General features: G+C 33.6%; 2 protein-coding genes and 1 pseudogene across 3 annotated transcripts; 2 read left to right on the forward strand and 1 right to left on the reverse strand.

Annotated features, from left to right (window-relative positions):
- Nucleotides 1-10854: 10854 nt before the first annotated feature.
- LOC308428958 (olfactory receptor 4P4-like) lies at nt 10855-11826 on the forward strand (the record flags this gene model as incomplete). The annotated part of the gene is made up of 1 exon (XM_080927598.1): nt 10855-11826. One exon carries the CDS (start codon nt 10855-10857, stop codon nt 11824-11826), a length of 972 nt encoding a protein of 323 aa, XP_080783724.1.
- Nucleotides 11827-22782: 10956 nt separating this feature from the next.
- Nucleotides 22783-26795, forward strand: LOC308429250 (olfactory receptor 1J21-like; annotated as a pseudogene). Its single transcript has 2 exons — nt 22783-22869; nt 25985-26795. The product of its transcript is annotated as an olfactory receptor 1J21-like (transcript).
- Nucleotides 26796-31784: 4989 nt separating this feature from the next.
- Nucleotides 31785-32714, reverse strand: LOC308429251 (olfactory receptor 4P4-like; the record flags this gene model as incomplete). Its single annotated transcript, XM_080927978.1, has 1 exon — nt 31785-32714. The coding sequence occupies one exon, from the start codon at nt 32712-32714 to the stop codon at nt 31785-31787; it is 930 nt and encodes a 309-aa protein (XP_080784104.1).
- Nucleotides 32715-72089: the final 39375 nt, after the last annotated feature.

Below are 72089 nucleotides of genomic sequence, written 5' to 3' on the forward strand. Positions count from 1 at the left end.
TTTTTTGAGCTTTAGTTGGTTTATTTTTATGAATATGAGTGCTCTTGTATTTGGACAATATATGTTAAGTATTCAAAGTTCCTCCTGACAAATTTTCCCTGTAATGAGTAAAAAGTGTCCTTCCTTATCTTTTTTGATAACTTTGGGTTGAAAATCTACTTTATTCGATAAAAAAAAATGGGCATTACAGATTGGGGCCATTTGCTTGGAAGTTTTTTGTTTTTTGTTTTCTTTTTTGTTTTTTTTTTTTTTCCCCAACCTTTTACTCTGGCATTGTGTCTGTCTTTGTCTCTAAGATGAGTTTCCTGTATGCAGCAAAATGCTGGATTCTGTTTATATATCCAGTCTGAAAGCCTAAGTCTTTTTATTGGGAAATTGAGTTTATTTATGTTAACAAATATAAAGGAATAGTGGTTGCTGTTTCCTGATATTTTTGCTTTTTGAAGTAGAATTGTGCCTGTGTGTCTTTCTTCTTTTGGTTTTCTTGCTTAGATATTTTCTTGTTTGGACTAGGATGTAGTTTACCTCCTTGTATTGGGGTTTCCACCTATAATTCCTAGTAGTGCTGGGTTTGTGGTCAGATACTGTATAAATTAGGTTTTGTCTTGGAATATCTTGGTCTCTCCATCTATGGTGATTGAGAGTTTTGCTGGGTATAGCAACTTGGGCTGACACTCATGTTCTCTTAGGATATGCATGATGTTTGTCCAGGATCTTCTAGCTTTCATAATCTCTGTTGAGAAGTCAGGTGTGATTCTGATTGGTCTACTTTTATATGTTACATGTCCTTTTTCCCTTCCTGCTTTTAGTATTCTTTCCTTTCTTTGGGCACTTGGCAATTTTACTATTATGTGTTGGGAGGAATTTCTTTTCTGGTCCACTCTAGTGTTTTGTAGGCTACTTTTATGCTCATGGTTATCTCATTCTTATGCTTAGAGAACTTTTCTTCTGAGATCTTGTTTAAGATATTCAATGTGCCTCTTAGTTGATATTCTTTGCCCTCTTCTATTCCTTTATCCTTAGTTTTGGTCTTCTAATTGTGTCCTGGATCTACTGGATATTTTGGGTTAGGAGCTTTTTGGCTTTTGCATTTTCTCTGACTGTTTTGTCTATGTTTTCCATCTTGTCTTCGGCCCCTGAGATTCTCTATTCCATCATTTTTAGTCTTTTGGAGATGCTTGAATCTGTGACTCCTGATTTCTTTTTTAGGTTTTCTACCTCTAGAGTTGTCTATTTTAATGTTTTCTTTATTGTCTCCATTTCAGTTTTAAATTTCTACTTCAATTTCCTCATTTCTTTGGTTCTCTTTTCCTCTAATTCTTTGATATCTTTGAGTGTTTTTTGTTTCTTCTTTAAAAGCTTCTATTACTTTATGCTTTTCCTCCTGTTCATGTTTAAGAATCTCTATCATCATTTTGAGGTTTGATTTAAGGTCTGAGTCTTCTTTTTCTGGAGTGTTTGGCATTCCATTGTTTGCTGTGATAGGAGAGCTGGGTTCTGGTGTTGCCATATTGTCTTGGTTTCCCTAGGGTTAGTTCTTCAGCTTTCCTCTTTCCATCTTGTTTTCAGTGATTGGTTCCTGTCTTTCCCATGTCCCTGGATCTTGGCTGTTCCTGGTGGCAAATGGCCTGAGTGTTTGGTCTGCATGCACAGGCCCTCCAGGTGGCAACCAAGATACTCCGGCAGATTTCCTGCTCCCCTGAACCAATGTGGTGGTGTGCTTTCTGTGTGCTTGGCCCAGACCTTTCTGTGCCCTGGCTACTTGCAGAGCAGTCTCACCAGGCCTGGGTTCCTGCATGTATTTACATTTCAAATGTTATCCTCTCTCCCATCTACTCTCTCCCTGATTCTACAAAGATGCTTTCCCTGCCACCCACATTCCTACCTAGACCCAGGTATTCCCCTACCCTGGGGAGATAATCCTTCACAAGACCAAGGTCTTCTTTTTTTATTGATGGCAGACAATGTCATGGTCTGCTACATATGTAGCTGGAAACATGGTACCTCAATTTGTATTCTTTTGTGGTGTCTTAGTTCCTGCGTGCTCTGGGGTATAGTAGGGTCTGGTTGGTTGATATTGTTCTTCCTGTGGGGTTACACAACCCTAAATTTACTTCAGTGCTTTCTCTAATTTTCTTATTGGAGTTCTTGTGCTGAATCTAATAATTAGCTGCAAGCATTCTCATCTGTATCAGTAAGTCTCTGGCACAGCCTCTCAGGAGACATCTATATCAGGCTCCTGTTAGAAAGCACTTTTTGGCATCCACAATAGTGCCTGTGTTTGGTGGTTGCATATGGGATACATCCCCAGTTGGGTCAGTTCTGGATGACCTTTCCTTAGTCCCTGCTCCACTCTTTTTCCCTGTATTTGCTCCAATGAATATTATGTTCCCCTTTCTTAGAAGAACTGAAGCATGCACATTTTGGTCTCCCTTCTCAGCAGGCTTAAAATTTGTAATTGGGGAATAGATCTTCAGAAGTGAGACATCATTTGTTGGATTTTCCCTTTGATTAGTATGAAATGTTCTTGTACATCATTTTTGATAACTTTTGGTTGAAAGTATATATTATTAAATATTAAAATGGCTATTCTAACTTGTATTATTTATTTATTTATTTTTAATGGCCAGTTTCTCAGACATTCAAAATGTTTAGTTTCTTGGACATGACTAGAGCAGCCATGTTGTTGTATTAAAATAACCTTACATTTTATCCCATAAAGTCATATAAAACATTTTTAAACTTTGCATGTACAAGTTCATGTGCTTGCACACACGGGTGTGTGTACAAACACACACACACAATTAAGGCTTACTGATTAATGTTTTATGAAATGTGTGTGTGTGTGTGTGTGTGTACAAAATATGATTTCAGTGTTTATATGTAATTCTTGTGCATTTTCTTTTGTTTTATTCTATTCTATTTTTTGCTTTTGTTTTGTTTCATTTAATTATTATTATGTTGGAGGAAATAATAAAGATAAACATATATGGTCTTAAATTTTGGCAATAAATTTGAATGTGTATTAATTAAAGCAAAAGCTTTCATGAGCAAATATGTATACATACAGATACACACACAAAGGCACACAGGCATATACACATATATGCACTCACACACATAAACACACTGAATTTATGTAATATAACAAACCAAAAACTAAAGTTAAGGAAACACAATTATATTAACCAGACAGGAAATCAGACAATGAGAAAATAGGGAAATGCTCAATATCATCAAACAAAATTGAATGTGAATGAGAATGTCAATGAACACTAATACATCCACCCAGTCTTGGTTGCAAAACCTTGACACAAACAGAACATCCACCAAATACATAGAAAATAGCAAATGTTGATGAGATGTTGAGAACTGATACATTAGAGGAACACTAACTATAGACAATAAACTGATGGCATCTTCAGTAACTAAATGTCTGACCATTGCCAAACACTATTTAAATTAAAATAATTTGAATCAAATATACAAGTATTTGTTTGGCAATTTATACAAGAGTATTATTTGCAAAGATTACCTCATAAGCAAAGAATGTATTAGAAAATCAAAAGTAGGCTATACTTAGCAATATAAACAAAGAGAAGTTATAGTAACTAATACATCACCAAGAAAGATTAAGATATGTTAAATATAACAATCATAGTAAATAATACATATTAGTGTTTATAGAGTAATTTTAAACCAGTTACATAGAAGCTCTGGAAGGAGATTATATCCAAGGAAGGACCTTGAAGTTCTGTGTCTGATCTGGCTGGGACACTACATGTTTTTAATCCCAGGAGACAGAAGAAAGGATTTCTCTGAGTTACATCTACTATAGACAAAGTTTCAGCTAAAAAAAAAAATCTTAGATCCAAGTGTAGTTGTACATATTTTTAATTACAGCACTCAAAAGAGAGATTGCAGAACTCTGAAGTCTAGTCAGTCATTTCAGGTGAGTCAGTGAGTTCAAAAACAGTGTTGTAGAATAGAGTTTATGGCAGTTCAGTTCATGTCATTCACAGGCAGACTTTTACTGGAACAATTTTGCAGAAAGATCACAGAGAGAACAAGCTAGAAACAGATGTATGCAGAACAAGCTAGAGAATGAGAAGGGGTCAGAAGATTAGTATAGATTTCCAGCATTAGTTTGATGCCAAGGAGAGGAATTCATTGAGAAACTGAGATAAGCCAGTTTGAATCAGACAACTTGAGATGAGTTTGAGCCATAACAGCTGAGTTAAACCAGCCAGCCAGAGTTCAGAAGGTCAGAAAGAGGAAACTTATTCAGCGGTAAGCTTCTGAGATGTCATTTACATTTGGCAAATTGAGGTTATTTTTACTGTGATTCTACTTATGCTAAACTTCAAGGCTAAAAAAAATTGCAGGTGGAGAAGTTGTTCAGTAATTCAGCATATATACTATTTTCACAGAGGATACAAATTGAGTCCTTCAATCCCACATCATGAGTCTCAGAACAATTTGTAACTCCTAGTCCACAGGATCTGACACCATTATTTCACTGTGTGTATACATGTGCCCGTGAGCTACTGTGATTCCACAGCATGACTGGGAATTTTACAATTTTAATCAGAAATCAGCCTTCATCAGAAAGAGGACATTGTAGTTATTGCCAGGATCAATACATTTTCAGTTTCTGGGATATGATGTCATTTGCAAGCTATACAGTCTACATAAAATGGATGTCTAAACCTTATTATCTTATCAAGTTTCCATGGTTTCTAGACTACTAAGAAAACATAGAGAAACAATATGTCTGCTTGTAAAAGAAAGCAAATTAATCCATATTTATCACTCTGCATAAAACTCAAGTGCTAAAAACAAAACGTTCTCAATTGAGGAATATCGAATGGCTGAGAAACATCTGAGGAAGTGCTCAACATCCTTAGCCATCAGGGAAATGCAAATCAAAACAACCCTAAGATTCCACCTCACACCAGTCAGATTGGCCAAGATCCAAAACTCAGATGACAGCAGATGCTGGCGAGGTTGCGGAGAAAGAGGAACACTTCTCCACTGTTGGAGGGGTTGTAAACTGATACAACCACTCTGGAAATCAGTCTGGCGATACATCACAAAATTGGACATAGTACTTCCTGAAGACCCAGCTATTTTACTTCTGGGCATATACCCCAGAGACACTTTAATATACAACAAAGATACATGCACCACAATGTTATTAGCAGCTCAATTTATAATAGCCAGAAGCTGGAAAGAACCCAGACATCCTTTAGAAGATGAATGGATACAAAAATTGTGGTACATTTACACAATGGAATACTACTCAGCCACCAGAAACAATGACTTAACCAAATTCTTAAGAAAATAGCTGCATCTAGAGAATATCATCCTGAGTGAGATAACCCAGTCACAAAAGAACAGACATAATATGCAGTCACTGATAGTGGGATACTAACCCCAGAGTCTCGGACTGACCCAGAAACAACTCACAGACTGTGTGAAGTTCAAGAAAAAAAGAAAACAAAACAAACAAACAAAAAAATCTTTACACACCAAGAACACATTGACAAATTCCGGGTTACACCCTGTTTTACATGTACTTTTTGCTCATTGTAAAAAAAAAAAAAAAAAAAAAAAAAAAGCCAAGCACTAACACAATTGTATTTGTATACATTTATGCAAAAATGTTTAAAAAATTTTTTATCTTTGTTTTTTAAAATAAAGTCAAAAAAAGGAAGACAATAAAAAAATAAGATTTCATTCAGGTTCTCCTGGCCCTCTGGTGCAAGATAATAATGAAATTGACCAGCTATTGACAGGAAGTGTACTAGAGGCTTCAGAATTCTATTAAAAGCACCATATTAACTGCAAAAAAAAAGACCTTAAGACAAAAATCTTTAAACTGAAAGACCTTAAAACAAAATTGGACACATTAAATCTCATAGAATATAAAGTAGGAGAACATCCTTGAACTCTTTGGCACAGAAAGAGGCTTTCTGAATAGGACACAGTAAGCATAGGCACTAAAGTCAACAATTAATAAATGTAACCTCACAAAATTGAAAAAAGATTCTGTAAGAATCTCTGATATTTACTGAGCAATCATAGTTACAAAATCAATAAGCCATAGGTCCATTGAAAGATTCTCTCTCAAACAACAGAGAGAGAGCATTTGAAGGGGATAATAAATCAACCTATGATCTCTATATTCTTATGTATACATTTGAACTTTACAAATACGTGCATATACCCACATGATAATACACACATTCAGAGAGAAAAATAGAGATGATGAAGCCAATAAGCTATACTAAGTTTTAAAGGTTCCAGCAGATAGTAATATATATTTGCTAGAATATGTGGCTATCTTCAGATACTGTAAAGATGGCACTTCTATTTCTCCTGAATGTGCTACCTAAAGTTTCCAATTCAGTTGTTGTTGTTGTTGTTGTGTTGTAAGATTATGTTTTGGTTTTTTTTTTTTTCCTCAAACATTAGATTTCTATCACTACAATGACAGGTAATTCTAGTGTAGCGTTCTGGTATGCAAAAATAATTACTTCATTGTTGCATAACTTTTAGACTTTTACACAAAGTTTTAAATAAAGGATGTATTTCATTTTCACCAATTAATCCCAATGAGCTCCTTTGGATTCAGAATGATCCTTTGCTATATTTCTCTGCCAAAAATCTACTTTGTAAGTGAACACCTTAAAATATCTCTGTTTTTGTTTTCTCCAGTGAATAGGGTAAACATATTATTGGAAGCAGGTTATGAATATTTGCCAACACATATGAAAATGACATCAGCTTCTTCATCTCTTTAATAATATTAACTAAAGCTAGAAAGAGTAGAGTTTGTTTTAGAAAAAAGAAAAAACTACAAGCCTTTTCCTTCATAACAGGTCAGTTCTACCTTCTGGTTATTGATAATTACTATGAAGTCAAAACTTGTTAATATAAACCCTTTCTAGTTATTGGCTGATTCCAAATTAATAGTGGTTGTAGACACTGCTATCAAAAATTTAAATCAAATAGCTAGTAAGTTGAACATTTGAAATAGTTTTATTTAATTGGCTCTCAATTAAAATTGTTCGTGGGTCAATAGGAACCATGATTTCAGTACACATTTTAAAAATATAAATATAATGGTTATTTATGATTTTTTTATTATTTGTTTTAAATTTTAGGGGTAGTTTACATACAGTGGAAAAGAAGACAGATTTACGTAGTAAGTTCTATTGCATCTTCATACATGTAAGTAATGAATTCCAGTCACTTTCTTCTCAAACTTTCTTTCTTATTTTCTCTAACCCATAACTAAGTCACTTACCTATCAGTAAGTTTCTGGGATTGACAACTCTTGATTGGGTTTTTGACTAACTCAATTTTACCAGAGCCTTCTGTATAAGTATTATATTGTAGATATGCATTGGAATTGGGTAATGTCACCAATGAGTAATTGATTACATTTTAGTACTGAATCTAATTTCTGAAATCCTGCACCTTTTCTGATTTATTTGTTTACAATCTTGCTGAGAGATGAGGCAGGTATCTCTCTTACTGATTAGAGATCTTAGTCCATCTTCAATGATTTATGGATTCACAACCTTACATAATAGATACTGCATAGTAGCCAATGATTGAATGACAAATTTTATACAAATTGACAGGGTATTTGTTTTCTTTTCTCTTCAAAATGGACCAAAATACTACATTCAGAAACTTTACATTAGTTATTTCAATTGCAATGACATTCGACTAAGATTCAAAATAATATTGATTCATATAATCTAGTTTTATTTTATTTTGTTCTTTTTGTTTTAAATTATGTTGAAGAAATGTAACATTAACATGATGGCTTTAATTCTTATAAAACTCAAATTTTCATAGAGAACCAAGCTACAAAATTTAATTGCTAACATATACCTAAGACTTATAAAGTAGTCAGATGTCCTACTATATGAGGTAAAGTAGTTAGGCATAGTTAGTTTGGGCACATACAATATTGTTGTGTTGGCTATGAATTATTTTTGAAAGTGTAAGAATTCTGATAAAATGAAAAAAAAAAAAACATTTACACAGGATGTGGCAAGACCCTAAGTACCGCAGAATCATTGAAAGCTGTGAAATTCAAACTATCTCTGTTCTGAAGATTTCTAACTCTGGCATGAAGACAGCTTCTGTGGGTTACAGCCAGCATGCTAGGGCAGATATAAAAAATAAAGCCTCACCTTTCTGGTGGAAAACCTTTGCTATAATTTTAGGATTAGAAAAGTTAAGCATCAGTGGTATAAACGAAAACTGACAGAGCTGTCTTTTTAAAGATGGTTGTGAGCCACCATGTGGTTGCTGGGATTTGAACTCAGGACTTCTGGAAGAGTAGTCAGTGCTCTTAACCACTGAGCCATTTCTCCAGCCTCAAGAGCTGTCTTTTTAAACTTACTCTGATTGGTTACAGAAAGGCAACCAGCAGTTAATCCTAGTTTCAGATCCCTCTTTAGAAATAAAAGAAACACAGGCAAAGTTGAGTTGATCTCTGAAGATCTTGCACCTGCAGTGAATTACACCTAAGCAGAATTACATTAAAGGGTTTCTTTCTATTTAAGTTCAATAAATCATGAAAAAGTACAGGCAGATTAAAGACATGAAGTTTGATATTATTATCAGAGTGGTGATAAAAATGGTTTGTATATGTTATAGTTTTTTTTTATGAACTTTTAGAAATGTGCAAAATACTGTGATGATGTTCACCCCCCACTAATCTCTTGCTTGCTTCCCACTCCTACAGAAACCTTCCATCTTGCTCCTTTTTTCATGTCTTCTTTGTGTCTCATTGAGTTTTAAAACTGGCAATACACTAATATACACATATATTATTTTAAGGGATGAATAAAATGGGGTCTAAAAGAAATCCAAGTAATTCAAGATCATTGGTTATATATTTGATTTTTCTGCTATATGAGGTTTGTGTAAAGTACAAACTAAATGCATGATGTATCAATGAATTCAAATGAGTACAAGTAAACAAGTATTCTTTTGAATTAACTGTTCAGAACAATAATCTTAAAATCTTTATTTTAACAGAACTGAGTATTTTAGAATTTTGCATGTTTTTCTACTTACTTCATGCTATTGTTCTGATCAAACATACTTTAGATATACACTCTGCTTTTAACTTTAATGAATTGGAAATCAGTTTTAAACTCATCATCACTGGTACTAAAACCACTTATTATAAAATGTTTTAAAATTTCTTCTTTGCCTAAAAATTTTAGTGAATTGCTTGTGTTATTTAGCAGACTAATGGAAAATTTGCTACTACATCATTTCCCATTGTATCAATGATATCTAAAAGTCTACAATTCAATAGTGTTTATGCAACCTAAAGTGTAATTGGGTGGATAGAAAAGTATCACAGTGTATGTGAAGCCTGGGTTCTGTGCTTTGCATCATCAAAACAATATTAGTAAAAAGTGAACAGAGAAATACTCATGATGTCAGGATTACATTATTTCAAAACAACAAAGAGTAGCAAGAGTACGTAAAATAATTGGGAGAATGTGAAAAATTCAGCTAGATGTCTTGGCAGTGGTATGTTGGAAAGTGATAGTAATATGTTCATTTTAAGATGACATGAAGGCTAATTGTCATTGTAAAATTGGCCCACACGGGGAGAGGGACGCTATGATGGAGAATCATGTCTATATAGTTGATCTGTGAACATGTCTGTGTGGTATTTACTTGATTGTTTATTAATATAGAATGTCCCAAGTTAAGGTAGGACATTCCATTGCTAGGAAATTTGGTCTGGACTATATAAGAAGGATAGCAGTATATGAGCCTGGAGATAAAAATTGAGCAACATTTCTCTATGTTATTCTACTGTTTCTGCTTCAGTTCCCAATTCTAGTTGATGGCCTTGGGTTGGCTTATCATCAACAACTGCTTTCTCTAAGTCAAATAAACCTTTTTATTCTCAAATGTATTTTGTTCAGTGTCTTATCATATTAACAAAACACAAATTACAACAGTCTAGAATGATTGAATGTTTTGAATTTATTAATTAAATTATAGTTGACTTAACTTAGATCAAAATATGGGCAGGTTGATAAAATACAAACAAAATATGATGGCTCTTCTCAACATGTTGAATATAGGTACATACTTATTTTTTTTTAAAAAATACATCTAGAGTGCTTTTTCATGTGCTAATATTTATTCAGTTAGAATGTATGTTCTTTATATATACTTAAATACATAGGTATTCATAAATATAGCAGTTTAAATTATTAAGACCAAAAACATATTTTTCAATTAAGAAAATGCAATTTTATATAGCGATGTAGTGATTCCAAATACAAAAGCCCAATATTCATGTACATTTGCACAGAAAATGTGTGTTTCAGTGTTTCAACATATTTTAAATGAGGTAGTTCTCAAATATTACACTTCATATAGTTATATGTAATTATTTTTACACTTAGCCATTTATTCTGCACCTCTAAAATAAAGAGCAAAAAGTAAACTGAGTTCTAATCCTTTAAGTATCTATTTTGTAGTTCTTTTGTGGTTTCCTATACATTTTTATTGGATAATCCATAATTATATAATGATGAAACAAATACAATTTATTCTACAACATTAATATTTATCTCAGGAATGTAAGAATATTTAGCAGAAATTAGTATTTTCAAGGTGTTACAAAAAGGTTTCTTGGATATCTTTTAAATGAAAATAAAATATCAAAATTCTTCAAATCCTGTACATTTTTAATCTAATCTTCTTCAATAAATGGGACAATATGTAACACTGTGACAAACATATTTCTCACTTGTTTATAATTTATCTAATTTCAGATAGACACTGTGGACCATGAACTATAGGACTAATATCACAGAATTTCTTCTCCTAGGACTTTCTCAGACAAAGGAAATAGAAGTTATCTGCTTTGTGTTATTTTTACTTTGTTACATTGCAATTTTATTTGGAAACTTACTTATTATTATTTCTGTCACATGTAGTCACCTTATCAATCAGCCTATGTATGTCTTTCTGTGTTACCTAGCACTTTCAGACTTGTGCTACACCTCTACTGTGACACCCAAACTGATTATCAACTTAGTAGCAACAAAAAAGTCAATTTCCTACAATGGTTGCATGACACAGCTTTTCACTATGCACTTCTTTGGGGGCATTGAGGTCTTTATTCTTACAGGAATGGCTTATGACCGCTATGTCGCCATCTGTAAGCCCCTGCACTACACTGTCATCATGAGCAGGCAAAAGTGTGATGCTGTGATTACTGCTTCCTGTGCTGGGGGATTTCTGCATTCCTTTGGTCAATTTCTCCTGGCAGTCTTTCTACCCTATTGTGGGCCCAATGAAATAGATCACTATTTCTGTGATGTGTATCCTTTGCTAAAACTGGCCTGTACTGACACCAGAAAAATTGGTTTCTTGGTCATTGCTAACTCTGGCTTGATGGGCTTAGTGACTTTTGTGGTCTTGCTGATATCATATGCTGTAATCTTATATACTGTCAGGTCTTACTCTACAGAGAATCGTAGAAAAGCTCTTTCTACTTGCAGTTCACATGTTACTGTAGTAGTACTTTTCTTTGCTCCTCTACTGTTTATTTATATTCGACCAGCAACTACATTACCAGAAGACAAAGTATTTGCTCTCTTTTATACTATCATTGCTCCCATGCTCAACCCCCTTATTTATACACTCAGAAACAAGGAGATGAAGAGTGCCATCAAGAGGCTATGTTACCGTATGTCAGGGAGTGAAGGAAACAGGATGAATGGAGTCACAGATTTCTACAATCACACAGTTTCTTGAAGATGTTTATAACTTAAATAAGCAAAAGGCAAATCTCCTGGCAATGTGTCTTATTCCTAGTGGTATGTATAAGGTTCTCAATGAGATTATATTTACTGTTCCCGATATTGATCCAGACATTTTACTATAGTGTTGGTATTCTATTTTTCTGCTGGTTTTGATGTTTAGATTACTTGTATTAAACTGCTCCTTTGGTTGTATAATTAATTGGTTCTATAATAATGACAAAAAGTCATTCACAGCAATGTGCTACCCAAGTGAACACAGAGAGCATACATAATGCATTATGTTGTATGACTATGCTTAGTAAACTTAATATAAACCCAGATACCAGGAATAATCAAAGAAAACTCTTATCTGTACACAAATCAGAGATTATTTAAAAGATATATTTTCTAGGCCCAAGAATATTTCTAATAATTTTATAATCTAGATTTTTTTTCCAATCTGAAACTTTTCTTTCATGGCATCCTCTGGATTTACAAATATCTAAAATTCCCCTCTTCTTCACGCTTTTCTGTGCCATGTGAGGTCTCACTCTGTTATTGATGTTTCATTTAAAATGAACATTCCACACTTATTAATTTAGGTTTGGCCTGCTATCGGTTTCTGTAATATTCATTATTCTGACAAGAAAACTTCTTTAATAAGGGTTGAAATAGCTTTTATTCCTTGTAAAATAGTTAAGAATCAACAAAAAGTTAGTATTAACTGGATGCTACCATTGAACTAACACAACAATGAAAAATAAATAAATAAAGCTAAGATAAATGCCTCAGGCTGATCAATATTTAATTCTTATTCAAGAGATGTTGAAAGGACTCAACAAAACTGAAATAACATGAAATGAATTGTAAGATGGTTTACCTTAATCTAATTTGAATTACATTCAACATAACACTGAATGAGCCAGGAATCTTCAAAAGCTGTTTATATGATGGAGGAGGGTGTGGGGGAGGGAAAAACATGTGTTAGCTTTCTCTGAACAGAAGAAACATAGGACTGAACAACCATCAGGGCATTACAACCACATAGGAAGAACAATATCAACTAAACAGATTACTAAGAGCTCCCAGAGACTAAACCACCTACCAAAGATTATATATAGAGCTATCCATTGTTCCAGATATGTATGTTCCAGGGTATGGCTTAATCTGCCATTAATTGGAGGTGCAAACCTTGGTCTTGTGGAGGCTTGATGCCCCAGTGTAAGGGGATGCTAATGAAGTGGGGTGAGGAGTAGGTGAGTGGTTGGGGGAGCACTCTCATAGAGGCAAACAGGACAGGGGAGAGGGGAAATGAAATGAGGGCAACTGGGAAAGGAATGAAGGGGTAACTGGGAGGGAATATATTATTTGAAATGTAAATGAATAAAGTGATTAATAAAACAAAACAAAACAAAACAACAACAACAACAGCAGCAGCAGCAGCAAAACAAACCCATGGTCTTTCTGTAAACAAAAACATAGGACAGCTCTCTTTAAACAGGAAAACATTAGGTAATCTTAGAATTCGGTTTAATGAACCCCACAAGTCAAAGAGAAATGGAAAATTAATTTCCTCATTTAACCTCGTTTAGCTTCATCTATTTTTTACATCAATACTGAAATTCTCAAGCAGTAATTGAAGAAGAAACATACAAAAAATTGTGTATACACTTGTCCAAGTCACTGCATAAAAACCAGCAAATTTATTTCTTGGATATTTTTTATTTACATTTCAAATGTTATCTCCTTTGCCAGTTTCTCCTCAAGAAATCACCATTCCCTCCCCTCCCAATGCTTCCCTGAGTATGCTCCTCCAACCACCCACACACCCCCTCCAGCGTTCACTCCCTGACATTCCCAAACACTGAAGCACTGGGCCTTTGCAGAGCAAGGGCTTCTCCTCCCATTGATACCCATCAAAGCCATGCCTCTGCTACATATGCAGATGGAGCGCTGGGTCTTTCTTTTCTTTCTTTCATTTTTTAAACTTTATTTTAAAAAACAAAGATAAAAAATTTAAGCATTTTTACATAAATGTATACAAATACAATTGTGTCAGTGCTTGGCTTTTTTTTTCTTCTTTTTTTAAGGTTTGATACTCTGCATTAAGGTCTTACTAGTTACAATGAGCAAAAAGTACATGTAAAACAGGATGTAACCCGGAATTAGTCAAAGTTTTCTTGGTGTGTAAGGATTGAGCATGACATTTTTTTGTTGTTGTTGTTTTCTTTTCTTTTCTTTTTTTCTTGACCCAGAGGCTCAGACTGCCCCAGATACAACTCACAGACTGTGTGAAGCTCTGGGTCTTTCTAATTGTACTCTTTGCAGGGTAGTTTAATCTCTGGGAGCTCTAGTTGGTTACTATTGTTGCTTTTATGGAGCTGCAAACCCCTTCAGCTCATTTAGTCCTTTCTCTAACTCCTCCATTGGGGAACTCATTCTCATTTCAATGGTTAGCTACAAGCATCTACCTCTGTATTTGTCAGTCTCTGGCAGATCTTCTCAGGACAGAGCTATATCAGTCTCCTGTCAGTATGCACTTCTTGGCATCTGCAATATTGTCTGGGTTTGGTAGATGTAAATGTGATGGATCCCAGGGTGGTGAGTCTCTGGCTCCACTTTCTTTCAGTCTCTGTTCCAAACATTGTATTAGTATTTCTTCCTGAGAATATTTTTGCTCTCCCTTCTAAGAAAGACTGAAGCATCACACTTTCATCTTTCTTCTTGAATTTCATGTGCCCTTGAAATGTAGCTCAAAGCACTCCAAAGTATTTTACAAAATAAAAACAGAAAAAACACTACTCAATTTATTCTAGGAAGCCACAATTGTGCTTATACCTAAACCACAGAAAGTACCAACAATGAAAATTTCAGACAAATTTCTCTTATAAATATCGATGCAAAAATATTTAACAAAAACCACCAAATCCTACAATCTTTTTGTGTGTAAATATTTCAGGAAAATATATCAAAATAAAATTATAGAATTTAATGAAAATTAAATGAACAACAAGATTGCAATAGAAAATTGAAATAAGAAGTACGCTGCTCCACCAGCCAATATGCTAATATTAGAATTTAAATTTTGTCTTGTTGATGATGACCATGCTGTGAACAGGCCTGCAGAAAGTCACACAGCAGTCACAGACAGTGCCCTTCAAGATTAATATTTCAAGTATTCCAAAGAAATACATACCAAAGGACTATGGCATGCAGTCAGCATAGAAGATGTCTTTTCTAGCTACTCATAGGTTGTTGAAATTTTGAGTCACACAAGAGGCAAAATATACGTCTATAAAAGTTAAGTCCCTGAGTACAGAGTACATAAGCAGATGACAAAAAGAATGATGTATCAAATAAAGAAAAGCAATGCAGACTTTCCTAGCAAAAAAGCCGTGTAACACACTAAGAAAAAAATAAAGCAAAATACCTGTATGTCATGGTCATTCAAAAGTCCAAGCAGAATGAATTCTGAGACATTCCTTTTTTCTCCATCTCTTTCAATGTCTCATATATAGAATCAGAAAAAATAAAGAAACAAAATTTCTATAAAATGAGCAATTAAACAATTATGTAAATTGAATGACAAATAGGACAAAATGAACTGATGCAGTACAAAGGTGATGTTAATTGTCTGGAGCTATATCAGGACAAGCTTATAACTCACAAGTGATCATTCAGAGATGGTCAGCATCAGGGTATTATATAATCTGTGGATGGTTCACCCTTATTCAGCAAGGCTGAAAGAGATTCATTTTAGTAAAAATCCCTGCTATTGTTATGTTTTTTCTGTTATTATTAAACATATATAACAATCATTAAGTTGAAGCCCATCCTATTGGAGCAGATCTATGAAGATGTATTGTCCTGTATATATATGATATATAGTGATGCTATATAGACATATAAATGACTTCTGAAGTCTTAACGACAATCCTATAGGAATTACTAAAATAATAACCGATTATTAAGCTCTTTTATGGTGAGACTACCGTTAGGTCATTTCTGATATTTAAAACTGCAATGAGAACACTGTCAGTCTTCAAGTGTTACCAGTTAATTGCTCTTAGATACTAGTCAGACTTTCTCTTAATCAGAGCACATTCCACGAGGTTGTACAACAATTAACAAAAATCAGAAAAAGAGAACTAACAATTTATTATAAATGCTGGAACAGAGGATAAAATATTGACAGGGTTTATCTATACAAAATTTACTAATAACTTAGATATGGTTTTAAAACTTCAGTAAACCTGTGGAGCTGACTTGGGTAATAAATGTTTGGCCAGAAAATTACTCCTAATAGATATACATGTAAACATTCACTGTTGTACATTTCAATTTCAATTTATGATTTGATTTTTTGTGTGAACTTCTGATTAATTTTGTAATATTTGATCATGTATTCTGAAAGATGTAAAAAGACTGCAGACTAAGAGAGAGAGGTGATTCCATTATTATCCCTTCCCATTCCATTCCTTTATTTTTTTTGAACAACTTTATTTAAAAAACAAAGATAAAAAAATTAAGCATTTTTTCATAAATGTTTACGAATACTTTTTTGTCAGTGCTTGGCTTTTTTGTTTTTTTAAAGGTTTGATAGTGTGCATTAAGGTGTTACTAGTTACAATGAGAAAAAAGTACATGTAAAACAGGATGTAACCCAAAATTAGTCAAAGTAATCTTGGTGTGTAAGGATTGAGCATAATTATTTTTCAGGAACTTCATGCAGTCTGTGAGTTGTTTCTGGGGTGTTCAGAGCTTTCTGGGGTTAGTATCCCATTATCAGTGACGGCATATTATGTCTGTTCTTTTGTGACTGGGTTATCTCACTCAGGATGATATTCTTTAGATACAATCATTTTCTTAAGAATTTTGTTAAGTCATTGGTTCTGATAAGCTGAGTAGTACTCCATTCTATAAATTACCACATTTTTTTTATCCATTCATCAAGGAAGGACATCTGGGTTTTTTTCAGCTACTGGCTATTATAAATAGAGCTGCTATGAACATTGTGCTGCATGCATCTTTGTTGTATTTTGGAGTGTCTCTGGAGTATATCCCCATAAGTGGAATAGGTTGATCTTCAGGTAGTACTATGTCCAGTTTTCTGAGGAATCACCAGACTGATTTCCAGAGTGGAAGTATCAGTTTACAACCCCACCAACAGGGCAGGAGTATTCCTTTTTCTCCACAACCTGGCCAGCATCTTCGGTCATCTGAGTTTGGGATCTTGGCCAATCTGACTGTTGTGATGTGGAATCTCAGGGTTGTTTTGATTTGCATTTCCCAGATGGCTGATGAGGTCAAGCACTTCCCTAGATGTTTCTCAGCCATTCCATATTCCTCAACTGAGAACATTTTATTTAGCTCTGTACCCAATTATTTAATGGGGTTGTTTGATTCTCTGGTGTCTAGATTTTGAGTTTTTTGTATACCTTGGATATTAGGCCTCTATTTGATATGAGGTTGGGAAAGATCTTTTCCCATTCAGTTGTCTGCCATTTTGTTTTCTTGACAGTGTCCTTAGCCTTACAGAAACTTTGCAAGCTCCTTAAGTACCATTTGTCAATCTTTGACCTTAGAGCAAGAGCCATTGTTGTTTTGTTCAGGAAATTTTCTCCTGTGCCTATGTGGTCTAAGGTTTTCCTATTCTTATCTAATAGTTTAGGTGTACCTGGTTTAATGTGGAGATCTTTGATCCACTTACACTTGAGCTTTGTACAAGGAGATGAGAAAGTATCTATTTTCATTCTTCTGCATGCTGAGTGCCAGTTGGATGAACACCATTTGTTGAATAGGCTGTCCTTTTTCCATTGAATGTTTACTGCTCCTTTGTCAAAAATCAGGTGACCATATATGTGAGGGCTCATTTCTGGATATTCTATTCTATTTCATTGATCCCCATACCTATTTCTGCACCAGTGCCATGCAGTTTTTAGCAAAATTGACTTGTAATATAGCCTGAGGTCAAAGATGGTGATTTCCCCCAGATGCTTTCTTGTTTTTGACGATGGATTTTGCTATTTTAAGTCTATTCTTATTCCAGATGAATTTTCACATTGCTCTTTCCAACTCAATGAAGAATTGGGTTGGAATTTTGATAGGTATTTCATTGAATATGTTGATTGTTTTTGTTAAGATGGCCATTTTTAAAATGTTGATCCTTTCAATCCATGAGCATGGGAGATTTTTCCATTTTCTGAGATCTTCCTCAAATTCATTCCTTAGAGATTTGAAGTTCTTGTCATACAAATCCTTCACTTGCTTAGAGTCACACCAAGGTATTTCAGAGATTTTGTGGCTATTGTGAAAGGTATGTTTTCCCTAATTTCTTTCTCCACATCTGTGTCCTTTTAAAATAGGAATGCTACTCATTGGTTTGAGTTAATTTTATATCCAGCCACTTTGCTGTACTTGTTTATCAGCTGTTGGAGTTCTCTGGTGGAATTTGTGGGGTCACTTAAGTACACTATCATGCCATCTGCAAAAAATGATGTTTTTACTTCTTTGTTTCCAATTTTTATCCCTTTGATTTCCTTTTGCTGTCTAATTGCTCTATCCAGGACTTCCAGTACTATGTTGAATAGGAAAGGGGAGAGTGGGCAGCCTTGTTGAGTCCCTGATCTTAGTGGGATTGCTTCAAGTTGCCCACAGTTAAGTTCAATGTTGGCTGTTGGTTTGCTGTATATTGGTTTTATTGTGTTTAAGTATGGCCCTTAGATTATTGTTCTTTCAAAGACTTTTAACATGAAGGGGTTATGAATATTGTCAAATGCTTTTTCAGCCTCTAGTGAGGTGACCATGTGATTTTGTTCTTTGAGTTTGTTTATATGGTGTATTAAATTGATGGATTTCTTTTTATTAAACCATCCCTGCCTCCCAGGGATGAAGTATACTTGATTATCGTAAATGATCGTTTTGATGTGTTCTTGGATTCAGTTTGCAAGGATTTTGTTGTGTATTTTTGAATCAGTGTTTATAAGTGAGATTGGTCTGAAGTTCTCTTTCCTTGTAGAGTCTTTGTGTGGTTTATGAACAAGGGTTATTGTAGCTTCAAAAAATGAGTTAGGTAGTATTTTATCTGATTCTATCTTGTGGAATAGTTTGGAGAGTATTGGTATTTTATCGTCAATAAATATCTGATAAAATTCTGCAGTTAACCCATCTGGACCTGGGCTTTTTTTGGTTGGGAGGCTTTTGATGACTGCTTCTATTTCTTAGGTGTTTTGGGATTAATTACATGGTTTACCCAGTCCTGGTTTAACTTTATTATCTTGTATTTGTATAGGAATCCTTCCATTTCCTCCATATTTTCCAGCTCTGTTGAGTATAAACTTTTGTAGTAGGATCTCAAGATTTCTTGAAATTCCTCAGTTTCAGTCATATGTCTCCACTTTTCTTTCTCATTTTGTTAATTTGGATACATTCTTTTTGCCCTCTAGTTAGTCTGGCTAAGGATTTATCAATCTTGTTAATTTTTTCAAAGAAACAGCTCTTAGTTTTATTGATTTTTTGGATTGTTGTTTTTGTTTCTATTTGATCTATTTCTGCCCTAAGGTTGATTATTTCTTTCCTTCTACTCCTCTTGGGTGTATCTGCTTCCTTTTGTTCTAGAGCTTTCAACTGTACTCTCCAGTTGCTAGTGTATGCTCTCTTCAGTTTCCTTTTGGAAGCACTCAGAGCTATAAGTTTTCCTCTCAGTACTGCTTTCATTACATCCCATAGGTTTGAGTCTGTCATGTTTTCATTTTCATTGACTTCTAGAAAATCCTTAATTTCTTTCTTTATTTTTTCTTTGACCCTGTTATTGTTTAATAGAGCATTGTTTAGTTTCCATATATATATGGGCTTTTTGTTGTGTTTGTTGTTATTAAAGACCAGTCTTAGACCATGGTCATCTGAAAGCATGCATGGGAGTATTTCAATCTTCTTATAGAGACTGAGGCTCATTCTGTGTCTAATTATGTGGTCAATTTTCGAGAAGGTGCCATGAGGTGGTGAGAAGAAGGTGTATTTTTTTTTTTTTAGGATATGTTCTGTAGATATTTATTAATTCCAGTTGATTCATAGTCTCTGCTATTTTTATAATGTCCTTGTTCAGTTTCTGTTTCCATGATCTGTCTATTGGTGAGAGAGGTGTATTAAAGTCTCCCACTATTATTGTGTGGGGTGAAATGAGTTTTTTTATCTTTAGTAGGGTTTCTTTTATGAATATGGGTGCTTTAGTATTTGGAGCATATGTGTTAAGGATTAAGAGTTCCTCCTCAAAGATTTCCCCTGTAATGTGTATAACATTTCCTTCTTTTTTTTTCATAACTTATGGTTGGAAATTTACTTTATTCGATATTAGAATAGCCACTCCAGCTTGGTTCTTGATGCACTTTGCTTGGAAAGTTTTTTTCCAACCTTTTTCTCTGAGATAGTATCAGTCTTTTTCTCTGAGATGGGTTTTCTCTATGCAGCAAAATGCTGGGTTTTGTTTATGTATCCAGTCTGATAGCCTATATCTTTGTAATGGGGAGTTGAATCCATTTATATTAATAAATATCAAGGAGTAGTGGTTGCTGTTTCCTGCTATTATTGTTTTATAGGTTGAATTGTGCCTGTGTTTCTTTCTCCTTTTGGTTCTCTTGCTTAGAAGTTTTCTTGTTTTTACTAGGATGTAGTTCCCCTCATTTTATTGGGTTTTCCACCTATAATTCATTGTAGTACTGGGTTTGTGGTCAGATATTTTGTAAATTTAGTTTTTTCTTGGAATATCTTCATCTCTCCATCTATGGTGATTGATAGTTTTGCTGGGTATAGCAGCTTGGGCTGGCACTTGTGCTCCTTTAGGGTCTGCATGATTTCTTTCTAGGCTCTTCTAGCTTTCTTAGTCTCTGTTGAGAAATTGGGTTTGATTCTGCTGGGTCTGCCTTTATATGTTACATGATCTTTTTCCCTTACTGCTTTTAGTATTCCTTCTTTGCTTTGGGCACTTGGTGTTTTGACTATTATGTGTTGGGAGAAATTTACTTTATTCGATATTAGAATAACCACTCCAGCTTGATACTTGATGCACTTTGCTTGGAAGGTTTTTCCCCACCTTTTTCTCTGATATAGTGTCAGTCTTTTTCTCTGAGATGGGTCCAACCTATTTGGAGTTTTGTAGGCTTCTTTTATGATCATGGTCATATCATTCTTAAGGGTAGCGAAGTTTTCTTCCATGATTTTGCTGAAGATATTTACTGTGCCTCTTAGTTGATATTCTTTGCCTTCTTTTATTTCTATTATCCTTAGGTTTGGTCTTCTCATTGTGTCCTGGATCTCCTGGACATTTTGGGTTAGGAGCTTTTTGGTTTTTGTATCTTCTCTGACTGTTTTGTCTATGTTTTCAAGGTTGGCCTTGGCCCCCAAGAATCTCTCTTCCATCTCTTGTAGTCTGTTCGAGGTGCTTGCATCTGTGACTTCTGATTTCTTTTTTTAGGATTTCTACTTCTAGGGTTTTCTCTTTTAGTGTTTTTTTTATCGTGTCCTATTCTGTTTTAAATTCCTTCTTCCATTCCTAAATCTCTTTGTTTCTGTTTTCGTCTAGTTCTTTGAGTTCTTTGAGTTTTTTCTTGTTTCTTCTTTAAAAAGCTTCTAATTATTTATGCTTTTCCTCCTGTTGTTGTTTAAGGATATTTATCATCATCTTGAGGTAGGATTTTGTGTCTGAGTCTTCTTTTTCTGGAGTATTTGGCATTCTGCCGTTTGCTGTGATGGGAGAGCTGGGCTCTAGTGTTGTCAGGTTGTCTTGGTTTCTGTGGGGTATGCTCCTTTGCTTTCCTTTTGCCATCTTGTTGTTAGTGATTGGTTCTTGCCTTTCCCTTGTACTGGCCACTGTCCCTGGATCTCTGCTGTTGCTTGTGGTGGATGGTCTGAGTCTTTCTCTGCACCCAGAATCCACCAGCTGGAAACAGAGGGTCCAATACTTGGTTCTTGGTTCCTGGATCAGGCAAGGCAGGGGCGCGCTTTCCATCGCATTTGGCAATGATCTCTCTGCCCCCTGGCTAGTCAGAACCCCTTCTCACCAGGCCTCTGTCTCTGGGTCTCAGCTAGTCCTTGTGGTGGATGGTCTGAGCACTGTTCTGCACCCCAAAGCTGCCAGCTCGGTACTGAGGGCTGGATGCTGGTTTCCTGGTCTCTGGATCTGGCAGGGCAGGGGCGCACTTCCCGTGCATGCTTGGCAGAGATCTCTCTGCCCTCAGGCTAGTAGGAACCTTTCTCACCAGGCCTTTATCTCTGGGTCTCCACTGGTCCTGGTGGCAGATCTCCCATTTCTTTTCTGTTCCAATCCATTCCACTCCATCTCCACTTCATTCCATTCTTTTTCCCTTAGAAGAATGTTTTCTCCTTTAGGAACATCTTTTTTCTTTCTCCTGCCCAAAAACCAGTACCTGATGGGTTTAGCGTAGAATTCCTTCAGACCTTCATAGAAGACCTAATACCAATACTCTTAAAAATATCTCACAAATAGAAACAGAGGGAATACTACCCAACTCATTCTTTAAAGCCATAATTATGCTCATTCCTAAACACACCAAGCCCTAAAAAGAACAGGAACTGTATACCAAATTTCATCATGAACATTGATGCAAAAATATTCAATAAGATTCTTGCAATCTGAATCTAAGAACACATCAAAACAAATATTCTTCATGATTAAGTAAGGTTCATCCCAGGGATGCAAGGATGATTCAATAAAATAAAAAAAAAATCCATCAATGTTATTCATTATATAAACAAACTCAAAGAATAAAACATATGATCATCCCTTTAGATGCATAGAAAGCATTTGACAATATTCAATACTGTTTCATGTTAAAAGTCTTGGAAAAATTAGGAATTCAAGGCTCATACTTAAATATAGTAAAATCAATATACAGCAAACCAGTAGCCGAATTCAAACTTAATGTGAGAAACTTGAAGCAATCCTACTATAATCATGGACATGAAAATGCTGCCCACACTCCACCTACCTATTCAATATAGTACTAGCAGTACTAGCCAGAGCATCAGACATCAAAAAGAAGTAAAGGGGATACAAATTGGAAAGGAAGAAGTCAAAATATCACTACTTGAAGATCATATGATAGTATATTTAAGTGATCCCAAAAATTCTACTAGGAAACTTTTATAGCTTTTAAACAACTTCAGCAAAGTGGCTGGATATAAAATTGACTCAAAAAATTAGTACCCTTCCTCTACTCAAAGACCAAACAGGCTGAGAAAGAAATTAGAGAAATGATACCCTTCACAGTAGTCACAAGGAATATAAAAGAGTTGGGGTGACCATAACCAAGCAGGTAAAATAGCTTTAAGTCAAGAACTTCAAGTCTCTGTAGAAGAAAATTGAAGAAGACCACAGAATGTGGAATTTTCTCCTATACTCATGGACTGAAACGTTCAGTATACTAAGAATGTCCACCTTGCCTAAAGCAATCTACAGATTCATTGCAATTCCCATCAAAATTCCAACTCAGTTCTGCATAAGATTAGAAAGAGTAATTTGCAAATTCATTTGAAATGTTAAAAACCAGGACAGGAAAAATTATTCTCAACAGTAATAAAATTTCCAAGGGAAACACCATCCCTAACCTAAAGCTATATTGAGACCAATTGTGAGAAAAACTGCATGGGATTGATACAGATACAAGGCAGGTATTATCAATGGAATAGAATTGAAGGCCAACAAATGAGCTGACACATCTAAGGTTACTTGATCTTTGATAAAGGAGCAAAAAGCATTCGATGGGAAAAGGACAGCCTTTTCAACAAATGTGCTAGTTCAACTGGCAGTTCAGCATGCAGAAGAATGCAGATCAATCTTTTACTTGCACACAAAAAAATAAATCTCAAGTCCAAGTGGATCAAAGACCTCCACATAAAACCAGGTACACTGACACTAATAGGACAGAAGGTTGGGAAAAGCTTAGAAGTGTACCTTTTTCTTCCTTGACTTCTGAATTGAAGACTGAATGTTAGAATCCAGCTGTTTCAGCTGAGATAGTGCAATCTTTATTTACTTATTCCTTTGCTGTTTTAGAAAGAGGTGCTAAGTGCCAGAGTCTGCAGTTTCTGGCCTCAGAAGTTCACAGAAGTCAGGTCAGCCACAGTTTCATAGTAACTTAGACTTAGATAGTAAACTTTTTATTATACAGCAACCCTAAATATCTTGTAAGACAAAGTCTTAGTCCCTTCCAAAGCTCTTCCCCCTTCACTGCCTCAAGAAGAACTGACAAGTTAATTATCTGTGTTGTATAGTAAAAAATGTGTAAATTACTATATCCATTGTATAGAAGTCTATTAAATGCTGATTTTGCAGTGAAAACCTACATTGTTTTCAACATTTTCAAACAAAAAAATAATTTATGATATTTTGAAACTTACTCTCTTCACAAAAACTAAATGTAACAATAACAATGTCCACTAATAAGTTTAATTTAGGTAATATAAAATATTTCAACACATTACTAATAATAAACAAAATTACTACCAAAATGTTTTATATCAAGATCAATTTAGGTAATAAAATTATTTAGACACATTAATAACATAGGTGTTTTATCAATTGTTTTAACTTTTCTTGTTTTTGGTATAAGTGGGAGAAATATCCTAAATTAAATGTTTACTAACACTCTTGTTCTCTTGCAGTCTTCTCTTCCCCTTTTCCTCTTCTTGCTCTTCCCTTCTGCCCTCTCTCCACGTGCATATATCATGGCTGGCCTCTACTTCTCTGTTCCCCTCTCCTCTTAAATCCCCTATGACTTGAATAAACTGTATTCTGTACTAAAAATGTTTACTCACAGCCATATTTATTTAAAATGTATTGGCACACTATTTAACACATGTGAAAAATGATCGCCATTCTCATATTGAGTCAATATCTCGAAGGAACATAAAAAACCTGTCAATACACAAATATTCAAAATAAAAATTCAAACTACAAAATAAAAGCTTAAAATTCGTGAGAACATTGCATCAATATAATTCTGGAGAACAAGATCCCTAAATTTCTAGGAATACAAATAGATAAAAAACATCATAGCAAATTTCACAGGTTTAAAAATATTTTTAAAAATTGTTGCTTTCAATTTTAGTGATTAATTGATGATTTCATTATCTTGAACTGTAAACACAGAAAATATACAATAAAATAAATAAATAAAAGAAAGACTATAAGAGCTTGAACATAAGAACTCCTGGTGATACACAATGTCTTTCTGATACAATGTATATGCTTTCTCATGAAGTCCAAATATTGGTGATTGAAAAAGCTAAATAATTAAACTCACCACCAGTGATTATGCCATTTGGATAGAGGAAGATTTTTTTTTCTTTTTACAAGTTTCCACCTATATTTTTTATCCAGATTTTTAAATTTTATTGGAAATTCTCTGTATTTACATTTTTAATTGAACAACTTTATTTTACAAAACAAAGATAAATGTACAGATGTTAAGCATTTTTGCATGAAATATATGAATACATTTTAGTCAGTATGTGATTTTTTAAGGTTTGATAGTATGCATTAAAATCTCACTAGTTACAATGAGTAAAAAGTACATGTAAAACAAGATGTAACCTGGAAATAGTCAAAGTTTTTCTTGGTGTGTAAAGATTAAGCATAATGATTTTTCATCATTTTTTGGCCTTTGTTTTTCTTGAACTTCATATGGTCTGATAGTTGTTACTGGGGTGATCAGAGCTTTTTGGGGTTAGTATCCAATTATCAGTGACTGCATGTTATGTCTGTTCTTTTGTAACTGGGTTATCTCACTCAGGATAATATTCTCTAGATGCATCCATTTTCTTAAGAATTTCATTAAGTCATTGTTTCTGATAGCTGAGCAGTACTCCACTGTGTAAATATACCACAATTCTTGTATCCATTTTTCTACTGAAGGACATCTGGGTTCTTTCCAGCTTCTGGCTATTATAAATAGACCTGCTATGAACATTGTGGTGCATGCGTCTTTGTTATATGTTGGAGCATCTCTGGGGTATATGCCCAGGAGTTGAATAACTGGGTCTTCAGTTAGTACTATGTCCAATATTCTGAGAAATCGCCAGATTGATTTCCAGAGTGGTTGTATCAGTTTACAACCCCACCAACTGGGGAAAAGTGTTCCTCTTTCTCCACAAAGGGGAACCTGCCCATCATCCTGCTCATCAGACTGGACTCTCACCTCCACACCCCCATGTACTTCTTCCTCAGTCATTTGGCTTTCACAGACATCCCTTTCTCATCAGTCACAGTTCCAAAGATGCTTGTGAATATGCTGACACACACTCAGTCAATCTCCTATACTGGGTGTTTTTCCCAGGTGTATTTTTTTTATAGTTTTTGGAACCATTGATAGCTTTCTTCTGACCTCCATGGCATATGACAGGTATGTGGCCATCTGCCACCTTCTCCACTACACTATCATCATGAATCTGAGCCTCTGTGTTCTTCTAGTAGTCATGTCTTGGGCATTATCTTCAGCCAATGCACTTGTGCAAACACTCCTCTTGGCTCGCTTATCTCAGTTTAGAAACAATACCATCCCACACTATTTTTGTGACCTCTCTACTTTGCTGAAGCTGTCTAGATCAGACACCACCATCAATAACCTCATTATTTTTGTTTTAGGTAATTTGGTTATTACTCTGCCATTCATATGCATTCTGGTCTCTTATGGCTACATTGGAGTCACCATTCTGAAAACTCCCTCCATCAAGGGAATTCGCAAAGCCTTGTCCACCTGTGGTTCTCACCTCTGTGTGGTTTCTTTGTACTATGGAGCCATCATTGGACTATATGGTGTCCCCTCATCTAATAACAATAATGACAAAAATGCCACTGTGGCTGTGAGCTACACTGTGGTCACACCCATGTTGAATTCCTTTATTTATAGTTTGAGGAATAGGGATATGAAAGCAGCTCTGAGAAACATCTTCAACAGAACAAAATGATGTACCTACTAATTCCCATTAGCTGCCTAGGACTCTGACATGATTGACACATGTAATATCTTCTCTCTGAATGGCAATCTTAAAGATATTTAAATCAGACATTCTTGCATATATCTTGCATGTTACACTATACCTCTTTTCTTGATTTTGATAGTCTTGGGAAAGGGGTCTCTAAAACATATACACACAAATTCTTTTTGTTTTTTGAGGCTAACATAGTATTTATTTTTATTTTACCTTATTTTTACTTGTTATTTTGAGAACTTGGATAAAACATATAAAGGAAAGAATCAGGGAATGTTTTATAAAAATAATATTTTAGTTTTACAGCCATACATTGCTTAAGAAAACACACATTCAAATCTCAGGTTACTTTATCATCAATAATAAATTTTGTATATGGTACACATTTATTCTGTGTAGCATATTAACTTGAAAATATGAAAGTTGAACACATCAAGCCTATACAAATGTGATCAAGTACACATCAGAATATAATAATTCATTACTTGCGAGAAGTTCCACAAACTAAAGAAATCAACATAGCTTTTTTTAGTTTTGTTTGCTTAGATTTTAAGATTCAAAGCTATTCCTTGTAAATACCTAATCATGTTTCTAAATATGTATACTGTTAAGTGGAGGACACTTGGTCACAAGTCAAATATAGCACAGCTCTTGTTTCTCTGCCTACTTAGAGAACCTCATTTTTTTAAACAACTTTATTTTACAAAACAAAGATAAATGTACAGATTTTAAACATTTTTTTGCTTAAAATTATACATTTTTGTCAGTACTTTTTCAGATTTTAACATAATTTTTACATAAAACTATATGAATATATTTTTAGTCAGTACTTGATTTTTTTCAAGGTTTGATAGTATGCCTTGAAAACTTAATAGTTACAATGAGCTAAAGTACATGTAAAACAAAATGTAACATGGAAATAGTTAAAGTTTTCTTGTTTTGTAAATTTTTTTTGGTTTTGTTTTGTTTTCTTGGACTTCATAGAGTCTGTGAGTTGTTTCTGGAGGAGTGCAAGCCTCTGGGGTTAGCATCCCATTATCAGTGACTGCTTATTATGTCTGTTCTTTTGTGACTGGGTTATCACACTCAGGATGATATTCTCTAGATGCAGCCATTTTCTTAAGAATTTGGTTAAGTCATTGTTTCTGGTGGCTGAGTAGTATTCCATTGTGTATATGTACCACAATTTTTGTATCCATTCGTCTTCTGAAGGACATCTGTGTTCCTTCCAGCTTCTGGCTATTATAAATAGAGCCACTATGAACATTGTGGTGCATATATCTTTGTTGTGTATTAAAGTGTCTCTAAATAAAGCCTTATAAGCAACCAATGGCTTCTGAAAGAGGGGCAAATCAACATTTGGCATGAACAAGCCACCATAAAAGAATCCAATCACAATTGATCAGTCCTAAGCACATGTACATAAGAGGAACCCTAAATTGTATAACACTAGTTATAGAAGTGGTCATGATATTGACAGTGAGCCAGGGAGTGCCAACGAGGGATTAGAGGGTGAAAAGGGAGGATTTAAAATTATGAAAATAAAACATTCATCTATTAAATTCTAAAAATATTTATTTATTCAAGACAATCATGTCTTAAACACAATCTGATATTTCTTGTATTGTATAATATACCCAGTAAATTTAATAATATTTGGTATTGAATCAATAATTTGTAGAGAAAATGTCCTCTCTACAATAAATATATATTCATTTTGCTATGTTTCCAATAATATCTTCCAAAAGTACACAGCTTTTGAATCACAATGTTTGTGAGTATACATTATTTTCTTTGATTATAAACTATATTAATTTTAAAGTTATGGTTGATCTTGTTTCTGGTTACTTTCTCACATGACCCATAACTATCACAAGCTGCTTTACTATTATTATCCAATGTTAAGAATGTTAATGCTTTTAAATGCAGTCAATCTATATTTTGCTTATTTACTCATGTTTTATGTACTTTATTAATTTTACTTACAATTTTTGACATGAATATCATTTTGTTACTTTAATTGGTATTTCATTTTAAACATCTGTTTAAATTCTTATACTACATTAGAAAACAATACTACTCGCTAATTCTATTTATGTTCTCAAATGTATATCAATTCATAGCTTTCATAAGACAGTGTTTTAAAACAACTCACTAATTGGTAATTTTACAAATTTAAAAATTCTAAAACATACAAAAATTGTAGGTATATGTTAAGATGATACATGATTGGACAGTGAAGATGTAGGCAGGAAAATATTCTGGAGGAGAGGAAGAGATTGAAGGAGGCAGAGATTTGGTTGGAAAAATATTTAAGAAGATATGTATGTTTCTCTCAGCATATCTCTGGTTTGATAAGGTTGTTGTTATTATTATTTCTAAGAGTTTATGGTATATTTATCTCATATAGATGAGCAGTTTATACATTTGTTTATTTGTTGTAAGCTTATTATGTAGAGACTTTGTGGATTGAGAATTTAACATATAAACTTGTTTGATAAGTTAATGGATGGGAATCATGTTTTTATTGGCATGTGAAGAATGTGAGCTAAGTTCTTGGCTCACAGAGGAGCAGGCAGAGCAAGTGGTTTCAACCTTATGACCTGCTGTTCCAGACTAAAAGAGAGACAGCTAAGAGAGAGCACTGTGCCAAGCAAGTGGAAGAGAAAGGGCCTAGGCACAAGGCTCCAGAGTGGAGTGACTCCTGCAGGGAGAGTACAGGAAGGACTGATAACAGCAGGTTTTTTTTTTTTTTGGTTGTTGTTGATTTTTGTTTTTTTTTAAATATTAACACAACAACAAATCACATAGCAGGAAATAATTTACTAGAATATTCTTGTAAAATAGCATGTCACAACAAAGTTGAATGTCCAACATGTTACAGCTATTAATGAGAATATTGACCTCTGCTATTATAGAGAAATATACTAGAATCTACTAGGACTCATATAGAATAGAAGGATCATAATTTGCTCTTAGAGAAATAATCATTCTGCTCATAGGTTTGTGTTTCCTACGAAGAATGTTCTTATTAACAGCACAATGTATGGGAATGAGGAAAACCTTATTAGTTATTAATTATGTCATATAGTGTTTAGTTTGATTATGTTATTTGACAGTGACGGTCAGATGAAAGTCAATATATATACCAATCACTCAATTATACTGCTATGTACATTGCTATTGCCTAAACTGTGTTTATTCAAAACTCATATGGTGAATCTTTAACATCTATTTTCAAAGAAAATGGGTTTGAATATAGGAGCTACAAAGAGATATTTAGTTTAAGTTCATTACACTCTGACTGAGTATAATATATTAAAATAATAATTTAACTCTCAAAATTCTGGGAAGATTTGGAGTGAAAAGGTCATGTGAACAAATAATTAGAAAGTAGCCCTTTGTAAGCCAAGAAGAATAGCTCTATAGAAGTCACATATATTGTTGTTTTAATTTTGAGCTCTCAAAAAAAGAAAAGAAAAATATCCTTATCTTTTTAAATTAAGGTCAATCATTATTCATTCCACAATAGTCTTTAAGTTTGCCCCTAGAAAACTAAGATGTTTGAGAGAAACTGTTATTTGTTTGAAATAATATTCTCCTGGGTTGCTAACTGCATCTGTTGGGTAACCTAGGTCTAGTCTTGGAAGTTACTAGCCATTATGCAATCGAATTTAGACCTTCAATGTTTTTAACCTCTGAGACTTAATTCTGAATCAGCATATCTTTTCCAGTTCTTTCTCAACACCAGCTGCCTGGTTCAACTCAGCCATTCTGGCTTAAACTCCTCTCTAAGCTAACTGATATAAATCTGGCTTCATTCAGCTTTTCACTAAATTGTGTGGCTTGGCCTCAAATCAACTCTGACAATTTGTCTTCGTACTCTCTGGCTTAAGTTGACTTTGCTGACCTGCACTGAACTGCATGAGCTCAACTGCACTGCACTGACTCAATGAACTCAACTCAATTATCTCAGCTGGCTGACCTGAACTCAACTGACCTTAACTGACTTCAACTCAACTCCACTGTCCCTCCCTGCACTCTCCTAAATAGCCTTTCTTTCCATTGTTCTCAGAAAAGTTGGGCTTATTCTATTCTGTCAAGTTTTTTTTTTTTCTGTTTATCAGTCTTTCAATGAGACTTCATATTTGGAATGAAATTTGTATACAAAATATTTATCTATATTACACCCACAGTAGCTATGTTGCTGGATTAAAATTTCTCCACCAACATGCACCATGATTTTGATTTCTTTCAAAATAAGGTTCTAGCGGTTTACTGATATTTCAATATACAATATCAGAGATGATACTCTCACTTAATACAGTTGTATAATTAATAGCATATTTACTACTATATTATGTTATTTCTTTATTAGTCTATGTATTTATAGAAATGAAAAGCTACATATGTAGTTGTACATGAAAATTTGTTTACAAAATCATTAGTCCCTGAAATGTGATTTCTAGTTCTTTCATTCTTAATTATAAAATGTAAGCTTTTAAATGGGAACATATTATTCATGTGATTGAGTAACATTATACAATGAGTCAGGCCTAGATATTTGGGGCCCTGTGTCTCTATTAAGAAAACCAATGAAGCAGTGACTTTAGAGACACAATGGCAATAAGGATGAGCCTTATACATAACCCAAGAATCCTTGTATGTTAATTTTTAAAGTTTTCTAGAATGTGATAATTGAGGATAGAAAAAAATTAACAAGAAAATTACAGCCCTTGAAGAAAAAAATTCTCAAAAATCAGCATTTGTTTTACATGGAAATGAATCTCAGTCCAATGAGAGTCAGCCTGGAAGACAACAAAAGGGAAAACAAAGGACACACACACACACACACACACACACACAAAACCCTGTATACTCTTATTAAAATCTAATAAGTGAAGAAAAGAACAAGATAGTTATAGAATGAATTGATAGTCAAATATACACATTCTCCATGTTTTTTCATAAAATTTGCTTCTTGTATGAAGGTATTTGATGATACCACATTTTTTTAATTGCAAGCTTCATCTCCAGGTTTCTCAGTGTGTAGATCAGAGGATTGAACATGGGAGCTATGATGGTGTAGAAAAGAGCAAACACTTTGTCTTCTGGGAATGTTATATTTGGTCTGATGTAAATGAAGAGAACAGGTACAAAAAACAGGACCACAATGGTTATATGTGAAATACATGTAGAAATAGCTTTGGATCGGCTCTCTGCAGGGAAAACACTAATGGTGTGTAGTATCAAAAAATAAGATACCATTAGAACTACAAATGTCACCAAAGCAATTAGGCCAGAATCAACAATAACAAAGAGGCCAATTCTATGTGTATCATTGCAAGCCAATTTCAATAATGGATATACATCACAGAAGTAGTGATCTATCTCATTGTGATGACAAAAGGACAGCAAGGCAATGAGAAGGGACTGACTGATTGAATGCACAAAACCTCCAGTGCAACAAGCTGCAAGGATTTCATTGCATCTTTGTCTACTCATAATGACAGTGTAGTACAGGGGCTTGCAGATGGCCACATAGCGGTCATAGGCCATTGCTGTGAGAATGAAGATCTCAATGGCACCAATGAAATGAAGAAGAAAGAGCTGTGTCATGCAATTATTATAGGAAATAAACTTTCTTTCAGCTAATAAATCAGTCAGAAGTTTGGGCGTCACCGTGGATGTGTAGCAAAGATCACAAAATGATAAGTAATAAAGAAAGAAATACATTGGTTGGTCATTGAGCTGAGTGCATGTGATAGAAACCATTATGAGAACAGTGCCCATCCAAATAGCAATGTAGCAAAATAGAAATAATACAAAACAGAGGACTTCGATGTTCTGATTGTCAGAAAGTCCCAAGAGAATAAATACAGTAACATTCCCCATAGTTCAGTAAAACAGAAAAAAAAATTTGGCAGGTCCCTGAAAAGACAGATAGATTAATGAGGAACATCAATAGGGAGATCATTGACAAATAACACTGATATCAACCTGTGTTTGAGAGATAACCCTATTGATTATATATTAGTTTTCACATGAATAAAATTAAATTGATTCATTAAATAATAAAAGACTGGTTTAGAATTACGATTAGTTACCAAATGCTTTTTTTTCTTTTTTATTAAATAGAATAACTTTATTTTAAAAAACAAAGAAAAATGTAATGATTGTAAAAATATTTGGCATAAAAGTATATGAATTCATTTTTGTCAGTACTTGGTCTTTTAAAAGGTTTTATTCTATGCATTTAAATCTTACTAGTTACAATAAGCATAAAGTACATGTAAAACAAGATGTAACCTGGAAGTAGTTAAAGTTTTCTTGGTGTGTAAAAATTAAACATAATGGTTTTCATTTTCTTTTCTTTTCTTTTCTTTTTTTTTTTTTTTGGCCTTTGCTTTCTTGAACTTCATATAGTCTGTGAGTTGTTTCTGGGGTGTTCAGAGCTTTCTGGGGTTAGTATCCAATTATCAGTGACTGGATATTATGTCTGTTCTTTTGTGACTGGGTTACCTCACTCAGAATGATATTCTCTAGATGCATTCATTTTCTTAAGAATTTCATTAAGTCATTGTTTCTGATAGGTGAGTAGTACTCCATTGTGTATATGTACCACCATTTTTGTATCCATTCATCTATTGAAGGACATCTGGGTTCTTTCCAGCTTCGGGCTATTATAAATAGGGATGTTATGAACATTGTGGTTCATGTGTCTTTGTTGTTTGTTGGAGCATCTCTGGGGTATATGCCCAGAAGTGGAATAACTGGGTCTTCAGGTAGTACAATGTCCAATTTTCTGAGGATTCGGCAGACTGATTTCCAGAGTTGTTGTACCAGTTTACAACTCCATCAACAGTATAGAAGTGTTCCTCTTTCTCTGAATCCTTTTCAGCATCTGCTGTCATCTGAATTTTTGAACTTAGTCAGTTTGGTTGGTGTGAGGTGAAATCTCAGGGTTGTTTTGATTTGCATTTCCCTGATGGCTAATGATGTTGAGCACTTCCTTAGATGCTTCTCAGCCATTCGATATTCCTCAATTGAGATCAATTTGTTTATCTCTGTACCCCATTTTTTAATAGGGTTATTTGATTCTCTGGTGTCTTCTCGCGCGCCCTACATCTTGTCAGCAAGAACGACGTGTGGCAACAGGATTCTTCTGTGAACAACCTTTATTGTACAGTACTCTTGAGCCGGAGACCACGTGGAAGAAAAGTGCAATGCTTATATATGCCCAGGAAACTCCTGTCGCTACCTGATTTGTGCGCTCTCCAGTATCTGAGTAGCATGTTCCCAGAGCAGGCTGTGAAGTGTGTGGTATATGCTCACTATGTCCCTCCAGCTGGACAACAGCTCTGCTTGATGAAACATCAGCAGGAAGCCGGCGCCATCTATTGGTGAGGCACACATGGCTATCAACAGTGTGTAACTTCTTGAGTTTTTTGTATGCCTTGGATATTAGCCCTCAATCAGATGTGGGGTTGGTAACGATCTTCTTCCACTCTGTTGGCTGCCATTTTGTTTTCTTGACAGTGTTTTTAGCCGTACAGAAACTTTGTGATCTCATTAAGTCCCATTTGTCAATCTTTGACCTTAGAGCACGAGTTATTGGTGTCCTGTTTAGGAAATTTTCTCCTGTGCCTATGTGGTCTAAGGTTTTCCCTACTTTCTCTTCTAATAATTTCAGTGTACCTGGTTTAATGTGAAGATCTTCAATCCACTTACACTTGAGATTTGTACAAGGAGAAAAGAGAGGGTCTATTTTCATTCTTCTGCATGCTGAGTGCCATTTGGACCAACACCACTTGTTGAATAGGCTGTCCTTTTTCCATTGAATGTTTACTGCTCCTTTGTCAAAAATCTGTTGACCATTTATGTGAAGGCTCATTTCTGGATCTTCTATTCTATTCCATTGATCCACATGCCTATCTCTGAACCAGTACCATGCAGTTTTTTTCAATATGCGAAGACGTTCTTGTAAAAGATGACTTTAGGTATTTAACAAACTCAAGATAGTTAAAACCCGAAGTGTCATTCAAAGCATGAGTAAAGTGTAATCTTAAGCAGTAGGTCAAATTTTGACTTATGGGATAACTATTTTTTTTTAAATTTAAACATGTACAAAATACAATAAAGCCGAACACAGTTTATATACATAAATGTGAATGTGAGCTGTAAAATATGGTGTCTGAGTAACAAGTCTATAAATTGATTTGAGTTATTGTCCAATGGGCTGTAAGCATTATTCAGTGTTCAGAATTAGTAAATCTCTTAGAGAGGATTAGAGTTTGGCTCTTAGTACCAATGAGGGGTTGCCTGCAAGCAACTCCTGCTCAATAAGTCTTATTCTGACATGAAGACACACAGACATGCACACAATAAAAACTGCACCTTAATTACAATTAATAATTTTTCCATTTACCTTTTCTTCTATGATTTTTATTATCTGTGATTTTCACATCATACTGTTAGCATTTTGTAATTAAAATATATTTATTTTCATAGGTATTTCATTAAAATTATATTAATAATTACTCTTGCAACATGATAGGTATTAAAACTAACATTAGTGGAAAACAAATTAACTTGTCTATTTTTCTTTTTAAATGATTATATCAAATATAAATATATCAGTTTCACCCTTCAATATTATCCTCCAATCATGCCAAATCTCACACCTTGCAACATCTCTGATACCATAATACGTCTTTCTACACAAGACCTGTGAAAGTATAGTAGATATGCTAACAGAGAAATGAGAGATTTACCTGTGCCATACACAAAAGAAATATAGGCAACTAAGAAGCACTGAGAACAAATAAGTAAATTGTTTTCATGGGTAAGATCCATAAATGTTTACCAAAAACCAAGTTTTCAGTCCTGAAACCATATACATACAATGATATTGGTTTAATACATATATACATATATATTTATATATTATATAACAATTATGTGTTATTTAATATATAAATATATTTTCTATTATATGTATTAAATGAAGAACTCTTTTATTTTTATTTCATTCAATTTACACTTATCATAAAAATGCATGAATTAATTTGATATTATTTATTTCATAATCAAAGTTATGTAAGATTGTTTTTATTCACACCTATCTGACTTTCAAGCTATATATTCAAATTATGTTACTGAATGAATGCTCTAATAATTAATCTCTTTTATTAATCGAGTTTATCTGCCAAATACGATGTGGGAAGCTAACTAGAAGAAGTTGTACAGTAGAAATGAATAAAAAATAAATCAATAAATGTCTAGTGACTTCTTATTCAGTAACTTATATGTTCTGAATTTGTAACTTAAACTATGATAGTACAGAGTAAATATTCCAGAAATTTAGTTAATTTGTCTTCTTCGAAAAAATTGACAGTTTAGTATCAAAATTATTTTAGGTAAGAAAAAAAAAATGATTCCTTAGTTAAATATTTTATCTCTAAACAAAATTACTTTCATTAAAAGTCACAGAGAAAATCAATCATATAATTTGTATTTTATCTATCAGTCATAAGAAGACAACCCATTAGAGTTTGATTGATGAAAATTGAGACCTCTGGTGAGGGATTGTCAGTATTTCTAATTTATTACCATTCCCAACCCTACTTAAGAATAACAGAGTAATGAACCAACAATTTTATAATACATTTCCATCTAAATAAGATGAATGGATACAAAAATTGTGGTACATTTACACAATGGAGTACTACTCAGCTATCAGAAACAATGACTTTATGAAATTCTTATGTAAATGGATGCATCTAGAGAATATTATTCTGAGTGAGATAACCGAGTCACATAAGAACAGTCATACTATGCAGTCACTGATAATTGGATACTAACCCCAGAAAGCTCTGAACACCCCAGAAACAATTCACAGACTGTGTGAAGTTCATAAAAGGAAAAAAAGAAAACAAAAGAAAAAAATATTATGTTTAATCCTTACACACCAAGAAAACATTGACTAATTCCAGGTTACATTCTGTTTTACATGTACTCTATGCTCATTGTAACTATTAAGATCTTAATGCACACTATCAAACCTTAAAAAAAGCCAAGCACTGACAAAAATGTATTTGTATGCATTTATGCAAAAATGCTTAAAATTTGTACATTTATCTTTGTTTTTTAAAATATAGTTGTTCATTAGGGCAGAAATAGACCAAATAGAAACAAAAAGAACCATTGAAAAAATCAACAAAACCAAGACTTGGTGCTTTGAGAAAATCAACAAGATTGGTAAACCCCTAGCCAGAATAACTAGACGGCAAAGAGAGAGTATACAAATTGACAAAATCAGAAAGGAAAGTGGAGACATAATCACTGAAACTGAGGAAATTCAAGAAATCATCAGATCCTACTACAAAAACTTATACTCCACAAAATTGGAAAATCTGGAGGAAATGGACAAATTCCTAGACAGATACAAGATCCCAAAGTTAAACCAGGACCAAGTAAACCATTTATAACCCTATAACACCTAAAGAAATAGAAGAAGTCATCAAAAGCCTACCAACCAAAAAAATCCCAGGACCAGACGGCCTCAGTGCAGAATTTTATTGGACATTTATTGCGGATATAACACCAACACTCTCCAAAATATTCCAAAAGATAGAATCAGATGGAATATGACCAAACTCATTTTTTGAGGCTACAATAACCCTCGTACCTAAACTACACAAAGACCCTACAAGGAAAGAGAACTTCAGACCATTCTCAACAAAATCCTTGCAAACCAAACCCAAGAACACATCAAAATGGTCATTCATTATGACCAAGTAGACTTCATCCCTAGGATGCAGGGATGCTTTAATATAAGGAAATCCATCAATGTAATCCACCATAAAAACAAACTCAAAGAAAAAAAATCACATGATCATCTCACTAGATGCTGAGAAATTTTGACAAAATTCAACACCCCTCCTGTGAAAAGTCCTGGAAAGAACAGGATTCCAAGGTCCATACTTAAAAATAATAAAATCAATATACAGCAAACCAACAGCCAACATCAAACTTAATGGTGGGAAACTTGAAGCAATCCCACTAAAATCAGGGACTCGACAAGGCTGCCCACTCTCCCCCTAACTATTCAACATAGTACTGGAAGTCCTAGCTGGAGCAATTAGACAGCAAAAGGAGATCAAGGGGATACAAATCGGAAAGGAAGAGATAGAAACATCACTCTTTGCCAATGACATGATAGTGTACTTAAGTGACCCCAAAAAACTCCACCAGAGAATTCCTACAGCTGATAAACAAGTTCAGCAAAATGGCTGGATACAAAATCCACTCAAACAAATCAGTAGCATTCCTATACTCAAAGGACAAACATGTGGAGAAAGAAATTAGGGAAAAGGTACCCTTCACAATTGACACAAAAATTATGAAATACCTTGGTGTGACTCTAACTAAGCAAGTGAAGGACCTGTACAACAAGAACTTCAAACCTCTAAAGAAGGAAATTGTGGAGGATCTCAGAAAATTGTAAGATCTCCCATGCTCATGGATTGGAAAGATCAACAATTTAAAAATGGCCATCCTACCAAAAGCAATCTACAGATTCAATGCAATCCCCATCAAAATTCCAACCCAGCTCTTCATGGAATTGGAAAGATCAATGTGCAATTTCATATGGAACAAAAGACCTAGAATAGCGAAATCCATCCTCAACAAAAAGAAAACATCTGCCGGAATCACTATCCCTGACCTCAAGCTATATTGCAAGGCAATTGTACTGAAAACTGCATGGTACTGGTACAGAAATAGGCATGTGGATCAATGGAATAGAATAGAAGATCCAGAAATAAGCCCTCATGTATATGGTCACCTGATTTTTGACAAAGGAGCCGTAAACATTCAATGGAAAAAGGACAGCCTATTCAACAAATGGTGCTGGTCCAACTGGCACTCAACATGTAAAAGAGTGAAAACAGACCCTTTTTATCTCCTTGTACAAAGCTCAAGTGCAAGTGGATCAAAGATCTCCACATTAAACCAGATACACTGAAACTATTAGATGAGAAAGTAGGGAACACTTTAGAGCATATAGGCACAGGAGAAAATTTTCTGAACAAAACAACAATGGCTCAAGCTCTAAGGTCAAAGATTAACAAATGGGACTTAATGAGATTGCAAAGTTTCTGTAAGGCTAAGGACATTGTCAAGAAAACAAAATGGCAACCAACAGAATGGGAAAAGATTTTTACCAACTCCACATCAGATAGAGGCCTAATATCTAAGGTATACAAAGAACTCAAAAAGCTAGACACCTGAGAATCAATTAACCCTATTAAAAAATGGGGTACAGAGCTAAACAAAACATTCTCAGTTGACGAATATCGAATGGCTGAGAAATATCTGAGGAAATGCTCTACATCCTTAGCCATCAGGGAAATGCAAATCAAACCAACCCTGAGATTCCACCTCACACCAGTCAGATTGGCCAAGATCCAAAACTCAGATGACAACAGATGCTGGCGAGGTTGCGGAGAAAGAGGAACTCTTATCCGCTGTTGGTGGGGTTGCACACTAATACAACCACTCTGGAAATCAGTCTGGCGATACCTCAGAAAATTGGAAATAATACTACCTGAAGACCCAGCTATTCCACTTCTGGGCATATAACCCAGAGACACCTTAGTGCACAGCAAAGGTATATGCACCACAATGTTCATAGCAGCTCTATTTATAATAGCCAGAAGATGGAAAGTACTCAGATGTCCTTCAGAAGATGAATGGATACAAAATTTGTGGTACATTTACACAATGGAATACTACTCAGCAACCAGAAACAATGACTTTACCAATTTCTTAGGAAAATGGCTGCATCTAGAGAATTTCATTCTGAGTGAGATAACCCAGTCACAAAAGAACAGACATAATATGCAGTCACTGATATTGGGATGCTAACCCCAGAGGCTTGCACTGCCTCTGAAACAACTCACAGACTGTATGAATTCCAAGAAATAAACAAAACAAAACAAAACAAAACAAAAAAATCTTTATACAACAAGAAAACTTTGGCTATTTCCCCGTTACATTTTGTTTTACATGCACTTTATGCTCATTGTAACAATTAAGTTTTCAATGCATACTATCATACCTTAAAAAGATCAAGAACTGACTAAGAAATATATTCATACAGTTTTATGTAAAAATTATTTTAAAAACTTAAAAAATGTATTGACAAAAATGTAGTGTATCATTTTATGCAAAAATGCTTAAAATCTGTACATTTATCTTTGTTTTGTAAAATAAAGTTCTTTAAAAAAAGAAAAAATGAGTAAATTTTTGGTCATTACCGAAATCACTAGTATATTATAGTAATTTTAAAAATCTCATTATTTTTATACTAAATTATTAAATACCCCTCTAATTTTTTAAATGAATTGCATTATTCATGTTAATTACACATTAAAAAGGAAACCTACAATTGAGAAATAATTTATATATTATAGTTTCAAGATTTATATCTATTATAGCCAAACAGTAAATATTATTATACAAAGCTTTACTGAGACAAAAGTATATATTTTCTATTTACAAAGTCATATTCACTCAAAGTCAATTTTCTTCTCAGAAACATTGTTTTAGTGAGGTTCACAGAGATAAAATTTATTGATCTTTCCAACAAACAAAATTAAAATTTCAATTTACATGCAACACGAAACTCTGAGAAATTGAGTTGTTAAACAGTCTTTCGTTAAAACTAAATGGCCATTCTCTCTAATGAATAAAAAAAAATTGAGAATATTTTTTGATAAATATGGCCTGAAATTATAATTACAGTTTCAAGAAAGATTGAATATCTAGCTCTCTTTTTCCACAAGCAGCAGCTGAGACTTTATTCTGGTTCTCAATAGACTTTTTTGCAATTTGTTTGCTAATTCATTGTATTCTTTCTTTAAACTTTTCTTGAGATTTTAAAATTAAAAACATTATTGTCTTGTGAATTTAACTCAGCAATGAATTTAAATGTGATCTCATATAAAATGTAAACTTATTTCATTTCTACCCACACTCAAAAATAACTCAATAATTCACCTCTGTGTTTTAAGTTTAATTGTTAAGACAGAGAAGAAAAAAAATACATCAAGGATTTACCAAATATGCCACCATGTTCAATTTATTTTTCTAAACATCTGAGAATAATTGTAGATTGAGAAATGTAAAAATTAATTGAGACTTCATAACCTGGTCAAGTTCCCCCTAAAAGATCATGTGACATGTCTGAACTTTGGAATTAGAATTTTCTACGTCTGGAGCCAAAGCTATTACATATACTAAGTATATCCAAAGTCATATGAGGAACCTAACATGCACTTTCTCAGCTCTTTCACAATATTCTCATTTTTTGCCATCAGAATTATAATTTTTAGTGCATCAAGGCAGTCTCATATTACTAGTATCTGTATGACAAAAGTGAGTTTTAAAATGTCCCTAACTAAAAGAAAAAAATAGAGACAGTAAAATCATAATTTTGATATGTTTCTCTGACATTTCATTCTATATATTCATGAAAAATATAAGGCTCATTTTCCTTTGTAAAAAGCCATGAATTCTTCAGTCTCAGGTATGAGAGCCATTAAAATGGCTACAATAGCTATGCTTCATGTGCAGAATTTGAAACAAAAAACAATTGTGACATATTTTCTAATCTAGATTTTTTTCTCTCTTAATTATTTGCTTTTAATTGAATATGCACAATGGTGACATATCTTAAATAAATTTATAGCAAATTTTACTAAGATTTTGTACTTCTCCCAAACATTGCTGAATTAATTTTTAATCAAATTTTAAGAAAATGAAAATAATAATAATAATTAGGGCTTATTATAGTTTTAGTATGATAAAATATCTGACCTTTGTAACCTATTTTCATTTACGTATCTTACTATGATACTCAATCCTTCTCATTTTCCTTGACTAATTCTCCTTGTTCCTATGTTCCCTAAAGGAATAAATACTTAAAATGAAATAGCACTAAAAAGTCTTAGTAAATCCATTTTACCAAAGAATATATTAAGTTATTAATAGAATAATGATTATTTTAAGCCCTTATATCTAAATATAACGGAATGTATTTAAAGCCACAAAAATAAAACTTCTCCATGTATGCAGTATCTAGAAAATAAAATAATTATTACTTATAACAATGGCCCCAAACATTTTATTTTAAATCCTTGTAACAGTAATCTTTATCTGTACAGAATTTTTATGAACTTAATCCTTTTTAGAAGGTATGCCTTACATGCTTCCAACAAACACCAAGGAAATTACTTGTATTGCATTTTGAATACTAGCTACCTTCCATTGCTCTGTATAATTTTTGTCCTGTAATATATGTTGTCTGAGGACAGAATTACTAGTAAGTACATTTACAAGCAACATTTTTTTCATTACCTAATTTGAAATGACTAACCCTCAAGTATTAGATAAGTTCACATAGTAACTTCGCTTGTGAAGTTAATTCTGTCCAGTCTTCTTGTTGTTATAAATCTCCTTGCAGCACCGGTGAAGCATTAATTCTCAATTATTTCTTGAATGATTAAGAATGATTAATAAATAAATCAATTCAAATAATTATTTTAATTAAATTTTAATTATCCAAAAATCTACATAATTATCAACACAGTCTCTTTCAAAAAAAGGCAACTAAATAAACATTAGGGTGTTTTAGTTTGTCTTGTTCCTTTTTCTGGGGAGGAGTAGACTACACTTAATTTTCTTTTAATGTGAATTAGATTTTTGTTTGTTTATATGTTTTTTTTCTTCCTCCTGATGAGTAGGCATGGAGCAAACAGTCCATGTCAGTTGAATTTCTTTTTTTTTTCTTTAAATTTGTGATTCTGAATTTATTGGTAGGTTGTAAAAAAATTTTTGTAACACTCCATTGATCTACTGATCATTTTAGTGATATTTGCAATCATGTGATTTTTTTTAAAAGCCTAAGTAGGCATCATTTACCTTCTGGGCTGACCTGTATCTCTGACATGTCATATTTTAATTTCTATGGACAACATTTTAAATTAATTTCAAAATAATTTCTCTCTTCAAAGCAGTTAACTCTACTTAACATTTACTTACAATTTAAATAGTGGAGGCAAAAAGCAGGGAGTGTGCTCAGAGAAATTGGTGGTAAGGGAATTATTTATACTAGCATCTTGTTTCCTCATTTGTGAGTCCATTATTTCACTTCCTTTATATGTGGATTTCTACAATGATACTTTACTTCTCCTCTATGCACTTTTACATTTTCCTGTATTCTCCCCTCCCCCCACCTCTTGTTTAGTAGATGCTTATAGAAAAATATCTTGCAACTTGTAAGGCAAGTAATACCTGTCATTTATGAAACCTTCACAGAAGTAAGAATTATGTTCTTATAGGAATAAAAGTTAATGTAAGTGAATAAGTTAAAGATCCAAATTAGTCAAATTCTAATATTTATTACTATTACAAAATTACTTTATGTAAGAAACAGAGAAAATTATTAAATTACTGAATATTTTACGTTAATATAGAGTTATAAAATAGGTATTTGTCCTTAATTTTGTATATTTATTTTTTTCTTTCAGAAGAGATTTGGGTTTACCTACCAAATTATGAACTCACCTGAAGAATTTTCTGTAGGACCAAATTAGCGGAAAAGCTGATACTAGCACCAGATGTGGGTTATAAATAGCCATCCACACACATATGACATTGTTAGTGATCTAAAAATCCCAGGCACTATGCATCCCTAGACATCAATGACTGGATTCTCTAGCAAATTCCCACAAGTTCTCTAGTGCAAACAAATTTGAGCTTAAAATTTTTGAAAAATATATCATCTCCATTTTGTTACAATTTTCTATGAGGCTACAATACTCTTAACTTCTACATTAGTGGGATTATTTTTCTTGTAGATCATAGAATTTCAGAAGAAAACGATAAAGTTTTCTGTGATTGGTTTGAAGAGTATTGAAAAATATATTTAATGATTTATTAAAAATAATTTTTATTCCTAATTTTATGTATCATCTCTACATGAATTGCTTCACAAATCACTAAATACATTTATTATATTACTTTTTTAAAATATGATTTTATTGAAATGAAATTTTATCATTTTCCATTCTCCTTTTTATTTCTTCAGCCACTCTGAAAACCTCCCTCAACCACCCACTTCTTCTCCCTCACTCTCAACTAGATAGAATCTTTTTCATTATTGTTTTTGTTGTTGTTGTTGTTATTGTTCTTCTTCTTCTTCTTCTTCTTCTTCTTCTTCTTCTTCTTTTATTATTATTATTATTATTATTATTATTATTATTATTATTATTATTATTATTATTATTGTTGTTATCTTTATTTTTTGCATTTCAGATTTTATTCCCCTCCTGGCCCACCCTACTACTGCTCCAGGTTCCATAATTCCTTCATTCCTGTCTTCACAATGATGTCCCGACCTCAGCCTGTCCACCAGACATCTGAACTCACTGGAGACTCTAGTTTGAGGGGTAGGTGAATGTTTTAACTAAACCTAGACACAACAGTTTTCTGATGTATATGTGTTGGGGGTCTTCTATCAGCTAGTGTATGATGCCTGGTTGGTGATCTAGTTAGTGTCTGAGAGGTCTTGGAGGTCCAGGTTAATTTAGACTGCTGGTCATCCTATAGGTTCACCCTCTTCTCCACAGCTTTTAGATTTCCCCTAAGTTAAACACAGGGTTCAGAAGCTTCTGTTGATTGGTTGGGTGCAAATATCTGCATCTGACTCTTTCAGATACTTTTTGAGTCTTTTGGAGGGCAGTCATGATAGGTCCTTTTTCCTGAGTGCTCCCAACCAATCAACAATAATAGTATCAGACCTTTGAGCCTCCCCTTGATCTGGAATCCTCTTTTTATTTATCATTGACACACACATAACACACACACACACACACACACACACACACACACACACACATATACACACAACCACACATGAATAGAATGTCCATGTACTTACTTTTGTTTATTTATTCCTTACATAAGCCTACATACCATATAATAACAATCCTTGTGATTTAAGCTAAAATGAGGATATTCTAAAGATTATAATATAAAGAATACCAACATTCCTAATTATGGCCAAACATGTCTGTTGCATAGACAGAGACTGATGCAGAAGGTTTGGGAGTTCAAGTCTTACCAAAGCTATAGCTCCTGTGCTAACACAGTGGGAAGAAGAAACATCTATACAGGAACATGAAAATTTAAACATTGCCTTTTACAGCAATTAGTATAATATCAAGTATACAACTTCTATAAACACATAATAACACTTGGTGCAGTGAAGGGCATTAAATTGAAAAAAGAGTTTGACTTAAAGAACAAAGTCCTCTGATGTAAATTAAAACCACTTAATTTTGTTTAAAGACTCAAAATGTAAATAATAGAACACAAGACCTTCTTGAAATTTGGTAAAATTGTATTAAAAAGCAAACATTTTTCTACTACTTTGCTGAGTATCTATGGCTTGATTTATCTTATTATGAAATAAATCACAAAGAAACAAGAAATAAAGAAGTACTTATGTAAGTATCCATGAAACATACATAAGAGGAGTGTTTTAGTTTATTACTTTAAGTTCCAGAAGTTATAAAAGTTAATATTGGAAGATTTAAATAAATCAGCAGCAGAATAGTGGAAAAAATTATAATGTTTTTGAAATGTGAAAGTAACATCTTTCCAGGAGATTAATAAGAGGTATGCTTTGCTGTGGTGTAAAGGAATACATATAAATATTTTATATTTATATTTTATATATCAAATTATTAATCAGGATTATTTTATGATAAATATCATATTTTCAAAAAAGGAAGAACAAAGAATTAATGAATTAATGAACATATAATTAAGTATACAGGATTGTTTATGTCTTTAAAGCTCAATTATATATTAAATAAAAAAGGAAGGATATGAGCCTTTGTCTATGCTTTGAATTTGTCTAGCTAACAAATTTACTTAAACTGATATAAAGTGTATCTTTTGATATGTAAATGCACCTTAAGGTCATTAAATAAAATGTGGTCATATAATACTTACAGTAATGTTAACCACAGTCTTAATTCCTGTTCTAGTGTTTATTGTTGCACATATATAAAAGATGAAGTGGAGTATCTATATTGAAACCTTTATATTGAAATATAAATATCCTTTATATTCTTATTGGTAATAAAATGAATATTTTTTATTCATTTGTGGATGCAATGTAGAAACGTATTTGGTAATTCTTAGACATTCTATTCATGTGTGGTTGTGTGTATATGTGTGTGTGTGTGTGTGTGTGTGTGTGTGTGTGTGTGTGTGTGTTATGTGTGTGTCAATGATAAATAAAAAGAAGATTCCAGATCAAGGGGAGGCTCAAAGGTCTGATACTATTATTGTTGATTGGTTGGGAGCACTCAGGAAAAAGGACCTATCATGACTGCCCTCCAAAAGACTCAAAAAGTATCTGAAAGAGTCAGATGCAGATATTTGCACCCAAAATGAAAAGACAGATTATGGGATATAAGGAGACAGAAAGTTTACAAAGTTATAATCCTAGATCATGGCCCCAGTGCCTATAATCCTTTTTTAAGCAGCTCTGAGCAACATTAGGTAAATCTCCAACACGTTGAGGAGCCTGGCCTTTGAAAGAAAATGTTCATGGACTCTTCCATGAGAAACATAAATAGGATTAGATGTTACCCTAGTGCGAATATGAATCAATAGTGATATAGATCTTTATAGGGCAGGGACAGCTAACACTAGGTGATAGTCACCTGGGTAATATTGATAGGTCTAAGAATTACCAAATACGTTTCTACATTGCATCCTTGTGTTTGCTATACTAATTGAAACTAATTATTCTTCATATAATCTGCCTGGCTATATGATAAAATGGGCGCAGTTACATTTATAAATATCGACCATATAATGCTTTTAAAGTAGATATAAAATGACTATCAATCAGGCAATGTATATATTGGTTTATGTTGTTAGACAAGTAAGAGATTAACAGTAAAACTGAAGAAAACAGGTTTTAGGGGAAAGAAGTAAGCCTAGAAAATAATATAAATACATGAATGTAGAAAGTAAAATATGAAAAAGGTAAGCTATAAAGTAACAAGGAATTTGGAACAAATGAAGGCAATGAAATGCATGTAACATAAAAAAACACACTTTAAAAAATTTGAATGAATAAAATAGCTAATAAAAGTTTTAAAATAAATAAACTAGGTAGCACTATTATTATGCTAAGAAAACATGAAGTAAAATGACTCTTAGTGACACAATTGCAATGTTGATAAAAAAGAAAATTAGTGCATCACACAGCCCTCATTGGTGAAGCCTCTTCTTGTAGGAGATGGCAATTTAAATAGAGACCTACAGCTTGGCAATGTGCAGGTAGTGAGATACTTTTGAAGATCCAGTATTAAATGAAATGTCTTCATTAAACCATTCATCTCATGGTTCAACATCTTTGCTGAATAAGAAACAGAAATGTTGTAAGAGCCAGAGGTGGTAAATGATGCTAAGAAGAAACAACACTCAGAAATAATATGACTGACACACTAGTGAAGTTACAGAGACTAGGAGAGCAAGTCAAGACCTGTACACATTCACTCTAGACTAATTTCATGATGGCAAAGAGGAAATAGACACAAGTTCTTCTCTAACAAAATTGAAAAATCTGTTTTTTTGGTTTTGTTTTTGTTTTTCTAATAAAATGCTACTGAGTATTTTAATTATGCTCCAGGATAGATCCCAGTTCCCAGGAATAGTTATCCAATATAAAATATGTTCCATGGGGTTTTACATACCTTTTGTTTTCTTTTGGTATTTTGACATCTTTTTGTCTGTTGATTTTGTTTTATGTATTTTTTATGTATTTATTTATGTATTTATGTATTTATGTATATATATATATATATATATATATATATATATATATATATATATATATATATATAATTTTGAGAAAGCAAGAGAAAGATGGGGGGAGAACATGAAGTTGACTGAACTCATAGGCACACAAGAAAGGTTATTCTACAAATACATTGTTAGGAAAATAATTTAAAAACAAACCAAAACAAATCAGAAATGAGGAGGAGGCTCCCAAAAGGGTGGAAGAATGGAAGAGTCCAGTATGTCAAACACCACAATGCAAAACATTACTTTATATGTTAACAAATAAATTAAAAAAATAAAAACAGAAAAGAAAATTTCTGGCATTGTAACATTTGACCAGAATAGAACAGCATCTTGAGTTCTTTGTATACCTTGGATATTAGGCCTCTATCTGATGTGGGGTTGGTAAAGATCTTTTCCCAATCTTTTGACTACCATTTGGTTTTCTTGACAGTGTCCTTAGTGAGAAACTTGAAGCAATCCCACTAAAATCAGGGACTCGACAAGGCTGCCCACTCTTCCCCTACCTATTCAACAGAGTACTGGAAGTACTGCCCAGAGAAATTTGAAAGCAAAAGGAAATCAAATGGATACAAGTAGATGCATATAGAGAATATCATTCTGAGTGAGATAACGCAGTCACAAAAGAAAAGACATAATATGCAGTCACTGACAATTGGATACTAGCCCCAGAAAGCTCTGAATACTCCAGAAACCACTCACAGGCCAAATGAAGCTCATTAAAAACAAAGGCCAAAAAGTAAAAGACTCAATCCTTCTTAGGAAAAAAATATAAGTGTATATAGCACCCTCTCAGAGTGTGGTACACCTGGACCTTAAATCATTAATAATCCAAGAGCTAAGAATATATCCTTGTGGCAATTTTTGGTATTCAAAAATCATTGTGTTTAATCTATAGTCAGCAAGAAAGCTGACTGTTTCCATGTTACATTCTGATCAACTGTCCTTTATGCTTATGGTAACTAGTAAGATTTCAATGCATACTATCAAACCTCTAAATATTAAGTATGGACAAAATATATTCATATAATGTTATGCTAAAATGACTTTAAAAATCTGTACATGTGTCTCTTTTAAAAAAAATAAAATTGTAAGAGAAAAAATAGAAATTGGTAAACTGAAGAAAAAACTGACCAAATTCTAGTCCTTTAAATATAAATAAAAATTAATTTATAACATTGCAGTGGAAATATGCAAATTTTATAAGACATATCTACTATAAATTTTGAAGTATTTCATTTCATTTTATATAAATTATTCTTAAAGTATCTATAGTAAAATAAAAACAATATCCTTTAAATTTTCTTTCTGTTTTTTTGTTCACTCATTTTTCTATTCGATTTCCAAACTCTTAAAACATGCAGTATTAAATTCTTATCTATTAAATTCATCTCAACAACATAATTTATCATGGTATAAATATATTTAATTATTCATTGTAAAATTAGTACATTTTAATATCCATGCATATTATTTGTGTATGTTTGTATCTAGTGTGGTCCTAGGGACTGGATCAAGGTTTTTGCTCATGAAAGTATTTCACTTTAGTTGTACTTCTGAATATAATGGTAACACTTTTTTTTCTCACCGCTTTATTTAAAAAGAAAAAAAGAAGGATACATTTACAATTTTAAAGGCATTTTGTCATAACATTATATGAATAATTTTGTCAGTACTTAAGTCTTTTAGAGGTTTGATAGCATGTTTTGAAATCCCACTAGTTGTCATGAGCAGGAAGTACATGTAGGACAGAACATAACATGGAAACAGATTTCTTGTTGGGTATAGATTAAGCATAATGATCTGTGAATAATGGTAACACTTTTATAAAAAGAAACTTACTAAAAAATATATCTACAGCTACATATTTAAATGGTAGATCTAAATCTCAATTCTGACATATATATTCAACACTTAATCAGGCCTCAGACATTTCCTGTCATTCAAAAAGTTTATTTATTATATTTTCCAAGGTCTATATTTCAGTGTGACTCTACAGCATTATTGGGACGAATATTCAATAAAAATTATGACAAATATCCATTACAATAAAAAGGAAGGGGTAGTGGAAACAATATTTCTGTGACAACATTTCCTCGGAATAATTGCCTCTGTAGCTGCTATTATAGTGTATTAGTTCTGTTAAATTGCTCATTTAGCAAATTGTTAATGGTGAGTGCATGGCCTTTGTCCCTCTGGAGACTGAGCATTTATACAATTTATGCACATTACCATATGCCTATCAATAAATAATTATGGGAAACAAAAGATGTTTATTTCTCATGTATTTCTAGAAAATATTTAGAGATGGATTTTGAAATATATTTATACCGTGAAGTGGATATTAGGGGGTTATTATCTTACAGAAAATAAAGAAGGAAAGAGAGGGAGAGAGAGAGATTGAGGAATATTTTTAGCCCTTCATTATAGAGCCTAACTCTGGTCTTCTAAATAACTCTGTGGAGTTTCTTGTATATGATTCATCATCACAATCAATCAAAATACAAAGAATAAACTATGAGCAATGCATTGGAAACAGTCTTTATCTCCAAAAGAAAGGGTAAGTTTATAAATCTATTTAATCTAATTATCTTTTCTCCCAGTCACAACTAGCTCATCTTTGTTTTCAATTTACTAAAAATTAATATAATTCAATCATATTTTCTGCAGGGATGAGAAGGTAGTAATAGTTTGTGTTTCTTTATCTTATACTGCTTTCTGAGAAACTTGACTTTGCAGATTTATTTGCAGAATGAAGAATCAAGACAAGACCTATGGATAGAGAGTCAGTTTGGACTGAAGCTGCTGAGACAGAATCTGACATTGAAGAGAACAGTGTTGGTCTGAAGTGCGGAATAAATTTTTTGTTTACAATTCACTCTGTGAATTTGAGATAAATCTAATACAAGAAAGACAGAAAAAAATGACCAAACAAACATAAAACAATTCTAATTAAATCATAAAGTACTTTATAATACTTCGTTAACTTTTGCTTAAGCTTACCCTGTCTTTTCTCATGATCTTATTCCTCAGACTCTTAGTGCCATTGAAATTATGTTCCCTGTGCTAATGTCTCTTCTCAAAATTGTAAGAGATATAATTGCTGTAAGAGAGATTGGGTTAGAACAATTTGTGCTCAAAAGCTTAGAACATTTCATGCTCAAAAGCTTAGGTTCTGGTTTTGGGTCTTCCCTGGCAGCTGTTTGATAAATGTAAAACTTTTTTTCCTGTGTGCAGACTAGAAGAACATAAACTTGCCTCACTGGGTAGAGTAAAACTGAATAAATTAACCATGCTCAAACAAAATGAAAGGATGTGCTAGATATGACATGATGACTCAACAAATACACAGAAAGCCTACAAAAATTATATTAGTATAAGAGGCACCCTCCTGTGTAAATCTAGACAGGTTGTAATGAGGAATTAGTATTTGTTTTGGACTCTCTGTCCACAGGAAAAAATGTGGGGTAGGTGTTTTTTAAAGAGGAAATGTCATCAGGCTGCACCATGTGGAACTTTTAGAAAAAGAGTCTAAAAAAGTGTGTTTACATGGAATGCCTGGAGTGCATGTAGTGAGATTTGGCTAGAAGAGTTTTGCTGAAAGCCATAGTAAGTATCTCAACCACTGTATTTTGGAATAGTAATAGAGTATGTGACTCATTTTCGATGCTCACTTGTCCATTAAAATAATGATAGGAAGAGCAAAGGCAATGATTGTGTATGAAAACTGAAGGTAAAAGGAAAACCTAAATTTTGGTTCTTGCTTTCTGGTTAAACACATATGATAGGCATATTTCTAAAGGCAATTGGTGGCTTTCTAAAAATACCAAAGTTGTCAAATGTTTTTTTCCAGTGATTTAAAATTTTTGATTATATATATATATATATATATATATATATATATATATATATATATGTGTGTGTGTGTGTGTGTGTGTGTGTGTGTGAGTGTGATCATATATATCTTATAGCAATTATGTTATGCATACATATATATATATATATATATAAAGATAGATAAATATACATAAAGATGATATACCTGATAGAGATAGAAACAGAAAAATAGAAATATGAGCATATATATTTATATGCATACATCAAAATATCATTTATTTTATTTCTTCCATGACATTTCAAGAGACTTTAAATAGTAATAGATGTAAAATATTGTGCCAAAAACAGTGTAAACAATGCAAGTATTTTTTTTATAAATCAATGAAAAGACTTTTCATTTTGATGTTCCTCTTTAAAGTAGTTCAGAATGAGTATTTACAGTCCTCCTCTATGATGGGAGCTCTAGTGGAAGTCAAACATGGGATGCCCTGCAGGGCTAGTCTGCATTTTGTGGCTTTAAACTTCAATATTACTAATACAATTACATTATAAATTTTCTATGTGTGTATTTGTTGATGTTTGTACCTGCCATCTCTAGTAACCCTTCTCTCATTTTTGAATGGACATATTTTCTTTCATCCAGTTACACTCCACAAGACCTAGTAAGCCAAGTTTATGTAGTTGCAGTCATCAAAAATGACAAGAACTTGCTTTTTTATCACATAGCAGCCAGAGATGACCCTGAACCTGAAGCTAAGCATATGTACTCCAAGTCTTTAAACACTTCATTTTCACAAGAGAAAAAACTGAACACATTTTTTTTTTTATTTTATTGGATATTCTCTGTATTTATATTTCAAATGTTATACTCTTCCCCCAACACTGCCCTCACTCCTACCCTTCAACTTATTTCCATGAAGGTGTTCTTGCTCCCAATCACCCTCTCCATCTCAGTGTCGACTGATGATGATGTTGTTTTACCCATGAGGGTGTAAATCTTTCAGGTATTTCAGTTTTTTTCTCTAGCTTTTTCATTGGGATCCCCATGTTCAGTTTGATGTTTACCTGCAACATCTCACCTGTATCTGTATGACTCTGGGACAGCCTCTGAGGAGACATCATGTCTGGTTCCTGCCAGTGATCACTTCTTGGCATCAGCAATAGTGCTTGTGTTTGGTGGCAGAACTCAGTTTTTAATGTGTAAAACAAAACAACAATAATGTGATTTTATTTCTTTGATCACAAATGATGACTTGTCTCTACTTTTATTTTACTGGATAATACACTCTCACAGGAGTTCTGTTTCAATTTTCCCTTCATCACAAAGGTCCCGTTGTCAAGATGCTACATAGTTTTGATGTTTGTGTTTTTATAGCTAATAACAACCTGAAAAATCATTTCTATCTTTAGTCCACCATAGAAATGCTATTAACATCATTAAGGATGGTTTGATTGCACACATTTTGGGGAGAAAATTTTGATTTAAGCAATACATGAATTGAACAAATAAATGATGTGAACTCTTATGAAAGGGGAGGCTCTGGTTGAAGAGCCAGTAATGAAAGTCATCATAGCAGTGGCACAAGAGTGGATAGTCTAATTTCTGCATACTTTGTTTAATATTGAGTCCACTAATCTTTACCACAACCCAATAGATTAAGATTGTTGAATCACATATAACTATATGTGGACAGTGTGGTGCTCAAGTTTTATATTTTTTAATGGACAGATAAGTGGAGTTTGAGTCAGTTAATCAATGTGGCACACTTCTCTAATTCTCTCACTATAAACACTGAGAAGCAGACTCTAAACTGACCTACTTTTAAAATTATCTGTATAAATAATTTCAAGTTTTTCAATCTCTGAGTGTCATATCACTATCTACAGATCATTTCTTTGATAACAAAAGAGTCTTAAAAGTTTAACTTTTAAAAGTTTCATTTACATTTATTCTTTTTTAATAGATTTATTCCCAGTGTATTTAAGAGTTTTACCTCCACCAGTTCCTTTGATTCATCCACTGAAACTAAAGATAATTATTGAATAGAAAAGAATGACTTGTATATTTAATATAATATTGTATAGAACTAAATTAAAACAGTGAAATTGGCATAAATTATACTATATGTCATACAAATGTATTACAGCAAAAGAAATAATCACAGATGAAACCAAACATTGTTCTTAGCTTACAAATACTATTATTTTGCTAGACTGAAAACTGATCAAGAAAATTTCAAGACTAAAAATACCTCAGAAAGGTTAATATTTCTATCAACTAACTCATAAAATTAAATTATAAGGTAATTTTTTCAGAAATCTTAGCTTTCTGAAAAGCCATTAATCCTGTAATACAGGCCAAGATTGTATATAAGATAAACACAGTACCAGAAATACAAGTACAAACAGATTTCTCTGGAAGTATATATAATAAACCCAGTGTTCCTTTCCTCAACTAAGAAGTGAGAATTAATAGTCAGTTACGATTTAATTCTCCTCAGATATTTTATTTGCTTTGTTGATTTCATAAAAAACAATAATTAACTCTTGCTCTCCTTGCTCTCTTGCTTTCTCTCTCTCCCCTTCCTCCTCCTCTCCCCCTTTCATTCCCCTCTCTCTCCATGTGCTCATGGCCAGCCTCTACTCTTCTATTTCTCTATCCCTCTCTTCTTTCTCTCTGCCTCTATTACCCTCTGACTTCCTCCATGACCTGAACAAACTCTATTCTGTACTGTAAATAAGAAAACATGAATTATTCTAAAATAAGTTAATAATATAGCTAATGAAGTAATGTAAATTATTGAAAACAGCTAATATTTAAAAATAACAATGATTCCTTTATCATTAGGTAAAATTAATTATGCTTGTGAAATTTTGTGTTTTATAAAATTATGTATAAAGTAAAAATAACAAGGATTATAAGTGTCACAAATACTAAGTGTGTATATATATATAATTTAAACATAAATTGATACTCATGATACTGAAATATAATAATTTCACCATTGAAATCTATCATTAGGTAAAGAATTGCTGCTTCTATGACAAGCAATCTGATATTTATGCACTGGGTTCATATGCTTGAAAAAGAAATTAATTATTCTGGCCTTCACATAAGTGAGATCTGTGAGGACACATATAAACACACACACACAGAGAAAGAAAAAGAGAGAGAGAGAGAGAGAGAGAGAGAGAGAGAGAGAGAGAGAGAGAGAAAGAGAGAGAGAGAAATAATCAAGAAAGAGAAAAACCCACAAAAATACAAGAATTAATAATAATAATAATAATAATAATAATAACTGTATCAATAGTAGTAGTAGAAGAAAAAACTCTACTTCAAAGGTATGCAAGAAAATTACATTGAGGATATTTTTTCAATCACATAAGATACGAAAAGGTTAAATACATAATTGAAAAAAATAAACGCTATTGTTGCAACAAAGAAGCTTTTTATATAATATTGAAAAAACAGTTAAAGTCAGAAGAAATGCTTATATACACATAAATAACTATATATGTATATATAATTATTCTATAGAATATTTTTAAGATTAAAAAATCAATCTCTAAAAATGCTCAAATTTCAGGTAGAAAAGTTTAATAATGTAATATAATAAATCCAAATGTAATAGAAACAATATAATATTTTTAATCAAAAAGCCTTAAAGTATGTTCTATACCCTTAATTATTCATGGCCATAATAAATTGGTATACAGACTATAAACATTAATATTAAATATGATTAATTAAAATTTTGAGTTCCTTGTATACCTTGGAAGTTAGGCCTCTATCTGATGTGGTGTTGGTAAAAATCTTTTCCCATTCTGTTGGTTGCCTTTTTGTTTTCTTTTCTTTTTCTTTTTTTTTTAAAACAACTTTATTTTACAAAACAAAGAAAAATGTACAGATTTTAAACATTTTTTGCTTAAAATCATACATTTTTGTCAGTACTGTTTTTTCAGACATTGAAATAATTTTTACATAAAACCATGTGAATATATTTTTTTAGTCAGTACTTGATTTTTTTCAAGGGCTTGACATTATGCATTGAAAACCTAATAGTTACAATAAGCATAAAGTACATGCAAAACAAAACGCAACATGGAAATAGTCAAAGTCTTCTTGTTTTGTAAATATATGTATATTTTTTTGTTTTCTTTATTTCTTGGACTTCATACAGTCTGTGAGTTGTTTCTGGGGGAATACAAGCCTCTGGGGTTAGCATCCCACTATCAGTGACTGCATATTATGTCTGTTCTTTTGTGACTGGGTTATCTCACTCAGGATGATATTCTCTAGATGCAGCCATTTTCTTAAGAATTTGGTTAAGTCATTGTTTCTGGTGGCTGAGTAGTATTCCATTGTGTATATGTACCACAATTTTTGTATCCATTCATCTTCTGAAGGACATCTGGGTTCCTTCCAGCTTCTGGCTATTATAAATAGAGCCGCTATGAACATTGTGGTGCATATATCTTTGTTGTGTATTAAAGTGTCTCTGGGGTATATGCCCAGAAGTGGAATAGCTGGGTCTTCAGGTAGTACTATATCCAATTTTCTGAGGTATCGCCAGACAGATTTCCAGAGTGGTTGTATTAGGTTGCAACCCCACCAACAGTGGAGAAGTGTTCTTCTTTCTCCGCAGCCTCACCAGCATCTGCTATCATCTGAGTTTTGGATCTTGGCCAATCTAACTGGTGTGAGGTGGAATCTCAGGGTTGTTTTGATTTGCATTTCCCTGATGGCTAAGTATGTCGAGCACTTCCTCAGGTGTTTCTCGGCCATTCGGTGTTCCTCAACTGAAAACGTTTTGTTTAGCTCTGTACCCCATTTTTTAATAGGGTTATTTGATTCTCTGGTGTCTAGCTTTTTGAGTTCCTTGTACACCTTGGATATTAGGCCTCTATCTGATGTGGTGTTGGTAAAGATCTTTTCCCATTCTGTTGGTTGCCGTTTTGTTTTCTTGGCAATGTCCTTAGCCTTACAGAAACTTTGTAATCTCATTAAGTCCCATTTGTTAATCTTTGACCTTAGAGCTTGAGCCATTGTTGTTTTTTTCAGAAAATTTTCTCCTGTGCCTATGTGTTCTAAGGTTTTCCTACTTTCTCATCTAATTTTTTCAGTGTATCTGGTTTAATGTGGAGATCTTTGATCCACTTACACTTGAGTTTTGTACAAGGAGATAAGAAAGGGTTTATTTTCATTCTTTTGCATGCTGAGTGCCAGTTGGACCAGCACCATTTGCTGAATAGGCTGTCCTTTTTCCATTGAATGTTTCCAGCTCCTTTGTAAAAAATCAGGTGACCATATACATGAGGGATCATTTCTGGATCTTCTATTCTATTCCATTAATCCACATGCCTATTTCGGTACCAGTACCATGCAGTTTTCAACACAATTGCCTTGTAATTTAGCTTGAGGTCAGGAATAGTGATTCCCGCAGATGTTTTTTGTTGTTGAGGATGGATTTCGCTATTCTATGTCTTTTGTTATTCCATATGAAATTGCACATTGATCTTTCCAATTCCTTAAAAAATTTTTTTGATGAATAAAATTAAATGAGAGAGGCACAATAAACAAAAATGTGAGTGAATTGTTTAATAATTTTGTTATAAAAGAATCACTAGTATTAGTGGTTCATTTTATTCATGTTTTCCTGTAATAGTGCACAGGAAAAGAATGAGCAATGGGATCTACAGGCACATTGGAACATATTCATGAGAAGACTATTCATTTTTTCAAACCATTCAGAAGAGGTAAAGAAAGTGTTTCAGCTCACATGCTCCCGACATGCTCTACATATTCTCATTATTTTCCCTAATTTTCATAAGTTTTATAATCACTGAATCTCTTTTTCTTTTTTTCCATACAATATATTTTCTTTTTATTATATTCTTTTTTAACAACTATATTTTACAAAACAAAGATAAATGTACAGATTTTAATCATTGTTTGCATTAAATTATACAATACATTTTGTCAGTACTTTTTTCAGATTTTAAAATAAGTTATACATAAAACGGTATGAATATATTTTTAGTCAGTACTTGATTTTTTTAAAGGTTTGATAGTATGAATAGAAAACCCAATAGTTACAATGAGCATAAAGTACATGTAAAACAAAATGTAAAATGAAAATAATCAAATTTTCTTGTTGTGTAAAGATATTTTTGTTTAGTTTTGTTTTGTTTTCCTTATTTCTGGACTTCATACAGTCTGTGAGTTGTTTCTGGAGTGTGCGAGCCTCTGGGGGTTAGCATCCCACTATCAGTGACTGCATATTATGTCTGTTCTTTTGTGACTGGGTTATCTCACTCAGAATTATATTCTCTAGATGCAGTCATTTTCTTAAGAATTTGGTCAAGTCATTGTTTCTGGTGGCTGAGTAGTATTCCATTGTGTAAATGTACCACAATTTTTGTATCCATTCATGTTCTGAAGGGCATCTGGGTTCTTTCCAGCTTCTGGCTATTATAAATAGAGCTGCTATGAACATTGTGCTGCATATATCTTTGTTGTGTACTAAGGTGTCTCTGGGGTATATGCCCAGAAGTGGAATAGCTGGGTCTTCAGGTAGTATTATTTTCAATATTCTGAGGTATAGCCAGACTGATTTCCAGAGTGGTTTTATTAGTTTGCAACCCCACCAACAGTGGAGAAGGGTTCCTCTTTCTCTGCAACCTCGCCAGCATCTGTTGTCATCTGAGTTTAGGATCTTGGCCAATCTGACTGGTGTGAGGTGGAATCTCAGGGTTGTTTTGATTTGCATTTCTCTGATGGCTAAGGATGTGGAGCACTTCCACAGATATTTCTCAGCCATTTGATATTCCTCAACCTAGAACGTTTTGTTTATTTCTGTACCCCATTTTTTAATAGGGTTATTTGAGTCTCTGGTGCCTAGCTTTTTGAGTTCTTTGTATACATTTGATATTAGGTCTCTATCTGATGTGGAGTTGGTAAATATCTTTTCCCATTCTGTTGGCTGTCGTTTTGTTTTCTTGAGGATGTCCTTAGCCTTACAGAAACTTTGCAATCTCATTAAGTCTTATTTGTTAATCTTTTACCTTAGATCTTGAGCCATTGGTGTTTTGTTCAGAAAATTTTCTCCTATGCCTATATGTTCTAAAGTTTTCCCTACTTTCTCATCTAATAGTGTCTGTGTATCTGGTTTAATGTGGAGATCTTTGATCCACTTACAATTGAGCTTTTTACAAGGAGATAAGAAAGGGTTTATTTTCATTCTTTTGCATGCTGAGTGCCAGTTCGACCAGCACCATTTGTTGAATAGGCTGTCTTTTTTTCATTGATGGTTTACAGCTCCTTTGTCGAAAATCAGGTGACCATATACATGAGTGCTCATTTCTGGATCTTCTATTCTATTCCATTGATCCACATGCCTATTTCTGTACCAATACCATGCAGTTTTCAGCACAATTGCCTTGTAATATAGCTTGAGGTCAGGGATTATGATTCCCGCAAATGTTTTCTTGTTGTTGAGGATGGATTTCGCTATTCTCGGTCTTTTGTTGTTCCATATGAAATTGCACATTGATCTTTCCAATTCCACGAAGATCTGTGATGGAATTTTGATGGGGATTGCATTGAATCTGTAGATTGTTTTTGGTAGGATGGCCATTTTTAAAATGTTGATCTTTCCAATCCATTAGCAAGGGAGATCGTTCCATTTTCTGAGATCCTCCTCAATTTCCTTTTTTAGAGGTTTGAAGTTCTTGTTGTACAGGTACTTCACTTGCTTAGTTAGAGTCACACCAAGGTAATTCATAGTTTTTGTGATGATTGTGATAGGTACCTTTTCCCTAATTTCCTTCTCCATGTTTGTCCTTTGAATAAAGGAAGGCTACTGATTTGTTTGAGTTAATTTTATATCCAGCAATGGTGCTGAATTTGTTTATCAGCTGTAAGATTTCTGTGGTAGAATTTGTGTGTTCACTTAAGTACACTATCATGTCATCTGCAAAAAGTGATGTTTTTACTTCTTCCTTTCTGATTTGTATACCTTTAATTAACTTTTGCTCACTAATTGCTCCAGCCAGGACTTCCAGTACTATGTTGAATAGGTAGGGGGAGAGTGGGCAGCCTTTTGGAGTTCCTGATTTTAGTCGGATTGCTTCAAATTTCCCACCATTAAGTTTGATGTTTGCTGTTGGTTTGCTGTATATTGCTTTTATTATGTTTATGTACGGTCCTTGTATTCCTCTTCTTTACAGGACTATTAACATGAAGGGGTGTTGAATATTGTCAAATGCCTTCTCAGCATCTAATGAGATGACCATGTGTTTGTTATTTGAGTTTGTTTATATGGTGGATTGCATTGATGTATTTCCTTATTTTAAACCTTACCTTCATCCCAGGGATAAAGCCTACTTTGTCATGATTAATGATTGTTTTAATATTTTCTTGTATTCTGTTTGCAAGGATTTTGTTGAGTATTTTTGCTTCAATGTTAATAAATAAGATTGTTCAGATGTTCTGTTTCCTTGTAGGGTCTTTGTGTGGTTTAGAAACGAGGGTTATTGTAGCCTCTAAAAATGACTTAGGTAGTATTCCATCTCATTCTATCTTGTGGAACAGTTGGAGAGTATTGGTGTTATGTCCACAATAAATGTCTGATAAAATTTTTTTGGGAGGCTTTTGATGAATTTTTCTATTTATTAAGGTGTGATATGGTTATTTAGATGGTTTACGTGGTCCTGGTTTAACTTTGGGATCTTGTATCTGTCTAGGAATTCGTCCATTTCCTCCAGATTTTCGAATTTTGTGGAGTATAAGTTTTTGTAGTAGGATCTGATGATTTCTTGAATTTCCTCAGTTTCAGTTTTTAGGTCTCCACTTTTCTTTCTGATTTTGTTAATTTGTAAATTCTCTCTTTGCCCTCTAGTTAGTCTGGCTAGGGGTTTATCAATTTTGTTGATTTTCTCAAAGAACCAGCTCTTGGTTTTGTTGATTTTTTCAATGGTTCTTTTTGTTTCTATTTGATCTATTTCTGCCCTAATTTTGATTATTTCTTGCCGTCTACTCTTCTTGGGTATATCTGCTTCATTTTGTTCTAGGGCTTTTAGCTGTGCTGTCAAATTGCTGATGTATGCTCCCTCCAGTTACTTTTTGGAAGCACTTAGGGCTATGAGTTTTCCTCTCAGTACTGCTTTCATTGCATTGCATAGGTTTGGGTATGTTGTGTTTTCGTTTTCGTTGAATTCTCGAAAATCCTTAGTTTCTTTATTTCTTCTTTGAACCTGCTATCGTTTAATAGAGCATTGTTTAGTTTCCATGTGTATATGGGATTTTTGTTGTCTTTTTTGATATTAAAGATCAGCCTTAACACTTGGTGATCTGAAAGGATGCATGGGATTATTTCAATTTTCTTATTTCAATTGAGGCTCATTCTGCGTCCAATTTTGTGTTTAGTTTTTGAGAAGGTGCAGGGATGTGCTCATAAGAAGGTGTATTCTTTTGTTTTTGGATGATATGCTCTGTAGATATCAATTAATTCCAGTTGGTGTGTAGTCTCTGTTAGTTTTACAGTGTCCTTGTTCAGTTTCTGTTACCATGATCTGTCCATTATTGAGAGTGGGGTATTAATATCTTCTACTATTATTGTGTGGGGTGAGATGTATTTTTGGAGCTTTAGTAGGGTTTCTTTTATGAATGTGGGTGCTTTTGTATTTGAAGCTTATATGGTAAGGATTGAGAGTTCCTCCTGACAGATTTCCCCTGTAATGAGTAAAAAGTGTCCTTCCTTATCTTTTTTGATAACTTTCGGTTGGAAATTTACTTTATTTGATATTAGAATAGCCACTCCAGGTTGTTCTTGGGGCTGTTTGCTTGGAAGTTCTTTTCCCAACATTTTACTCTGATATAGTGTCTGTCTTTGTCTCTGAGATGAGTTTCCTGCATGCAACAAAATGCTGGATATTGTTTATGTATCCAGTCTGGTAGCCTATGTCTTTTTATTGGGGAGTTCAGTCCATTTATGTTAATACATATCACGGAATAGTGGTTGCTGTTTCCTGCTATTATTGCTTTTTTAGGTTGAATTGTGTCTGTGTTTCTTTCTCCTTTTGGGTTTTTTGCTTAGGAGTTTTTTTTTTTTTTTTTTTTTTTTTTTTTTTTTTTTTTTTTTTTTTTAACTAGGATGTAGTACCCCTCATTGTATTGAGTTTTCCACCTATAATTAGTTGTAGTGCTGGGTTTGTGGTCAGATATTGTGCAAATTTAGATTTGTCTTGATATATCTTCTTCTCTCCATCTATGGTGATAGAGAGTTTTGCTTGGAATAGCAGCTTGGGCTGGCACTTGTGCTCTCTTAGTGTCTACATGGTGTCTGTTCAGGCTCTTCTAACTTTCATAGTCTCTGTTGAGAAATCGGGTGTGATTCTGATTGGTCTGCCTTTATATGTTACCTTACCTTTTTCCCTTACTGCTTTTAGTATTCTTTCTTTGCTTTGGGCACTTGGTGTTTTGACTATTTTGTGTCGGGAGGAATTTCTTTTCTGGTCCAACCTATTTGGAGTTCTGAAGGCTTCTTTTATGCTCGTGGTCCTATCATTCTTAATGGGAGGGAAGTTTTCTTTTACAATTTTGTTGAAAATATTTCCTGGTTTCTGGCTTAGGCAGGGCAGGGCGGGCTCTCTGTGAATGCTCAGCAGAGATCTCTTGGCCCACTGGCTAGTCTAATCCACTTCTCACAAGACCTTATCTCTGGGGCTCCGCTGATCCAGGTGGCAGAAGGGCCGAGCCCTGTTCTGTGCTTCAAAGCTGCCAGGTGGGAACAGAGATCCCAATGCTGTGTTCCTGGTTCCTGGATCAGGCAGGGCAGGAGCATGCTTTCTGTGCCTGATTGGCAGAGATCTCTCTGCCCCCTGGATAGTCTGATCCCCTTCTCCCCAGGCCATTATTTCTAGGGCTAGTGGGAGACTTTAATTCTCCACTCTCACCAATGGACAGATCATGGAAGTAAAAACTGAACAAGGACAGTGTAAAATTAACAGAGACTATGATCCAACTGAAATTAATAGTTATCTATAGAACATATCATCCTAAAACAAAACAATACCTTTCTTCTCAGCACCTCAAGCACCTTCTTAAAAGTTGACCACAGAATTGGACACAGAATGAGCTTCAATCAATATAAGAATATTGAAATACTCCCATGTATCCTTTCAGATACCATGGTTTAAACTGGTCTTTAATAATAACAAATACAATAAAAAGCCCATATACACATGGAAACTAAATAATGCTCTATTAAAGGATAGCCGGGCCCAATAAGAAATAAAGATATTAAGGATTTTCTAGAATTCAATGAAAATGAAAACATGATATGCCCAAACATATGAGATATAATGAAAGCAGTACTGAGAGGAAAACACGCAGATCTGAGTGCTTCCACAAAGAAACTAGAGAGAGCATACACTAGCAACCTGACAGCACAACTGAAAACTCTAGAACAAAATGAAGCAGGCACAGCCAAGAGGAGTAAAAGGCAATAAATAATCAAACTTACGGCAGAAATAAATCAAATAGAAACAAAAAGAACCATTGAAAAAATCAACAAAACCAAGAGCTGGTTCTTTGGGAAAATTAACAGGATTGATAAACCCTTAGCCAGACTACATGATACAAGAAACTAAAGTTAAACCAGAACCAGGTAAACCATCTAAGTAATCCAATAACAAATAAAGAAATAGAAGCAGTCTTCAAAAGCCTCCCACTCAAAGAAAGTCCAGGTACAGATGGGTTGAGTACAGAATTTTATCAGACATTTATTGCCGACATGATACCAATACTCTCCAACTGTCCCAGAAGACAGAATCAGATGGAATACTACCTAACTAATTTTTGAGGCTACAATAACCCTTGTTCCTAAATGACTCAAATACCCTACAAGGAAAGAGAACTTCAGATCTTTCTCACTTATGAACATTGATGCAAAAATACTCAACAAAATTCTTGCAAACCAAATTCAAGAATACATCAAAACCATCATTCACCATGATAAAGGAGGCTTCATCCCTGGGATATAGGGATGTTTTAATAGAAGGAAATCCATCAATGTAATCCAACATATATGCAAACTCAAAGAAAAAAAAACACAAATGCTATCTCAAAGATCCTGAGATAGCATTTGACAAAATAAAACACACTTTTCTGTTAAAAGTCTTGGAACAAACAGGAAAACATACCTAAACATAATAAAAGCAACATACAGCAAACCAACAGCCAACATCAAACTTGTCGGTGGGAAACTTGATGAAATCCCACCAAATCAGGGATTCTACAAGGCTGCCCACTCTCCCCCTACCTATTCATCATATTTTTGGAAGTCTTGCTTGTAGATATTAGACAGAAAAGGAAATCAAAGGATACAAATTGGAAAGGAAGAAGTAAAAACATCACTACTTGCAGATGACATGATAATGTACTTACATGGCCCCAAAAATTTCACCAGAGAAATCCTACAGCTGATAAACAAGTTCAGTAAATTGGCTGAATATATCATTAACTCAAACAAATCATTAGCCTTCCCATATTCAAATGACAAACATGTGGGAAAAAATTAGGTAATAGATACTTTTCAAAATAGTCACAAAAACTATGAAATACCTTGGTATGATTCTAATTATGCAAGTGATGTTCCTGTATGACAAGAACTTCAAACTTATAAAGAAGGAAATTGAGGAATATTTCCGAAAATGGAAAGATCTCCCATGCTCATGGATTAGAAGGATCAACATTTTAACATGATCATCTTACCAAAAGAAATCTACAGATTCAATGCAATTCTCATCAAATTCCAACCCAATTCTTTATTGAGGTGGAAAAAACAATGTGCAATTTCATATGGAATAAAAAAATACCTAGAAGCAAAATACATCCTCAACTAGAAGAAAACATCTGCGGGGATCACTATCCCTGTGCTAAAGCTATATTATAAGGCAATTGTGGTAGAAACCCATGGAATTGATACAGAAATAGGCATGTGGATCAAAGGAGTAGAATAGAAGGTCCAGAAATGAGCCCTCACATACCTGGTCACCAGATTTTTGACAAAGAGACTGTGTGCATTCAATGGAAAAATGACAGCCTCTTCAACAAATGTTGGTCCAACTGGTACTCAGCAGGCAAAAGAATGGAAATAGACCCTTTCTTATATTCTTGTACAAAGATCAAGTGCTAGTTTATTAAATATCTCTCCATTAGATCAGGTAGTTTATTAGAAGAGATTGTAAGGAAAACCTTAGAAAACATACGGACAAGAGAAAATTTTCTCTACAGAACACCAATGTATTGTGCTCTAAGATAAAATATGGACAAATGGGAATTAATGAGATTGCAAAGTTTCTGTAAGTTTAATGACACTGTAAAGAATATAAAAAGCCAGCCAACAGAGTGGGAAAGATCTTTACCAACCCATCAAATAGAGGCCTAATATCCAAGGTATACAAAGAACTCAAAAAGTTAGACACCAGAAAATCAAGCAATCCTATTAAAAATGGGGTACAGAGCTAAACAAAAAGTTCTCAATTGAGGAATATCGAAAAGCTGAGAAACATCTAAGGAAGTGGTGGACATCCTTAACCTTCAGGGAAATGGAAATCAAAACAACCCAGAGATTCCACCTCACACCAGTCAGATTGGCCAAGATCCAAAACTCAGATAACAGCAGATGCTGGCAAGGATGTGGATAAAGAGGAACACGTCTCCACTCTTGGTGGGGTTGTAAACTGATACACCCACTCTGGAAATCAATCTGGCAATTCCTGAGAAAACTGGACATAGTACTACCTGAAGATCCAGCTATTGCACTTCTGGGCATATACGCTAGAGACACTCCCATATACAACAAAGGAGCACTCAGCACAATGTTCATAGCATCTCAATTTATGATAGCCAGAAGCTGGAAAGAAACTAGATGTCCTTCATTAGATGAATTTATACAAATTTGTGGTACATTTATGATATGGAGTTTACTCAGTTATCAGAAACAATGACTTAATGAAATTCTTAAGAAAATGGTTGCATCTAGAGAATATCATCCTGAATGAGATAACCTATTCACAAAAGAACAGACATAATATGTAGTCACTGATAATGGGATACTAACCCCAGAAAGTTCTGAACACCCAGAAAGAACTCGCAGAATTTGTAAAGTTCAATAAAAAAAAAGAAAAGAAAAAAAAAAAAGAAAAATCATTATTCTCAATTCTTACATACCATGAAAACTTTGATTAATTCTGGGTTACATCCTGTTTTACATGTACATTTTGCTCATTGTAACTATTAAGACCTTAATGCACGCTATCAAACCTTTGATTAAAAAAAAATCCAAGCACTGACAAAAATGTATTCATATACTTTTATGCAAAAATGCTTAAAATTTGTTCATTTATCTTTGTTTTTAAAAATAAAGTGGTTCAAAAAATAAATAAATGAAATAAATAGTTATATTTTGATTATATATTTATATATATTTTTATCTATCTATCTATCTATCTATCTATCTATCTATATGTATATACACACACATGTACGCACACATATATATGTTGGAAACATACAGAATTTCTGAATGTATATAGTCAATCATATATCATACATCTCTCTTGTATATGTATTTAGATATAGCATGTATGAACAGTTAGCTTAATGGATATATGTGCTTCCCACCAAGATTAATTATTTGAGTTCAATCCCTAAAATTGGCATGGATAAAGGACAAAATAAATTTTTGTAATTTTTTTTCTGACTTAATGTTGTGCACATCAACAAACAAACAATTTAATTAAATGATTAATTAATTAATACATGTAGTATATATTTTAAAAGTCAAAATCTTATTTAACCATTATATATGTAAAAATTAAATAATTGATTGCATACATGTACATAAAGATATGTAAATAATTGAAAAGTAACTTTATTTATATAAAAGCTTGTATATATTTTTAAATATTTTACTTCAGTATATTTTGAATATGTTCATAAGGATAATTTATATGAAATCATAAAATACAAAATTTTGATTTCTACAAGCTAATAATTACAAGACTGATCTTAAAAATTATGAGCTTCTTGCCTCTTTGGGTGATTTACAGTAATATATTATTGAAGTAGAACAAAAACTTGAAAGTACATTTAATGCCTCATCCCTTGATTAAAAGATAGTGACACTACTGAGGATAGTGATAGGAGTGTTTAACTTGAGTCTAAACTGGAGATCTTCCTCATTGGCATTGGAAATGGAGGGGCAGGAGAATTGAAATTCAGACAATGTGAATATGCTTATCAAGGAAGAAGACAATTATGTGGCAGGATGAAAGAGAGTAACAGGAGAGAGAGAAAGAGAGAGAGAGAGAGAGAGAGAGAGAGAGAGGGAGAGAGAGAGAGAGAGAGAGAGAGAGAGAGAGAGAGAGAGAGACAGAGAGACAGAGAGAGAGAAAATGAGGAGACACAAAGAAATCCTGATTCTCTCTGGGAGAAAAGAAAGAACATCACTATACTTATTGTTTGTTTCTGCTATGTGAATATTTGTAGAAATAAACTAATTCTTTAGAAGTGAATATTGTTAACTAAGAATAGGTTGATTTATTAGCACTCTACAAGAACAAGAAATGATCATAAGAAAGAGGAATTTGATGGTGGCTTTTAATAGTGAATAAAAATGTAAGATTCACATTTTTAGGATTGAAATTCAGAACTATTTCCACTAGACTTTCAGCTATATGATTGTTTTAAATAATAGACACTAATATCACAATTTTCAAGTCTCTTATTCACCAATGTCAATTTATTCTAAACCCTTCTCAAATGAATTACTGTAGTTTTCAATATTTTATGTTTGAGTTTTGATTTCAATACCTATAAAAATTCTAAATATAATGATATGATTTTATTTATTTATTTATTTATTTATTTATTTATTTATTTATTTATTTATTTATTTTTATTTATCTCAAGCACTGAACTCTGTCCTGGTTCCCCTGCACTAAGACCCTACCCCGTATTCCCTTCTTTGTCTTCTGAGAAGCTGTTCACCCGCTGGGTATCCCAATATCCTGGTATATTAAGTCTTTGCCAGATTAGGTGAATTCCATCCCACTGAGTCAAGACAAGGAATCCCTGTTGAAGATCACATAGCAGTCAGGCTACAGCTTTTATGTGAGATTCTGCTTTTGTTGGTGGGTGACCTGCATAGAGATTGAGCTACAGATTTGTTGCATATGTACCAGGGTTCTCATTCCAGCCCATGTATGTTCTTTTGTTGATTACTTAGTTTCTTAGAGTTAGGTTAGTTGACCTTGTTGGTCATCCTGTATTGTTGCTAATGTCTTTGTAACCTTTAATTCTTTTCCCATCTCTTAATTTAAAATCATAGACATCCACCCTATATTTGTGTATGGGTATCTTCATCTGTTTCAGTTAGCTGTTGGATAGAGATAGTCAGAGTACAGTTATATTAGCTACCTGTCTGAAAGCATAACAGTGTAGCAGTAGTCAGCCCTCTCTGTGCTACAATGTATTACACACTCATACCTACACAAGACCTATCTGAATTTATGAATGAAAGAAATACACACACACACACACACATACACATACACACACACACACACACACAGTTAATTTTTATATGCATTAGCTATCTCCAAGGCTGGAACACACAATTCCCACAGCTAGCAAACCTCTTGTCCAGTATACCAGAAATAAAATCCTTAAATTCTGTTTCATCTCTGCCACCCCCATACCCAATCTGGGAAGTGGTCACTAGGTCTAGTTACCTGAAATCTTACATGGCTGGTCTATCTATCCTATGCTCCTTTCAAAGATAGGACAATCAAAGGTGGTTCTTTTCCTTCTTTCCCTACTCCCAGCCAAGAAATCCTAAAAGTCCTGCTTCTGTCTGACTTCCCAACCATTATCTGATGGCGTCTTTACCAATTGAAGCTACATTGGGCAGGGTCTCTTGGTGTCTTAAGTGCAGACAATAGTGTAAGCAGTTTGGGAACCCAAATTAACATTAAAACAGAAGTATTAGGCCAAACCCACATTTTTACAGAGTAAGGTTAATTGTGCGGATTTGTACTTGCCCAAGAGATGGCTTTCAAGTTGGGGTGGTTATTACCATTCCTTAGTCACAGCTCCATCTTGACCCTATATGTTATTTTGTTGGAACAAACTTCTGTTTGAATGTTTCCTGGGTGGGTTGGTGTTCTATTTTTCCATTATGGGTCCTGACCAGTTACAGGAGTTGGCCTCTTCAGGTTAAATGTCCCAATTGTTAGGCTTATTACCTAATGTAATCTATATTGATTCCTGGGAGCAAGCTACATCTCAGCTCTCTGAGAATTCCTAAAAAGATCCCTCTACTCCCCAGCTCCTGATAGCTGTAGATTGCAATTCTTTCTCTGGGACTGTCTTGTCTCTCCCCATATAGCTCTGTACTGACCTTGTACTCCTCTCTTTTAACTACTTCCTTCCCTCTCTCTTCCTCTTATGATTATTTTGTCCACCCTTTTAAGTGTGTTCCATGGTAGGGTGTTCTTTCTTGTAAAATTTTCTGGTGTCTGTGTATCATGAATATTTTGAGCTTTATGGTTAATATCCACTTAGCATTGGATACATCCTATGCATTTTGTTTTGGGTCTGGTTTACCTCACACAGGATATTTTCTAGTTCTAACAGTTTACCTACAAAGTTCATAATATCCTAGTTTTAAATGATGCTTAGTATTCCATTGTTTTAAATAATCTAAGTTTTCTTTACTATTCATCAGGTAATCTACATCTGTTTTGTTTCTAGTTTCTGGCTTTTTCAAATAAAGTTGCTATGAACATATTAGAGCATGGGTCCTTGGGGAATGTAGGAATGTCTTTTGTGTATATGCAAAAGAGTGGTGTATTTGGGTCTTTAGTAGAACTATTTTCAATTTTCTGAGAAATTGAAAAATTGATTTCAATAGTGGTTGAGCAGTTTGCAATCCCACCATCAATAAAAGTGTTCCCTTTCTCCATGTTCTAACCAGCAAGTGCTGTCACTTGAGGATTTGTGTTTGTTTTATGTTTGTTTCCAAATTGGAAATTTTATTTATCTCATTTCCAGTTTTCATCTCTGAAAACCCAAGACCCCATCACCTCTCCTCTTGCTTTATGGGGGGTTTGGTTCCTGTGTGCTAAGGGGGGTCTGCCTGGTTGATATTGTAGTTCTAACAATGAGGTTGCAAACCACTTCAGCTCTTTCTGTCCTTTCTCTAACTCTCTTTGGGATTCCCATGCTCAGTCCAATGGTTAGTTGAAAGTATCGTCAGATGTATTGATAATGCTCTGGTGGAGACTCTCAGGAGACATCCATATCAGGACCCTGTTAGTAAGCATATCTTGGCATCATCAATAGTGACTGAGTTTGGTGGCTGCACAAGGTATAGATTTCCAGGTGGGGAACTGTCTAGATGTCTTTTCCTTCAATTTCTGTTCCACTGATTGCTACCCATATTTTGTTTCTCCTTCTAAAAAGGACTTGAGTATCCAAATTTTGAATCTTTTTCTTGAGCTTCATACGGTCAGTGAATTGTGTCTTGAGTGTTTCAAGTTTTTGAGCAAATATAAAACTTATACGTGAGTGCATACCATGTGCATTCTTTTGGGAATGGGTTGCTTTACTCAGTATGATAACTTCTAGTTCCATCTATTTGTCTAGAAATTTCATGAAGTCATTGTTTTTAAAAGCTGAGTAGTACTCCATTGTGTAAATGTACCACATTTTCTGTATCCATTCCTCTGTTGAAGGACATCTGGTTTCTTTACAGCTTCTGGCTATTATAAATAAGGATGCTATGAACATAGTGGAGCATGTGTCCTTGTTATAGGTTGGAGAAATTTTTTGGGTATATGGCCAGGAGTTGTATACCTGTGTCCTCAGCAGTATGTACAATTTTCTGAAGAAATGGCAAACTTATTTCCAGCGTAATTGTACAAACTTTTAATCACACCAAAAATGGAGGAGTGGTTCTCTTTCTCCACATCTTCACCAGCATCTGCTGTCTCCTGAGCTTTTGATCTTGCCATTCTGACCTGTGTGAAATAGGATCTCAAGGTGGTTTTGAATTGTATTTCCCTGATGACTAAGGTTGTTGAATATTTCTTTAGGTGCTTTTTGACATTCAATATTTCTCAGTTAAGAATTTTTTGTTTAGCTATGTACCACATGTAATAGGGTTATTTTGTTCTCTAACTTCCTGTGTTATTTGTATAAATTAGACATTAGCCCTCTATAAGATGTAGGATTAGTAAAGATATTTTCCCAATCTGTTGGTTGCCATTTTGCCATATTGAAAGTGTCTTTTGCCTTAAAGAAGCTTTGAAATGTTATGAGATCCTATTTGTTGATTCTAGCTTTTAGAGCATAAGCTATTGGTGTTCTATTCAGCAAATTTTCCACTGTGCCTTAATGTTTCAGGTTCTTCCCTACTTTCCGTTCCATTAGTTTCAGTGCACCTGATTTTATATGGAAGTCTTTGATCCACTTAGACGTAAGCTTTGTACAAGTAGATAAAAAAGGATAGATTTGATTTCTTCTGTATGCTGAATACCAGTCGAACCAGCACCATTTGATGAAGAGGCTGTCCTTTTATCCATTGAATGTTTTTAGGTCCTTTGTCAAAGTTCAAGCAACCATAGGTGTGTGCGTCCTTTTTCTGGGTCTTCCTTTCTATTCCATTGATTTATTTTTCTGTCTCTGTACCTATACCATGGATATTGGATAACTTTGATTTATTTTCATATATTACACCCCTTAATTTCTTAGATGAAGTCCATTTGATCATTTTAAATAATCATTTTGATGTGTTCTTGCATTTGGGTTGCAAGCATTTTAATGAATATTTTGCATAGATATTTATATGGAAAATTTTCTGGATATTTTGGCTTACGAACTTTTTTGCAGGTAGCTTTTTCTTTGTTTATTTTGTCAATGTTTTCTATGGTATTGTCTCTCCCTGATAGTTTTCTCTTTTATCTCTTGGTTCTCTTGGTAATACTTGCACCTTTGACTCATTCTTTTCTAGGTTTTCTATTTTCAGGTTTGTCTCTCTTTGTAATTTTTTTATTGTTTCTATTTCCATTTTTAAATCCTGGATGGCTTTGTTCAATTTCTTCACCTGTTTGTGTTTTCCTGTAAATTTTTAAGAGATTTTTGTGTTTACTTTTTAAGGGCTTCTACTTGTTTACTTGCTTTCTCTATTTCTTTAAGCAAGTTCTTTATGTCCTTTTTAAAGTCCTCTATCATTATCATCAAATCAGGAGACGTGATTTTAAATTCAAATTTTGTTTTTCCAGTATGTTGTGTACCCAGGACATGCTGTAGTAGGAGATTTGTGTTCTGGTGACACCAAGGAGCCTTGGTTTCTGTTGTTTAGGTTCTTGTTTTTGGCTCTTGCCATCAGGTTATCTAAGGCATTAAGT

The sequence above is a fragment of the Micromys minutus genome (assembly GCF_963924665.1).
Source record: "Micromys minutus genome assembly, chromosome: 13".
Lineage (NCBI taxonomy): Eukaryota > Metazoa > Chordata > Mammalia > Rodentia > Muridae > Micromys > Micromys minutus.